Source organism: Lemur catta, chromosome 2, assembly GCF_020740605.2.
Source record: "Lemur catta isolate mLemCat1 chromosome 2, mLemCat1.pri, whole genome shotgun sequence".
Classification (NCBI taxonomy): Eukaryota; Metazoa; Chordata; class Mammalia; order Primates; family Lemuridae; genus Lemur; species Lemur catta.
Window position 1 is genome coordinate 65,988,346 of NC_059129.1, and position 72,089 is coordinate 66,060,434.

At 37.2% G+C, this 72,089-nt stretch overlaps 1 protein-coding gene across 2 annotated transcripts; it reads right to left on the reverse strand.

The window, feature by feature from the left end:
• Nucleotides 1-7,401: 7,401 nt before the first annotated feature.
• On the reverse strand, nucleotides 7,402-47,048 carry LGSN (lengsin, lens protein with glutamine synthetase domain). Of its 2 annotated transcripts, XM_045542238.1 has the most exons (5): nucleotides 46,981-47,010; nucleotides 28,129-28,261; nucleotides 20,383-20,549; nucleotides 8,771-8,969; nucleotides 7,770-8,349 (listed from the first exon to the last, which is right to left on the reverse strand). In XM_045542238.1, the coding sequence occupies exons 1-5, from the start codon at nucleotides 47,008-47,010 to the stop codon at nucleotides 8,252-8,254; spliced, it is 627 nt and encodes a 208-aa protein (XP_045398194.1). In that variant the 3' UTR covers nucleotides 7,770-8,251. The 2 variants fall into 2 exon arrangements, with proteins under 2 accessions (XP_045398193.1, XP_045398194.1); XM_045542237.1 differs by having other exon boundaries at nucleotides 7,402-8,969; nucleotides 46,981-47,048.
• Nucleotides 47,049-72,089: the final 25,041 nt, after the last annotated feature.

The window sequence follows — 72,089 nt, forward strand, 5'->3', positions numbered from 1 at the left end:
AGATGCACTGAAGGTCTTAGAGTCCACGAGGAACTCTCCTATCTCTCTATCTCTATGAAGAAAAAAAAAAGCCTTCTTTTGTTTAATGAAGTTCTAGTTGATTTTTGTTACTTCAAACCAAGAGTCTTAATCAACAAAAAATAATATTAATAATAGATAAGACGTGAGTACACTTTCTGGTGTGATGAGAGGACAGAGAGTGAAAGGATCCAACATTAAACTTCAGGCAGAAGAGAGGCGTTCACAGGAGATTGAGCAGTGGCCAGAGACAGAAGAACACCCAGAACAGAACCTCTACTATCTTACAAGTCAAGAGAAAAATCATAGAGGTCAAAGAGGTAGAGGTCAGCAGTGTCAAATTCTGCCCATTTGTCACAAAACATAATGAATGAAATGTGGCCACAGAATTTAGTAACAAGAAAGTCACTGTTAACCTTGGTGAGAGCAGTTGGAGTGGACTGATGGAGGTAGAAACCAAAACATTCGGGGGCAGTGGTGGAAAGCAATAAGGAGTCAATAGTCAGAGGAAGTAGAAGGAGCAAGGGTATGTCACCCAATCGATACATTTGATTTTAAAGAGAAGGAGAGAAGTGAAAAGGGTAGTTGGAATTAAGAGAGGTTTTTTCCTCTTGGGGGAGTGTGTGTGTGTGTGTGTGTGTGTGTGTGTATTATACACATTGGAAACATGCCAATATTTTTCAGTTCTGGTAGGAAAGAAACACAAGGTGAGGCACACACTGGAGACACAGGAGAGAAGGGGCACTGGTAGTGTCAGGGCCTGAGACAGCCAGAGGGGTGGGGTCCCGAGAACACCTGAGGGACATCTCTTGTATTGCAAGTGAGGGGAAGGAAGAGATGTGATGAGGCTAAGATGCCCATTCCTTGGCAGGAAGCAAGGAAGTGGGGCCCCCTAACACAGCCTTATTAGTTACTTTTCTCCTCCTCTTCCTAGCCGCACTGCTTTTCCTTCTTCAAGTCCTGGGGGCATGTTCCCTGACAATCCCTGCCATCCTAGGGAAATGTGGCAGGAGCCAAGGAAATCTGTGATCCAGCCAAGGCCTTCATATTATTTGATCAATGTTATCTTCCTCTGTACCATTTTGTTGTCCTTCTCAACACATAAATTCTGTCCTCCCTCCATAGACATTTAGAAACATATCTTACTCTCTCAATTAAGTTGAAAGCTCTTTGTGGGAGAGAAATATCCACTGTCCAGTTTTGCATCTTCCCCTTCAGTAACTTACATACAAATGGTTCTCAAAAACAATTTTTTACAAAGCATTTGTACCCCCGTAATAGTCTGAATTTTTTTTTAAAAAGTAAATCAACAACATAAATTTTTTTTATTAAATTTAATAGAAAGGCTACTTAAGTGTTAAACTCCAACAAAAATTTGATATCTAACAATCTTTTTTCACTTCAGACGCTAAAGTATCATAATTTCTGTTTACCTCATAAAATGTGAGTTGATTTATGCTTTCTAGTGGTCACAGAAAGAAAACTACCACTTTGTAGGATTTATTTAATTTGTGGATGTTTTAGAGGCTCTTATAACCTGATTCATTTAAATGAACCTCCAAATAAGTAACACATTATAGCTGGATTTTCTATTATTATCTTCACAGTTTTTAAAATATTAAACATTTCTTCTTTAGTATTTTTTTAGATCTATTTATTTCAAATCCATTGCAGAGTCATCCAGAATTTAAGAAACCTGGATTAATTTCAGGTGTCATATAATGCAGCTAATGTTTCCATGGTTTTATATTTCTAATGTCTCTTGAATTTACCCTTTAAGTATCAGTGATATCATATCCTTCCAAAGCTCCTCTACCCTCCCCGCTGATTTTGAGCCTGCATTTAATAACTGTTAACCTAAACATATTCAAATACAAGTCATGTGTTTGTAAATGCCTTTCTGCTGTTAGTATTTCTAATACTTTTTTTTCAATTTTCATTCATTTAAGATCTAGTTACTTTCACGTTTAATATTTGGTTTTGTGATGAATTCTGAGCCACCAGTACTGACAGTTTAATGGTACGTTGCTGCCCTCTAGCTTATGTTTGAAAGGCTCCCTACAGTGCAACAATTTATTCAGTAAGTCTCTTGTATATGCCCACTACATTGATATCCATTAGTTTTAACGAATCATATATTAGCAGCTCTACAAAGATTAAATTTGTAGGTTTATTAATTGAAGTATTATTTTTCTTTCCTTCCTGGTTTTCACACTCTTAGGAAAAATCCTAAAAAGGAAAGAAAAAAAAAACTCTTATTATGTCATTGTGTGGAAGATTCTCAGCCAATTTTCTTTTTCACCTTAATTTGCATCTTTCCCCTTCATGTAGGTTGGCTGTTTTCAAAAATCAATGTGTTTTCTTATCTTCTATTCCTTAAGCAGCCAGAGGGAAGAAGTAGCAAATCTTTTATAATCTCAATGAATGCTGAGTTCTTGTCAAAGAATTCTCTAACGATGGAACAAAATCATTTAAATGGCTCCAGTTCAAATTCTGAGGACTGTCAGAAATTTCAATAAAGTATTTTTATGTTCAAAAATTATAAAACTTTTTAAGGCTTGAATTACTATTCTTCTCTGAGAAAAGTTCTGAAATGATGTTATGGCATGATACTCCTTTGTGATGAGATTTTCTACCCTGGATAGAGTTATCAGGCAGGTAGCTACAAACATGAACGATTCCACATCTGGTTTGCTGAAATCTGTTTGTAGTCTAACATATTACAATTCAGTGAAAGCATATCAACAAAAGGGAAAGGTCCAATTATTTAACTATCCCCCTGCACCCTGGTGCCCAGAAGCCTTAGAATTAAAATGTGCAGCATAATTTTCAGTGTTGTGCTCAGCTGGGACTGTATATAGAGAATGGCACTTTGGTATAGCACAGAGACCATGGAACTCAAAGGGTGGAAATCTAGATCTGATTCCCAGTTCTTTCAACACTTAACTTCTCTGAGTCTTAAATCTTTTGCTTTTACAATAATGGGCATACTGCTCTCATAAAATTGTAGAGAGTATGAAATAAGGCAATGGATGATAAAGCACCTGCATGATGTATGCTATATAGAAGGAGCTTAATAAACCTTTGTTTAATCAAATCTAATATAAGCATGAAATTGTTCTTAGTCTTCTGATGAAGGAGCACTCTCTGCCTTTCTTTCTCCCTTTCCCTTATCAGAGTTTTCTTGCTCTTTGCATATCCTTTTATACACTGATTTTAAATCAGGCTTTGGGTTTGGTTTTGTTTCATTGTGTTTGCAAATTCTAGCTACTTTACACAGAAAAGAAACTTATTAAAAGATATTAAGTTGTACACTAAATCTGGGAGGACCAAAAAATCAGGCTTGGAAGCTCTGCCCGACTGTTCCGGAAAGACTCCACAGCCACTAGCACTGGGCGACAGGACCACCAAGGCCACCGCAGACGCTCCCCACTGGGACTCGTGTTGCTGGGCCTCCCTCAAAAGCAGCCAGAGTGGAGTCCACGAGGGTTTTTTGACAACCCCTGATTGACAAGCGTATTTGTACGGCAGCTACAAGAAAAACTGGGAAGGTGAGGTTCTTACTTCTACTTTGGAAGACAGGAGTCCAAAGGGGAGGAGTTTCACAAACATAAGAAAACTATTGAAAGGGTTCACATGGCCAAAAAGCATGACTACTTCCACCTGCTCTGTTTTTTAATGATCCCCATCAAGTTAATCAAATTGTGTTTACTCAGGAGCTTCTAGAAACAGAAAACCAGAAGAAGTTCATCTAATGCAAAACTTGTAGGACCAATAATAAACCACAAACCATTGATTCTCTCAGCTGTGTCCATCTCTATTCCTCACTCTCTCGGTATGCGAATGTGTGTGTTATACTGGACAAACATAGTATTGTATTATGCTTACACTATATACATTGATTCATTGATTTGTTGGTTAATTAAACATTATTGAATTCCAAAACATATGCAAGGAACAAGAAATATAAACATGAATATGAGTAAGATCTGTCCCCTTTGTTTTTAAAACTCACATCCTAACTAGGAAATGTCATGTAAACCACTAATTATAGGCAACATGAGAAGAGATTTTTAACAGGGAAGGCACTGTGCACATAAGTAATGTTTAAAGATACAAGTTCTCACACCTGTAACAGGAACCCCAAGGTTAAAGATATTGTCCAAGAATATCTGTATCATAAACATATTAGTAAGTCTATTTCGTTAAAGTGACTAGAAATATGTCAAGAGACTGTTCTGTGTTGCTGATAAGCTCAGACTTTACTGAGTGCTTTCAATTTTTATTCATATTAAAGCTTTTAGAACTTTCATTGCCTTCAAATCATCATTTCAAGCTTTGTTGTTATTCAGACACTGTAAAATGAAATTTTAGAACATAAAAACGTCCTTGAAAATAGAAACTTCTTACTATGATACTAATGTTTTAGTTTCTAGTCTTAAAACATTATCATTTTTAATTTACATTTCTTATGTATACTCATTTAATAACCAACTTTAAATTCAGTAATCACATTTTCCCCTAAGCTTTGATTAGAACAATTATAGTAAATGAAAATAAGAAAGTAATTTCTGCAGAGAGATTCATAAAGCACCCTTCTCAAGCCATAAGCAGCCTTCTAAATAGTTTTTTTCCAGCATTAGGCCTATAGAAAAATTATTTCTGTTCTGCTTAAGATACACAGATCCTAAACTCCTTCATTGTCTGCTCTTCTTTGTCGTGGTCTCCCTGAGTACAATGGCTCCCAGCAGAATCCTTAGGACACAAAAAGTGCTCAAGAAATGCTGTTGAATAAACGTCTGACCCTCTTCACCTAAACCAAGAAGGTAGAAGCATCAGCAGAAAGTCCCCTCAACAACAGAAAGCCTGTGAACAGATAAAAGAAACAGAAAAGCAGATAACTGAATTTTTACATCTATCTACCCCAATTTTTCTTTAGCCCTAAATTCTCTTGGCCAATGCTTCCTTTTGGTTTGCTTTAAAGACCCAGAATATACACCAGGAAACACCTAACTGAAATCTCTGCGGAGACTGCCACACCAGCCTCTGTTATAAACTGATTAGAAATCTATGGCTGAGTGTTTTCTGTCAGCTCACTACTGTACACGTAACACTGAAGAAAATATTCCCGGTTATATAATTTCTCACACTGGCAACCTGAGTATGGTGTTTTTGAAGTTACGCTAATAATGTGTAAGAAAAAAAAAAGGCTATAAACACTGTGATTAGCACAGCTTTTATAGCATCTTTTATTCATTATAATAAAATGAAGCCAAAGTGCTCGACATGTTTCTTGAAGGCCAACAGACTATGAAGACGTCTACACAGCTCTATGAGGATGAGAGACAACAGAATTTTTTGAGTGTGTGGATCCCTCTGATTAACTCAGATTCTCATGTCTAGAAGTAGAAACACTGAGAAAGTGAACTTCTGCTGTTCTTTTACCTTTATTCTTTCATGCCCAAATCTCTCAGATGCCTCACTCATACACACACACACACACACACACACACACACACACACACACACGAACGAAAGAGAGTTTTATTGTTTTATTGCAAGTAACAAAGAACCAAAATCATTGTAGCCTAAAGGAGATACAAGTTTGATTCTTTCTCAGGTAAAAATCTGGGTGTAGTTTAGTCAAACCACATCACAAATTGGAGGTTCCACCTTATTCCTCCGCCTGGTGGAGGGCATCTCCCCTCCCAAGGACATTATCCCAGCCACGTTATCTGAAGGTCAGTCAGCAGGAAGGGTAAAGGCAAAAAGACAGAGGAAAGGCAGGGTACACAGCATTTGTCCTTTAAGGAAACTTCCGGGAGTCCCATATTAACACTTGTACTTTTCTTTGGTCTGAACCTAATAACATGAACACATTCAACCACATGAAGGCTTGGAAATGTCATTTTTATTTTTCATTGTGTTTCCAACAGACACATTGAGGTTTTATTACTGAGAACCGTGGGGAAAATGAACATCAGCCGATAGCTAGCAAGCTGCTGTGGGATCCCTCCTTATCTACGCAATGTGTGGGATTTTATTCTCTTGGAGGTTTCAGGGCAGATCCCTTTCCTTCTTCATCCACCCTATGTTACCTTTGTCTCTACCCCTTAATCCACCCAAAAACTTTATTATGTATCCAGACACACTTCTGCTCAAAAGAGAAAAGAGGGGAGCAATTAGTTAAGGACAGGCTAACTTTCAGTCTTTAAGCTACTGAGGACTAGGAATTTTAATAGAAGTATCTGAGCCAAATTCTAATTCTCTGCTTGTGGGTTTGCTATCTAAATTGAGACCACAGTCAGTTTTAATTGAACATAAAATCTCCTGTTTGATCCTAAGCAGTAGAACAGTGTTTTCATTTGCTAGGAAGTGGATTTTGGACTTCTTCCCAAAAGAAGGTAAACTTTAGTGATAGTTGCCATATTATATCATTCAAACAAAGGCCTGGAACATTTAATATTCTCTGAGGAGAGATCAACCTCTGTGGGCAGCAGAATCAGTCATTTAAATACAAATTTAAGCTGCAAACACAGCCCTGGCTAGCTAGGCAGTTGTTCACACTCCGCAGAGCACTAGAGGAGTCAGAGGGATGTCTAGTTTCAAAGAACCAAACAATGCAGGCAGAGCCCACCCACCCCCACACACATACTCTATTCCATCTATATTTTATGTATTGGACTTCCATACATAAAGTCCAATGGGGTGTTGTTTAATGAAAGGCTTTGACTACTTTTAAAATCTGACTTCATTGTGCTCAGCCCTAATTCTATTGCTTATGGGTTTGTTTCTTGAGAATGTTATAACCTTGAAGTTCCTAAGCCTGTCGGCAGCTAGCAGAGAAGGGTGAAAAGAGAAGACTCATGGGAAAAATTCTGCTGACTTGTCATGTTGACATATTTTTGCAAAACTTTTTTTAACTTATTTAGAAAGAGCATAATGATGCTTACACCTAAATCCTCTTGATCTAGGTTATGTTTTGATTAGTGAGAATATATTAGTATATTTGTCACCCTGGCAGTCACAATCTAGGTGTATAATAGAAATTACTCCTTGGCCAGGTACGGTGGCTCACACCTATAATCCTAGCACTCTGGGAGGCCAAGGCAGGAGGATCACTTGAGCTCAATCTCAGGAGTTCAAGACCAGCCTCAACAAGAGCGAGACTCCCGTCTCTAACCAAAAATAGAAAAATTAGCCGGGTGTGGTGGCACACACCTGAAGTGCCAGCTACTTGGGAGGCTGAGGCAGGAGGATCATATGAGCCCAGGAATTTGAGGTTGCAGTGAGCTATGATCTTGCCATTGCACTCCACTTGGGTGACAAAGTGAGTCTCAAAAAAAAAAAAAAAGGAGAAGAAATTATTCCTTCTTGTTTTTCTTTTAGTCATTTAAATTTTGCTTTCTAATGTTTAAGTCTTTTTGAAAGTGTGTGAATATAGCTATTGCCCAAAAAACTGAATATTCCTATCTAGGTCAACATACATAGAAAAATGACGACTAACTGTCAAGATCTAGTAAATTTGCATATTACAGCTTCACCACAACTTTATTGTTTGTTTCTGTTATCAGAATCCTCTCAGCAGTCCCACTTCATCTGTTAAATATTCCGTGGGACAAAAAAAAAAAATCACAAAAACATCTGTAATCTTATTGTCATTAATAACAAAAGTTCTGGTTTTTGGTTCTGGTAGATTAGTTACTTAAGTAATAATCGCATCTCTAAAGGAATAGTTAAGCATTCTAATTCTAAATAAAATACTCCAAGAATTTATTTCTCTCAGCATCTGTTTCTTCATTTTCCAACTCATATTTCTTCATGGCAACAAAATATCGAATAAAAGTTTCCCCTAGAGCCTCTCTCAGACATTGATCTTCCTCCAGCGCCACAAGGGCGTCTTCCAGTTTCAGAGGGATCTCAGAAGGCTTTGCTTGGTAAAGGTCCGCGCTCTCATCTGGGCCAGCCAAGACCTCATCGCTACCGTGAAGCCCGTCCAAGCCTGCAGCAACTGTCGCAGCCAGCACCAGGTAAGGGTTTGCTGTTGCCGAGCCTAGTTTATTTTCTATCCGGGTGCCTTTCTCCCCGTGGCACTTGATGTTAAATGCACAGCTGTTATCGTTGTATCCCCAGGTCGTAGGCACACTGTCCTTCAGGTCTTTACTCTCCTTGGCATAACGCTTTCGGCAGCTAACAGCAGGTGCCATCAGGCAGCTGAGAGCAGCAGAGTGCTTCAAGAGTCCCGCCAACCATTTTTTCCCAGTGACCGTGAGCTGCTCAACGCCAGAACTGTTGCAGAACAGGTTTTTCTTCCCACCGACATCCCAGAGACTATGAGACAAAATTCCTGAATTGCAGAATCCAGTCTCAATGAAAAAGCTTGCAATGTAATTATATTTCCTTGCCACTTCTTTGACACCTGTTCTGAGAGTGAATGCATTATCAGCTGAACTAATGCCAAACTCGGGCAGAAAACAGATTTCCATCTGACCAGGCCTGGTAGAGGAGGAAAAGCTCTCGACGTTGGCTCCTGTGTGATATAAGCCATCGACGAGTTCCTGCATGAAGGGCTGGTCATGGTTATTTAGCAGTGTTGTTGCAGGAAAAGATATGGTCTTTGAGTTGATGATTTCAGGCACACCAAAAATGCAAAAATCATAGATGAAGGCAGAAAGCAGGGAAAAGCCAGAGTCCTGCAGCTGGTTCAGCTGCCTCTTTGCAATGTACCTTGGGGACGTCAACAGAGGCTCGCCGGTCACAGTGAAGGTATCACATATCACTCTTGCAGTTCTCTCAGCCCATGGCAAAACTCTAAAGGTCGATAACTCTGGCATTAGGACTATGTCACTGTTAAAACATGTGGCTCTTATGTGATTCACTTCATTGTCCCTAGGATTCGGTATCAATTCAAGATAACCTCGGGGCATGTAAACACCATGGACCACTTTTTCCTAAAGAAGGAAAAGGGTAGCGTAATTAGGTTTTGAAACTTGAAAACAAACGAAAACATTGAAAAAGAACCTTGCTAATGAGAAAAAAAAAAATGTGTTTTGCATCTGGTGGTTAACACTAATTTGATCAGATAAATTTTAAATATTTTAAAATAAAACCCCCAAAGGTACCTTTATAAACAACTCAATATTGTAAGCCTTGAAGGCTTTATATGCTCTTAGATCTGAAAATAGCCATTATAAATAAGAGATATAGTGATAAAGAAAATCTCTTTATAGCAGAAGACTAAGGCAAAGCCTTATAGAATTATTTGAAATTATCATAATCACAAGTACTTTTTAAAGCTCTTATTTTATAGTATAGTTGCTAACACTTCAGATAAAGCTTTATTTTGGCTTATTCTATTGTAAGCCTGAGTTCACTGACTCGCAAAATTCTACGGTAAAGAATCCTCAATTTTTCTCAGACAGCCAACTGTGGTCAGTCCACGGGAGGGTTGTCCTAATGCCAGCAAAGACAGGTTGGCTGATGGCTGCACTCCTCTATTTACTTTTACAACTCATTTAAGAATTCACTACCTCACTGTCTCACAGTCCCAGAAACCTTGTCTATGACTGTGGACCTAAAGCTTCAAAGCTATAGTTTCTAAAATGTTGTAGCTTTCAAGTCAGCATGAACGAGGTGTCGGCAAATCTGCCTTCTATTCCTAACTCTTTCACTAATTGCTTCTGTGAAGGTAGGCACGTTTCTGGACCACGTGCTTCAGCTTCCATGTCTGTAAAATGAAAGTGTTAGACTAGATGATTGCTAAGGCACTTTCTAGCCATCTCTCTCTAGGGTTCAACAGATTTGGTCATTTATTTAACCTTTGCTGGGTGCTGGGCAACGGGGAAGAGATGAGGTTATAAAGGCACATAAAACAATTTCTAAAAATTGTGTATTAGAAATACCAACAAGGTTAAATATTACATTAATTGGTGGAGAAATAGCCTTGACTACAAAGTTTGGTTCCCATGGAGTCCGTAATAAAGGACTCCATGGGAAGTTAATAAAACATCCTAACATTCTACAAGCCAGGCTACTTCTTATGTTACCTCCTGCTCCCAAGAAGCAGGGCTGCGTAGGAGGGGCTGGTGCTACTGGAGACAATCTACTGGTCCACTCTTTTGCCTTTGACCATGACCTGCTGCCTCCTTCACTTCCCACCTTCGCTACTCATTATTAATGCTATTTAATTATTTTCCTTTTTTAAAAAATTTTAATAGATTTAGGAGGTACAAGCTGAATTCTTTTACATGTATATATTGTATAGTGGTGGAGTCTGGGTTTTTAGTGTACCCCTCACCCAAACAGTGTACATTGTACCCCATAGATAATTTTTCATTCCTCACCCCCTCCCACCTTCTCCCCTTTTGAGTCTCCAATGTCCATTGTACCATTCTGTGTGTCCTTGTGTAACCACAATTTAGCTCCCACTTACAAGTGAGAACATGTGGCATTTATTTTTCTGTTCCTGAGTGACTTCACTTAGGATAATGGCCTCCATCTCCATCCAAGTTGCTGCAAAACACATTATTTCATTCTTTTTTATCACTGGGTAGTACTTCATGGTACATATATGCCACATTTTCTTTATTCACTCATCAGTTCATGGGCACTTAGGTTGATTACATATCTTTGGGATTCTCTACACATATTTTCAAATGCCATTTTGAATCGACTGATCCAATTCTGCTTTTACCAGTCATAAAGTTGAGTGAGCCAAGCACTATTCCAGTGGCTACTTAATTTTTCAATTCAGTCAAGGACTTGTACATGTAAACTTGATACACACACACACCACACACATACACCACACACACACACACACACACATACACACACACTGTGGGATCTTAGAATACTGTATTATGGAATCCTTTAATTCAAATTTTCACTGTAGGAAATAATGTTATTTCCCTACTTGTTAGTTTTGTAGTTTGATGATTTATATGTTACTTTTGTATGTGTCTAAAATGAGAAATAATATATTTTATTCATGAGACTTCTAAGAGTTTCTGCAATTTAGATTTGTGTTTGTATTCACTTGGTTGTGAATAGTAGAGAACAGCTGGTTACCCTTTCACTCAAATAGTCCTTCACAGACTTAAGAATAATTTATTTATTCTTTATTCTTCAGAATACTTTATTCTTCAGGCTATGTAATCCAAGTTTTTTTGAGCAATCTTTTCTAACACTGTCACTTGCTTTATTCTTTTTTGGACATGCAGAATTCAAACTACTCTCCATTAGTTATAGGAAATATTTAAATATATATGAATATATTCATGACAAATTATTGTAAATCATATTTATAGATGTAAATCACAGGGACAACATCACACTCCAATATAGATCACTATGGATACAATAAAATTTCTTCAGAATAACTTAAATCCCTATGACAACTGAAATTTGGATCATAGTAAAGGTTACCTTTTGAAATAAGCCAAAAATTAGTTATGAGTTCTGTAGAAGTATATCATGTTTTCATCAGATCAAAGAAAGAGCCCACATTATCTGCATATAATTTAAATAAAAATAAACCCTTTGATCAAAGACAGTATGAGTTGATTGTAAGGTTTAAATATCCTAATATTTGTAAGGCATTTAGCACAGAGCCAGGTACATGGTGAATTCTCTAAAGATAGTAGACACCATTTTATCATACTTTCCCTATTTGGCCTTTTCCAATTATATAACAGTCTTTTTTTCCATTCCCAGTAAATGGTCTGTTTTTTAAAAAAATCAATATTATTTTGATTTAATAAGAAAGAACACTTAGCTCAAATGAAGAATAAAAGGATATATTAAAGCTGAGCTGGAGACAGTAAGTGCAATGAAAAAAACCCACTGAACTGGAAGTGAGGAGTCACAGATTAATATCCGAGCTTTGCTACTAACTTGCCTGCATAATTTTAAGAAAGTCATTCGTAATTTTTCTGGGCCTCACTTTCCTCATTTACAAATGAAGAAGATGGATTATATTACCTATTTGCTTTCATGGTCTAACAATAATGTTCAAATTGATGTTTTAGTTTTTACAAGTAGAATAAATAGAATAGAAAATAGAAACGACTTAAAATTATTTTTATAAAGATTGAAGTTACGAGCAGCCTCAGCAAGAGCAAGACCCCGTCTCTACTAAAAATAGAAAGAAATTAGCTGGACCACTAAAATACATAGAAAACATTAGCCGGGCATGGGGGCACATGCTGTGGTCCCAGCTACTTGGGAGGCTGAGGCAGTAGGATCGCTTGAGCCCAGGAGTTTGAGGTTGCTGTGAGCTAGGCTGATGCCACGGCACTCTAGCCCAGGCAACAGAGCAGGACTCTGTCTCCAAAACAAAAAAAGATTGAAGTTACTTTTTACTAAGCCATATGAACACTCAAACTATTGATTCCATTCTTTGTTTAACGAATTTCCCATGCAGAATTATGTGTATGCATATATATATGCACTGTTTAGACAAGCATTCATAAATGAACCTATTTTTAATGCCTATTCACAATCCATTTTCCAAAGTCAATTATTTAATCATAAATTACAAATATTCAAGAGAGGGTGCACAGCAAGATGGCCAAATAGAAATCTCCAGCAATTGTCCCTCTGCACGAACACCAAATTCAACAACTATCCACACAAGCAAGCAACTTCAAAAGAACCAAAGATCAGGTGGGTGATCATACTACATGGCTTTGACATTATATCAAGGAAAGAGGCACTGAAGAGGGCAGAAAAGATAATCTTGCATTGCCTACACCACCCCTCCGCCATCCCTCAGCAGTGCTGTTCCATCTCTTACCAAGCGGAGAGAGAATCTGTGTGCCCGGGAGAGTTAAGTGATTGTGGGACTTTGCATTGAAACTCAGGGCCACCCTGGCACAGGGGAACATGGCACAGGGGAACACAGCACAGGGCAGAATTCTGCCACTGCCCATGGAGGAAGCATTTAGACCAGCCTGGCCAGAGGGAAATCCTCCACCCCAAATCCCAAGTTACAGCTAGCAACACCACTGGCTGACAAAAAGCAGCCTGGGTCCTAGATTAAATTCATAAGGCAGTTGGGCTACAAAGGTCTTGGGCAATTTCTGCAGCTATGCTGGCTCAGAGCCAGTGGACTTGGGGTGCACATGACCCAGAGAGAAACCAGCAGTGCAGCCAAGCCAGTACCTGCGTCACTCTACCCCCAACTACAAGCAGTACAGCTCAGGGAGTCTTCTTCCACCTGGGTGGAAAACTTCAGAGCTCATTGGGTACCAGCTTATCCACAGTAAAATAAAGTACCAAGCAGACTCCTATAGCTCCCCTGACTCCAGGCCCTAGTTCCTGGATGGCAATTCTGGACCCACCCTGGGCCAGAAGGAAACATGCTGCCCTGAAGGGAAGGACTCACTCACATTCATCTCTTCAGCTCATGGATAATTCTCAAGGATAGACCACATGTTAGGCCACAAAACGAGTCTCAAAAAATTCCAAAAGATTGAAATTATACCAAGTATTTTCATTGACCATAATAGAATAAAACTAGAAATCAATAACAAGAACATTGGAAAATATACAAACACAGGGAAATTAAACAATACACTCCTGAATTACCAGGAGTCAATGAAGAGATTAAGAAGGAAATTAAAAAATTTCTCAAAACAAATGAAAATGAAAACACAACATACCAAAACCTATGGGATACAGCAAAGCAGTAATAAGAAGGAAGTTTATAGCAATAAGTGCCTACTTAAAAACAGCAGAAAAGCATCTCAAAGAACTACAAAAACAAGAGAAAACCAAACCCAAAATTCAAAGAAAAGAAATAATAAAAATCAGGGTAGAAACGAATGAAAATGAAACCAAAGAAATAATACAAAAGAACAACAAAACAAAAAGTTGGGTTTTTTGAAAATATAAAGCAAATTGGCAAACCATTAGCTATACTAACCAAGAAAAAAAAGAGGACCCAAATAAATAAAATCACAGATGAAAAAGGAGACATTACAACTGATACTGCAGAAATCCAAAAGATCATTAGAAACTACTATGAGCAACTACATGCCAATAAATCCAAAAACCTAGAAGAAATTGATAAATTCCTAGACATATACAATCTACCAAGATTAAACCAGGAAGAACCCAAAACCCAAATAAACTGATAACAAATAATGAGAAAGAAGTAGTAATAAACAATCTCCCATCAAAGAAATGCCCAGGTCTCTGTAGTTTCAATGCTGAAATCTAAAAAGCCTTCAAAGAAATAATAATTCTACTTAAGCTATTCCAAAAAACTGAGGAGAAGGGAATAATACTCCCAAACTCATTCTATAAGGCCTGTATCACCCTGATACCAAAACCAGACAAAGACACAACAAAAAGAAAACTATAGGTCAATATCTCTGATGAACATAGATGCGAAAATCCTAAACAAAATACTAGCAAACCAAATTAAAAAACACTTTAAAAAGATTATTCATCATGATCAAGTGGTATAGTTGATACATATGTAAATCAAGCAATGTAATACATCATATCAACAGAACGAAGGACAAAAACCATATGATCATTTCAATTTATGCTGAAAAAAGCATTCAATAAAATTCAATATGCCTTCATGATATAAACTCTCAAAAACCAAACATAGAAGGAACTTACCTCAACATGATAAAAGCCATATATGACAGACCCACAGCAAGTATCATACTGAATGGGGGAAAACTGAAAGCCTTTCCTCTAATATCTGGAATACAACAAGGAGACCCACTTTCACCACTGTTATTCAACATAGCACTAGAAGTTCTAGCTAGAGTTAGACAAAAGAAAGAAATAAAGGGCTTCTATATTGGAAAAGAAGAAGTCAAATTATCCTTGTTCTCAGATAGTATGATCTTATATCGAGAGAAAGACTCCACAATAAAACCATTAGAACTGATAAACAAATTAAGTAAAGATGCAAGATACAAAATCAACATACAAAAATCAGCAGCATTTTTATATGCCAACAGTAAACCATCTGAATAAGAAACCAAGAAAGTAATCCCATTTATTAATACAATACCTACAAACAAAATAAACTTAACCAAAAAAAAGAAAGATCTCTATAATTAAAACTGTAAAACATGGGTGAAAGAAATTGAAGAGGATGCAAAAAAAAACAAAAAGATAGTCCATGCTCATGGATTGAAGATTCAATATTATTAAAACATCCTTACTACCCAAAGCAATCTACACATTCAATGCAATCCCCATCAAAATACCAGTGGCATTCTTCACAGAAATAGAAAAAAATTACTCCAAAATGTATATGGAACCATAAAAGACCCACTATAACAATCTTGAGAAAAAAGAACAAAACTGGAAGAATCACCTTTGAATTATACTTCAGAGCTATGGTAACCAATACTGCATGATACTGGCATAAAAACAGACACATAAACAAATGAAACAGAATAGAGAACCCAAAAATAAATGAACACATCTATAGTGAAGTTATCTTTGACAAAGTTTCTAAGAACATACAGTGGGGAAAGGACAGTCTCTTCAATAAATTGTGCTGAGGAAACTGAATATCCATATGCAGAAGAATGAAACTACACCCTGTCTCTCACCATTTACAAAAGTTAAATCAAAATGGATTAAAGACTTAAATATAAGACCTGAAGCTATGAAACTACTAAAAGACAATATTTGGGAAATGATTCAGGACATTGATCTAGGCAAGCAGTTCTTGAGTAATACCCCCAAAGCACAGACAACCAAAGCAAAATTGGACAAATGGGATCACATCAAGCTAAAAGGCTTCTGCACCACAAAGGAAAAATCAACAAAGTGAAGAGACAACTCACAGAATGGTAGAAAATATTTGCAAACTACACATTTGACTAGAGATTAATAACCAGAATATATAAGGAGATCCAACAACTCAATAAGAAATAAATGATCTGGTTAAAAAGTGTACTAGGGATCTGGATAGACATTTCTCCAAAGATATACAAATGGTCATACAAATGGTATAAAAATACAGCCCAAGTAATTACTGTCTCCAAGAAACACATCTAAACCACAAGGACTCACAGAGACTCAAGGTTAAGGGATGAAAATGGATATTCTACACAAATAGAAACCACAAGTGAGCAGGTGTGGCCATTCTCATATCAGATAAAACAGATTTTAAATCAACAATGGTAAGAAAAAAAAGAGAAAGATGACCATTATATAATGGTAAAGGGAGCAATTCAACAAGAAGACATGACAATCCTAAATATATATGAACCTAACGCAAGAGTTCCCAGTTTCACAAAGCAAACTCTTTGAGATCTAAGTAAAGAAATAAACAGTATCATCTTAATTTCTGGGGAATTCAACATTCCACCGACAGAACTGGACATATCATTGAAGTAGAAAATGAATAAAGAAACATTGGACTTAAACAAAAGTCCAGAAAAAAAAAACTGGACCTAACAATATTTACAGAAAATTCTATCCCTAAACTACTGAATGTACATTCTTCTCATCAGCACATGGGACATAGTAAAAAATTGATCATATCTTAGGCAACAAACCAAGTCTCAGTGGATTAAAAAAATTCTAAATCATATCATGTATCCTCTCAGATCACAGTGGAATAAAATTAAAAATCAATTCCAAGAGAAACACTCAAAACTATACAAAGTCATGGAAATTAAACAACCTGAAGATAAATGATCCTTGGGTCAATGACAAAATTAAGATGGAAATAAAAAGATTCTTTGAACTGAATGAAAAAGGGGATGCAAGTTTTCAAAATCTATGGGATACAGTAAAAGCAGCCTTGAGGGGAATGTTCATAAATGCCTGCATCAAAAAGGCAGAAAGATCACAAAGTTAACAACCTAATGTCACAATTCAAGAAACTAGAAAAAGAAGAACAAACCCAACCCAAGTCAGCAGAAGAAAAGAAATAACTACACTCAGAGCAGAACTAAATGAAATAGAAACCAATAAAACAACACAAGGCTCAATGAAACAAAAAGTTGGTTCTTTGAAAAGATAAACAAAATCAATATACCACTGCCAGATTAACCAGAAGTAGAAGAAAAATGACTCAAATAAGTTCAATCAGAAAAGAAAAAGGAGACATTACAACTGATACCACAGAAATACAAAATATCATCCATGAATACAATGAAAACCTCCACACAAACTAGAAACCCTAAAAGAAATAGACAAATTCCTGGAAACACACAACCCCCCCAAACATGAATCAGGAAGAAATAGAAATCCAGAAGAGATCTATAATGAGCAGTGAGATTGAAGCAGTAATAAAAAATCTCCTAACACAAAAAAATCCTTGGACCAGACAGATTCATAGCTCATGTCTACCAGACCTACAAAATAAGAACAGGTACCTATCCTACAAAAAGTATTCCATGACATCAAGAAGAAAGGAATCCTCCCTAACTCATTTTATGAAGCCAGTATCACCCTGATACCAAAGCCAGGAAAGGGCACAACAAAAAAAAAGAAAACTATAGGCCAATATTCCTTATAACAATACATGTAAAAGTCCTGAATAAAGTACTAGTAAACTGAATTCAACAGCACATCAAAAAGATAATCCACTATGATCAAATTGGTTTTATCCCGGAATGCAAATTTGGTTTAACATACACAAATCAATTAGTGTGATTCACCACAGAAACAGAAACAAAAATGAAGACTATATGATCATCTCAATAGATGCAGAAAAAGCATTCAATAAAATCCAGCACTCTTTCATGATAAAAAATCCTCAACAAAGTAGGCATATAAGGAACATATGTCAAAAGTATAAAAGCTATATATGACAAACCCACAGCCAACATCATACGGAATGGGGAAAAGTTGAAAACATTCCCCTTAAAAACTGGAACAAGACAAGGCTGCCCACTGTCACCACTTCTGTTTAACATAGTACTTGAAGTCCTAGCCAGAGCAATCAGAGAAGAGAAAAAAAAATGAGGTGTCAAAATTGGGGAAAAGGAGGTCAAACTATCCCTATTTGCTGATGATATGATTTTGTATCTAGAAAACCCTAAAGACTCCACCAAAAGACTCCTGGAACTGATAAGTAAATTCAGCAAAGTCTCAGGTTACAAAATCAATGCACACAAACCAGTAGCATTCCTACATACTAGTAAAAGTCAAACAGAGCATCAAATCAAGGAATCAATACCATTCACAATAGCTACAAAGCAAATAAAATATAGAAATATATTTAACCAAGGACGTGAATGATTTCTACAATGAAAACGAAAAAACACTAATGAAAGAAATCACAGATGACACAAACAAATGGAAAAACAACTCTTGCTCATGGATTGGTAGAATCAACATCATTAAAATGTCCATATGGCCCAAAGCGATTTACAGACTCAACATAATCCCCATCAAAATACCAATGTCATATATCATAGATCCAGGAAAAATAAAAAACAAAAAAACTCCTAAGCTTCATTTGGAACCAAAAAAGAGCCCAAATAGCCAAATCAATCCTAAGCAAAAAGAACCAATCTGGAGGCATCATATTACCTGACTTCAAATTATACTATAAGGCTATAGTAACCAAAACAGCATGGTGTTAGTATGAAAGTAGAGACACCTATCAATGGAACTGAAGAGAGAACCCAGAAATAAAACCATCTACCTACAACTAGATGATCTTCAACAAAGCAGACAACAGTATGCAGTAGGGAAAGGATGCCATATTCAGTAAATGGTGCTGGGAAAATTGGGTAGCCACAAGGAGAAGAAGGCAGACCAAAAGCCCTGACTTAAGCATTATTCAAATTATCCATGTAACATAAACACTTGTACCCCCTTAATTAATATTTTGAAATTAAATAATAGTAATAATATCAATCCTTTGCAAAGGTAAGCAGCATATTGTTTCATTTTTGTAAAAAGATTCCACTGAGGAAATAGAGTAATATTCTAAATATGTAGCTTTTAGATACCATTAGTGAAATAAATGATTAAAACTTGGCAAAAACTAAACAGCAAATGTTTTTATATTGAGGTATCTGGCAAGGGCCTGAAGTGCCAGATATGTTTTCTTATTGATTGAAAGAGATTCATGTGAATTATATTCTGGGCCTCTCCACTGGAAACTTTACATTTTGTTATCAAAATTAACTAACATGTGTTCTTGCCTTTATGAAGAGGAAACAATAACTACAGGTAGGTCCAAAGAATTCCTTAAGAAATAAGTTTGAACCTGTTGGAATTCTTTAAAAAGTATTTGTGAAGATGCCCAGTTTTTCACAATAAAGCAAATAAGAAAAATTCTTTTTTTTCTTTTGACACAGAGTCTCGCTTTGTTGCCCGGGCTAGAGTGAGTGCCGTGGCGTCAGCCCAGCGCACAGCAACCTCAAACTCCTGGGCTTAAGCCATCCTCCTGCCTCAGCCTCCCAAGTAGCTGGGACTACAAGCATGCGCCACCATGCCCGGCTAATTTTTTCTATATATATTTTTAGTTGTCCAGATAATTTTTGTTTCTATTTTTAGTAGAGACGGGGTCTCGCTCAGGCTGGTCTCGAACTCCTGACCTTGAGCGATCCACTCGCCTTGGCCTCCCAGAGTGCTAGGATTACAGGCGTGAGCCACCGCGCCTGGCCGAAAAATTCTAATCTGATATTAAAGTGATAAAAATATTATATATAATATATATTTTAAATAGTTAAGCACAGTAGATGCTTAACTTTTACACTTTCTTACATAATACCGACTGATATCCCTTCCTAAGAAATTTGATGTTTAAGGAACACAACAAATCAGTCATCAAAATAAACATGACGTAAACTGACCAAATAAAATCTAAAAATGTCTCAAAACAACAAAAATACAATGTGTCTTGAGGTCACCATTTTCAGGAATTTAATAGTATTCATTAAGTCATCCAACAACAGTGAGGTATTTTCTTATCAGAATTAGTTGCTGAAAGGGATATGCTTTTCATCTAACAAATTCTTTCTATTTAATAATTTTCCCTTTCATATTTGCTCTTGGGTCTTCTGTTACAATTTTCTCACGTCAAATAAAATATAATCTTCATAATTGCAATAGGAAAGAAAAGATAATTCTATGGAGGGAAACTATTCAAGGCAGAGAACTAAAATTACCAGTCTTAATTAGTTTTGTATTTCTGTTGGGTAAAGGAATTGATGTTTGAGAACTGAGAGTATATGCTCAGCTCCTTGGGGAGCAATTATGTGTTTGGGGAGAAACAAGAGAGGAAACAAAATAAATTATTGATTTTCAGCATGAATTGCTGTATAGAGTACAAGAGAATAAGGAAGGGTAATAAGAACCATTTGCTTGCTAATGGTCATGAAATTACATTCAATCACAAGTGTGTGTAAAACTCACTTGAAAAAAATGTGCAGGGATACTCTTAGACCTGGACACACCATGGAGATCTGTTGCTTCAAATCGCACAAACTGGAGGTGATTCTTAGCCATTGCTTGTTTAATGTGTTTCATTCTAGATGAGAGTTGAGGTGTGATCAAAATTTGATTGATGTCCATGGTGCAATCTGTAAAATAAATAACAGTTCTAAGTCACTAGATCATGATGGACTGAGAAGCAAAAGGAGACTAGAGAGTAGTGAATTAGTCACTATGATTACAACAAAAGCATTATATGTTCATCACTTCATTAGCTTGGAGTTGAAGATCTTACCTTTCTTACCCTGCCTTTATCATCTTCCCAAGATCATGTGCCTAAAAGTGGATTGTTTATCAGTTGGGACTTGGTTAAAGTTAACATTATTTGCATAACTCTATAGCAATATCATACGTAGGTCCTTACCGAAATCCCTTTGCTTACGTAAATTAGAACAAATTTGCATAACTGGCACCATAAAAGTCTGCATGTAGATGACAATTATTGAAAAGATTTTGGGCTTCTTGAACTAACTGCTAATTCTTAAAGTTTCTTTATGATTGAAGGTAAAATTGTTTTTATTTTCTGTTGTTTGATTTTGTTTTGATTTTTGTTTTGGGGTTTTTGTGTTTTTTGTTTGTTTTTGTTTTTGTCAAAAGGGTTTTATATCTTTATAATGACATCTGAATCTAAGAAGACTACATCTCTCTGTCAAATATAAAATGTAAGTAAGCAAACCAAGTATCTTTTTTAAGAATGAGAGTGTAGGAGATGAAAAATCTGGACTGCATACTCAATTTTAAAATTAGAAACATAAAAAACGTTCAAGACTTTTAAGATAGTCTGCAAATTCTAAAACTTTAGTGCTAGAAGAGACTTTAGGGATAAATCATCTAATCTAGCCAACTCGTTAGCTTGAGTCCCAGAGTGATACAACAAGGTACTCTAAGTCATACTATCAATTCATTGCCAAAATTGAAAGTAGAATTCAGACATTTTAACTCCTGGTGGGTGGCTTATTACCACAAATTCAAGGAATATAGCACATAGAAGGGTCAGGCACATAGTACACGTTACGAATGTTAATTAGTGTCAGAACTTTTAGGAGAGGCAGCAGAGTACAGTGGTTCTGCACAAAACACTGAAGTCCGTCTGCCTCCCTTCAAATTCTCTTTGACCTAATAGCGATCTTATCCTCTTTGTGCCTTGGCTTCCTCACTGATAAAATATTACCTACTTTATAGGCTTATTATGAGGATTAAACAAGTTATTTAATAGTTACTAGCAGACAGTAAGCACCATATAAGTGCTACTTAACCACATAAAGTGAGCACAATTATGCTAATCCTCGCAAATGGTGCCATGATCGCGTCTGCATCCAAACCCATCAATCTGTCACATTGCTGACGTTGAACAGCTATAATTTTAAAGTGATACCTGAGTATCTTTTTTCAAGATATAATTAGGCTTTAAAAATGAGGATAAAGATTGACAGGTTAAAAACATAGATTAAGTAGATTTTAAGTACATGAGGCATGAGGAAAACAAATTACTGGTTCCACCTATGCAAATATATTACAGATAATGTCCTGTCACTGATACATTTGGCTACTCTGAGACTCCTGAGGCTTTATTACTACCTTCCACTTAACACAAACAATTAAGCTGTAGCAATTACAATGTTTCATGCTAAATTAATAGTTGCTGTATTCCCAATCTATTCTGAAATATTGGGTGTTCAGCCCAAGATGAACAATGCTTTCTAAATAAAATAAAATTTGTAAGCGTTTTCATATATGGAAATTTTCAAATAATCAGTATTTTAAACATAATAAGCAATTATATGCAGGCTATAAAGAAGGTATCTCCTATAAAGGGAAAAGGCAAATTTTATTGGTTCACCAGTAATAGAATGACAGGTAATCTTATTATTAATAGTTCTTTACCTTATCTGTATCTTCTACATTTTCTACAACAAATATGTATTATTTTAAAATAAGAATTACATTCATCCACTCAAGATAGATTTTTTTTTTCATCACCATATGCTATTGACACTACATGTATATCTAGGAACCAACCCTGTCCTCATAAAACTTTATACTATTGAGTGTGGTGACTACAGACAATAAACATGCCATCAAATGCAAAGGTGGGATAATTTCATATGATGAAAATGCTGAAAAAAATAAACCATAATCACCTGGAGTATTAATTATATGAGACTTGATCACAACAAGGACAGGTCTAACCCTTGATTTACTTTAAGATCTCAAAGTTGTACTGGGGCTGGACAGTGAGTATTGTATACGTATTAGTTTGCTGCAGCTGCCATTAACAAATACCCCAGATCAGGTGGCTTCAGCAGAAATTGATTTTCTCACAGTTCTGGAGGCTAGAAGTCTAAGATCAAGGGAGTCAGCAGGGTCGTTTCTTCGGCCTCTTTCCTTGGCTTGTAGATGGCCATCTTCTTCCTGTATTCTCACATGGTCTTTCCTCTATGCATGACCATGTCTTTTTATGAACATCACTCATATTGGATTAGGGTCCACCCTACTGACCTCACGTAACCTTAATTACCTCTTTAAAGACCTTATGTCCAAATTCAGTCATATTGTGAGGTACTGGAAGGTTAGGACTTCGTCATAAGAATTTTGGAGAGACACAATTCAGCCCATAACAGTACGTCATCCTGTTTCCATTTTCTTCAGAGTCCTTACTGCCACCTGCCATATTGTGTACTCACATGTTTCCTATCTGTCCTTTCCCACTTGCATATCAGCTCCTGAGAGCGGAGGCTTAGTTTTACTTGCTGCTGTACCCCCAGTCCCTGTACAGTGCAGGCATACCACCGGCACTCAATAAATATTCCTTTAATAAATTGAGTGTGTGAGTGAGTGAATGAATGAATGAATAAATAAATGAATTAAGACATCCTGTGTGGTTTGACCTTGTCTAATTAGTAAGTAAAAATGGGCATCATATGTTTTAGTGTGTATCCTAAGTATCAATTTTTCATTTAAAAGTTCAATTCTTTCACCAACTAGGAGAACCCTATCCAATCTAATTTCATTTTCATGGCATGAACTAATCTTGCTGCATCATTGTCTGAATTTCTTTTCCTCAAATAAATCATACTTGTTACTTACAATTAAACCTTTTGGTCAGCCTTTCCCAGCTGCACATGATGAATAGCAGGCAGATAATTGCCAGTTCAGGGGCTCATTTGTTTTTCTTACAGTGTGGTTCTTGGGAGGTGTTCTCCTTTCCTATCTCCTCAGAGGACTAATAAATTAAATCAATGTGTTCTTATAGAGGAAGTTTTACTGCTTTGAATGTTTAGGGAAAAAATAAGATAATATTTTTTTAGAAAAAAATAAACGCTCAAAGCTCTATAGCAGCTAGAAGGCCTTGGAGAAATATTGTCCGTGTTTAGTGACAATGAGGACATATTTCAGTCATAGAGAACAAGCCATGGTCACTTATAAAAGACAAATTGAGTAGGCATTGGGCTTTTAGAAATACCAATTCAAAAAAAGGGAAAAGTGCATTTGAGAGAACACTCTGTAACACAATCAGCTTATTGCACGCCCAGGATGATCAGCCACACTCCTTTCCAAGGGCCTTCCATCTTTCATCCACATGGCTACTGTGAGAGCCATCCTGTTAGTGCAAATGTGACCCCACCTTCTGGCCCCACCATGTTAGCCCAGACAGTATTGGAAATCTCAGGTGACAGAATAACCAGGTACAAAGCAGGAACAAAAGCAAAACAAAACATGGAAGGGAAAGGGAGCTTTTTACCTTTAAAAAAAAAATTATTTTGGGGAAAACTCAGGGTAGTTATCACAAAGAAGAAAATATTGTATCAAAATTTCTTACACTTATTTTGGAGGCTAATTTTTAAATTTACTTTTAAATGATGTATTAGTGGTTTGATTGAGGTTATAATCTTTTTGGTACCTAGGGCCTGTAGAGAACATAATTCCCCCTGGGCCAAAGAGGGAGTTTCTGACCTAACCAAGTTCAGTGACTTTGGTACCCACACTCTTAAGTCATGGTTGATGGTGCAAAGCAAGCTCATGACACAAGTTCTTTCTCCAGATTTTTGGTTTAAGACTAAGAAATGGTCGATTACATCTCTCTTTTGTGGCTAAAACTAGAATACATACAACAAAGATCACAAACTGGAGGAGCCCACATGGCCTGATATTTTCTGATTAGTCTTCTCAGTGTTTAGAAAAATTTTTTCTTTCAGTACATTACCGGGGGTACAAATGTTTAGGTTACATATATTGCCTTTGCCCCACCCGAGTCAGAGCTTCAAGCATGTCCAGCCCCTAGATGGTGAGCACCACACCCATTAGGTGTGAATATACCCATCCTCTCCTCCCCCCTCCCATCTACCCGACACCTGATGAATATTACTGCTATATGTGCACTTAAGTGTTGGTCAGCTAAGTCAGTTAATACCAATTTGACAGTGAGTACATGTGGTGCTTGTTTTTCCATTCTTGTGATACTTCACTTAGTAGAATGGGCTCCAGCTCTATCCAGGATAATACAAGAGGTGCTAGATCATCATTGTTTTTTGTGGCTGAGTAGAACTTGAATTAGTTGACAACACTTAACTATTTAGAAAATCTTACGTAAAAATCTTGAGTTCACCCTTCTCTGGAAACTAGATTTGGCCACACTGGGTGATTATCTCTCCACAGCAACTGTCGGCTGGAGCTCTGAGGTAGCCTGGATGGGGCATGCACCCTCTAGTTCATGGGGTGGCAAACACTTTCCATAAAGGACAAGATAGAAAATATTTGCAACTTTGCAGGCCACGTGGTATTTGTTGCAACAACTCAACTATGCCACTTTAGCACAAAAGCAGCTGTAAACAATACATAAACTTTATTTACAAAAACTGGCCAGGAAGATTTGGCACTTGGGCCATAGTTTGTTGACCTCTGCTCTCTTTTTTCTTACAGCAGCCCACATTTGTATTACTTGCCTGAGCCCTGTGAACATTTGTGTTGATAGCTCCTGACGTTAAGAGTCTGTCAGTGCTCATGTTCTTCACTTCATGGAGAAATTCATGAAGCCAAACCAGAGATAAATTCGGAGATGAGAGATAGTGTGGTAGGCAGAATGGCCTCCCCAAAAAGATGTCCACCATCCCCTAATCCCTGGAACCTGTGAATATGTTAAATTGCATGGCAAAAGGGACTTTACAGATAAAATTATGGTTATGGATCTTAAAATATGGAGATTATCTTGGATTATCCAGCGAGCCCTTAAAAACAGAGAAGTTTCTCTAGCTGAAGGCAGAAAAGGAATGGAGAAAAGGGGGAATTCAGAAAGATTCCAATTATGAGAAGGATTTGATGTATGGTCTCTAAATATAAAACTGAGAGGGGCTTCTGGGAGCTAAGGGCCACCCCAGTTGACAGCCAGCAAGGAAACAGTTCTACAATAACAAGGAAATGGATTCTCCCAACAATATTAATGAACTTGAAAGTGTTTTGTTCCCTAGAGTCTCTGGATAAGAACTCGGATGGCAACACCTTGATTTCAGCCTTGCAAAATCTGAAGCAGGGAAGCTAGATGAGCCAACCCAGACTTCTGACATACAGAACTGTAGTTAATACATTTGTATTTTTTTCAAAAGAGATGTTAAATTTTTGGTGATTTGTTATGGTGGCAATAGAAGACTGTACATATGAGGTCCTGATGGTGCCACCTCCCAGGCTCCAGTTTCTCCTTAGGCTCTGTAGGTATTAATAGCAAAGAATTTAACCCTGCCCAAAGAGAGGTCTGGCCTTTGCCCTTGGTCCCTGGAAGGTAATCTCCAAGGCATTGGAATGTCATGCTTGAAAAGACTGTCTTTGTTTACCTAGGGGCTCTAGGCCATATCAGAAAGTTTAACCCTGTCATTTATAGTGGGGACTTTGAGTCGTACAATGTCAACTTGACCCCCAGAAGAACTGGAGACTGACGTGGGCCAGTTAGCCATAGAGCCCCAATAATGACTCTGGATGTCATGACACAAGTGATCTTTCCTGGCTGGCAATACTCCATGCATATTACCACACATCATAGCCAAGAGAATAGCACAGTTCCTGACTCCACTGAGAGAGGACAAGTGAACATTCTGTGCTTAGAAGTTGCCTAGACTGCCCCACGGCTGAATTTAATCTGTTTCCTTTCAGTGTAATAAACTATAACCTTGAGTACAACAGCTTTCAGTGTATTCTCTGAGTCCTTCTCTCAAAATATCTAAACTAAGGTTAGTCTTGGGAAACTCCAAAACTTAAAATTGGTGTTAGAAGTGAGGGTAACATGATGGACACTGTCCCTCTAACTTCACATTCCGGTATATTCCCATCTTTCCAAAGCATATTTGTTTAACCCTTTCATTGTAGATTTCCTTTTTTGACACTAGTTTCTATTACTTGCATCTAAGAGAGTTTTAACCAATACACTCACGTACCAAAGTAGTTAGTTACATCACTATCAATAAGCCAGAAACTTAGAATAACAGAATTTCACTTTTAGAAAAGATTGCAAGGGGGGTGGGTGGGAAATTGTGAGGTCTTGCAACCCCTCCGTTTTCCAGATGAGCAGCCCAGAGGTAAAGAAAACAGCAAAGTACTTTATAAATGATAATTATTTTAAGTGTTCTGATTCATAGGCTAGCAATCCTCAACCAAAATCACATTATCTCTAATTCAAATACAAATTTGGGATTAGTGACTAGAACCACATGCCAATTTGTTCCAGAACTTTGACCAGTAAGTCCTTACCAGAGTTTAGGTTAGATTCACCACTAGAAGCACTGGCTGATGTTTGGGGAGATGATGGTTTTATCATTGTTGTCTGATCCTGCGAGTCCTTGTCATCTTGTGACAGATGAGACTTAGCAGAGTCCGGTCCCGCGACTGGTTTGCTTGTGTCTCCTAATTTGTGGCACACCATTTGGTTTCTGATCCTCTCTGCAGTAATAAGGAAAAATGTAAAAACACGTTACCATTGTTTTCAACTGTCTTTTAATATGCTATGGAGAGGAATACTTGAAAAAATACTGTATTCCTAGGCAGTGACATACCAAATGAGAGGCAATGGGAGGTGTTGCCCTAGCTGCTGACCATAAGGGAATCCATTGTCTGTAGAGGATTGAAAAACAATAACAAAATCTACAAAAAGTCTGACTGCTTTTTATGGTTACCCTATGCTGTCAATTCCTCCTGCTCCTTCTTTGGAAGACCCTCATTCCTAGCATTGAGTCTCTTGCTGTTTAAATTAACTCCTAGTTTTCACCCTGTTTCAAATCTATTGGAGTCCAGTTGGAATTCCAACATGTGGTATAAAAATTTGTTCCATAAACTTCGTGGCCTCCCAAATCCTCAATAATGATCTTTGTATTCATTCTCAGTGCAGAAATGTGCTTCTCTTCCTACTCATATGTTGCTCTGTTTTGTCCTTTTTTTTTTCTTACTACTATCATCTTACTTCTAACCCTCTTTAAATTCTGAATATTTTTTTATTGTTTTTTTTTTTACGTATTTACATTGTAAGCTTATATTTGCCACCTTTTATGTCACTTATGTAGGAATAAATTTTTTCTTTGTCCTTTTGCTTCTCCCAAAGAAAAAAATAAAAATGTTTTGTGAAAAGGAAGACCACACAGAGATTGTCATTGACAGAACCATTTTCGAGGGGTAATAGCAGTTACATACCATTGGAATTGGATATATCCATGTCTCCCACTTCAGTTGAACAAACATGTGGTTTAGTGACTTTCTTTCTTGTCCTTCTTAATTTATTCACCTTGCTGGCTTCAGTCTCATTGACTTCATCTTTTGTTGTATCCTATAATAATTAATAAACAAAAAGGCAAATGACAGATCATGCAAACAACTAAACCTGGATGTCAAAAAGGTATGACAATTGAATAGCTAGATTTTGAAATGAGCATAAGAGACTTTTATAATGAGGTAAATTTTGTCACTTACACAGTCACTTAAATAACTCAAAATTAAGAAGCCCAGGCCGGGCGCGGTGGCTCATGCCTGTAATCCTAGCACTCTGGGAGGCCGAGGCGGGTGGATCGCTCAAGGTCAGGAGTTCGAGACCAGCCTGAGCAAGAGTGAGACCCCGTCTCTACTAAAAAAATAGAAAGAAATTATCTGGCCAACTAAAATATATATAGCAAAAATTAGCTGGGCATGGTGGCACATGCCTGTAGTCCCAGCTACTCGGGAGGCTGAGGCAGTAGGATCGCTGAAGCCCAGGAATCTGAGGTTGCTGTGAGCTAGGCTGACACCACGGCACTCACTGTAGCCTGGGCAACAAAGCGAGACTCTGTCTCAAAAAAAAAAAAAAAAAGAAGCCCAACATTGTGCTGACAGACTGGATTTTCTCTATCTCCTTTTATATGTGGTACAGAAAATATTGTTAAACAAATTAAAATCTTGTCTACATATTCAAGATTTCTGTTAGGGTGTGAGCTAGTGCATGCAGGTTTTGAGAAAGGTTTCTCCAGACAAAGTTTAGGATAGGAAGAAGTTTATTTACTTTTTCCTAGGTGGAAATAATGCCAGGGAAAGGGCCAGCACAGAGGTGGAGAAAGGAAGAATGTGCTGACCTCAAAAACCAGCTGTTGAGGCTTTTTATTTAGGGGGTGAAGGTTTATGGCTGTAGATAAATTAACAGGGTACTGTGAAACTGCTGCATCCACTCCTCTCTTCAGGTGGCAAGATGATAGCAGAAGCGGCAGCGGGATGTCAAAGTCCAAGAGTTGGCTCTCCTGCCTTTTGTTGGAGAAGGGATTATCACAGGAGAGGTGACACTGCCCTCAAGATATGGCTGAGGCCTGAAACTCACACCCCGCTGTTTACTCAAGAGCTCTGTAAAAACAGATCCTCCAAAGCAATTTTAAAAGAGAAAGATTTACATCTCTTTTTGGCTCTTTCCAGAAGTTGTGCAAAACAGAACTCCTATAGGCTGCCTGTTAGTGAGAGAACTCATAGAATTGATCTCTAACTGTTACTAGAAAATTGCAGGATTAGATATTTTCCTGTTAATTTTGCAAGGCCACCCCTTTCAATTTCTACCTTTATTTTTTTACTTTGGGAAATTTTATACTATTTATTTCTAAATCATTTTACAAAACCAATTTCAGCTAAAAAGTTTACTTACTATGCTTTCTATATTTTTTAGGATCTCTAACATTTTTGACCAAAGGCTTAAACACCTGAAGATTGGATTCTCCTCTCTTTTTTCTTAACTCCATCCTTATTACATCAATATTTATTTTGTTTCAAAAAAGTACTCACATTCATAAAGCGCTATTTTGTGATTGTATTTTATATGTGCAAAACAAATGTCATACTCAAAATGATTTTATAGCTTTGGAAAATCTAAAAAAATACATTTCAAACAAAATAACCTAACTTTTACAATCTACTTATAATTCTTGACAGGGTATTCCCAGCAGGGAGTTGGGCAGTGAGGCAGGGGCCCCTGGTGGGGAGCTTGGATGTCTCAGCACTAACAGTGGACAAAATCACCCCTGCAGTCCTGGGACACAAAACTTGTCACTAAAAAAATATTAAAATTGTTTAAAAAACTGACATTGGTATTTTTAAGGCTTTTTGCAAGCTTCCTCATTGTGGTTTGAGGGAAAAAGAAAGTGACAGGGTCAGAGTCAAAAAATCACATTCTAAATGTTTTAAGCTTCTTGCCGTTTTGAAGGGCAGTCTCTGAAAGGCTGCATATCTGGAGGCAAGTTATAGAAATACATGTCCAGAGTGGGTGCTGGGGAACCACTGCACCAATTTATCCGTATAAACCAACTCAGCCTCTGATGACTAAAAAAGGAAAAAAAGGACTTTCATTTTTTGTGTTTCTATGTATTTATGATGCATTTTTTATTGTTACTGTATTAATGAAAATATATTTCATAGAACAAAGTCTTTTCTATGTTAAAGTTTCACTTATTCAAAAACTGTGGCCTCTTTCAATCCATATAATCTTACATTTGGATTATATGGTACTTACTATGTGATGGAGTAATTTATTTTTTCCTAGTAGTTTAGGATTTTGTTCAAACATTTGCATAAATTTTCCCAATATACTTCTGATAGAATCTGGCCATAACATAAAGCCCTATTATATATATTCACCATTTCTAAAATTGCTTTGCCAGAAATATAGCATATAATTTTATTTTTATCAAATGTTTTTATAGAGAGATATCTGTGGTCTTTTAAAGAAGTCTCATTGAGAAAATGAAATATTTGGCCAGGGATATACATATCAAAGAAATCTGAGCAGACTAACATTTGTCATAGCTTGACCCCTTTGAGGTCCCCTCATATAAATTGAAGGAATCAGATGAGATAAACTTTAAGATCCCTTTCAGCTTCAAACTCTAATCTGCAATTGAATAACAATGTGCTAAAATTAAGCACATTGTCAGGCACCTTTTCTCAGCATACCTCTTAAGGTAATAAAATCTCTGCTTTACAAATGAGAAAATTTGGACCCAGAGTAACTTGCCCAAGGACACAATAGTGAACGTAAGATGCAGTTCACAAAGAGGTCTTCTGATTTCCAAAATGCCATTCCATTTCCTAAAAGCCAGAGACCCAACCCCAGAGAAAATTTGTTTTAAAAACATTCACCTGCCCTCATATAAACCAGAGCAAAGGAAAAGTTTTTTAAGAAAACACAAGGACAATTTACCTAGTTACTAACCTGAGAATTTCACCAGCAAGAACCCCCAAACTGTATTGTAGTATATGCCTCTTACTCCATAAAAAGTTCAAAAATAAAAAGCAAGGTGTGGGGGGAAGAGAGGTTAAAATGAAGAAAACATTTCATTCAGTCCTTTGATTTCCTTTTATATATTAGGGTGATCAGAGTATACACATAGCTATAATAGCTTAAATAAATTCATTGGATCCCTGGTTTGTCCCTCCTCCAGTAGAGTATTTTTTAATTCTCCATAATCATTAAATTGCATTTAGGTACAATGTGAATATCTCAGTAAAAAAAAATCAAAACTACCAGCCAAGATGCATGAGGTTTGGATTCTAATTTTGACTTTTCCACTAAGTAGCAAGTCCTTCTGGGGCCTTAGTAGTCTCATCATTACTAGGGAAAGGACAGTCTCCTAAATAAATAGTGCTAGGAAAATTGGATATCCATATGCAGAAGGACAAAACTAGATCCTCACCTCTAACCCTATGCAAAAATCAATTCAAATGGATCAAAGACCTAAATGAAAGACCCAAAATGATAAAATTACTAGAAGAAAATATAGAAGAAATGCTTCAGGACATTGGTTTGAGAAATTTAATGAATAAGACCTCAAAAGCACAAACAACAAATGCAAAATTAAACAAATGGGATTATATTAAACTAAAAAGCTTATGCACAGCAAAGGAAACAATCAAAAAAGTGCAAAGATAACCTACAGAACCTGTTTCTCCAGAAAATATTTGCAAACTACTCATCCAGTAGGGGATTAATACCCAGAATACACAAGGAACTGAAACATCTCAACAGCAAAAAAAACAAACAATCCAATTTAAAAATGAGCAAATGATCTGGACAGGTATTTGTCAAAAGAACATATTAAAATGACCAACAAATATATGAAAAAATGCTCAACATCGCTAATCATCAATAAAATGCAAATCAAAGCCACAATGAGGTGTCTGTCATCTCACCCCAGTTAGGAAGGCTATTATCAAAAAGACAAAAAATAACAAATGCTGGCAAGGATGTGGAGAAAAGGAAACTCTTATATACTGTTGGTGGGAATGCAAACTAGTACAACCACTATAGAGAACAGTATAAAGTTTCCTCAAAAAACTACGAATAGAACTATCATATGATCCAACAATCCTACTACTGGGCATTTACACAAAGGAAAGGAAATCATTATATTGAGGAGATATCTGCACCCCCATGTTTATTACAGCACTATCTATTCACAATATTCAAGATATGAACTCAACCTAGGTGTCCAACAACAGGTGAATGGATAAAAATAACGTGATATATATACACCACGTAATACTATTCAGCCATAAAAAAGGATGAAATCCTGTCATTCGCAGCAACATGGATAGAACTGGAGGACATTATGTTAAGTGAAATAAGCCAGGAACAGAAAATTAAACACTATATGTTCTTATTCATATGTGCAAGCCAAAAAAAAGTAGATCACATAGAAGTAAAAAGTAGAACAGAGGACCCTAGACTAGAGCCTAGGAAGTGTAGGGGAAAGGGGAGGATGGGAGAGATTTGTTAAAGGATACAAAGGTACACTTACAGAGCAGGAGTAATTTCTAGTGTACTGTAGTACTATAGGATGACTGTAGTTAACAATAATAAATAGTTTCAAATAGCTAAAAGGAGGATATTGAATGTTCCCAAAATGAAGAATAATAAATGTTTGAGGTGATGGATATGCTGATTACCATACCTTATATGTATCAAAGCATCACTATGTACCCCATGAATATACACTACCATTATCGGTCAATTAAAAAATAAAATTAAAACAAACTAAAAACAAACTGGGTCCATTTCTCCAATTATATATTCTTTTTCCATTGTATTTTTTACACCTCATCACTCTTTCCTGTATAAAGGTTAAACCCATCTTACCTCATGTTACCACCAGCTTAAATTTCATTAGTCCAAACAGTGAGTATGTAACCTCAAAATCAAAGACACAAAAATAAACAAAACATCAAACATGATTCACAAAGACTCTTACAATCTAGTACAGACAAATATGTGTTATTATGGCAGCTAAGGACTTCCATGCTGTATCAAAAGAGATATGCTTAGGTAACCCTAGTTCGAGGTTAGCAAACTCAAACACCAAGCAGGTAACAAAGAGACACAGTGGGCTGGGTGGCGAACACAAGAGTTGATAGTCCTTCCCAGGACTGAGCCATCCCTTGGCTTCAGCCAATTGTTGTCATGTCAAATTGTGGCCCCAGTATTGCCAGTTTTACAAATTTTCAAGGAATATCAGAAATCTGGATTTTTATTTGAAATTTTATGATTATTAAATATTGGCCATTAATTTAAAATGTAAGGTAGGGAGCAAAGATGAAAAAAAAATTTCCCAACTATTAACACCACACAACTGTTCTCAAAACTACTAGAGTGCTGTTCAGAACATGCAGCAACCTTAGAGGGCCCCTGGCCACTAATATCAAAAGTGACCACCTATCTTTCCCCCAGGTGTGGTATCTAGTGTGGTACCAAAGGGTGATGGCCAAAATATTTAGCCATTAGTACAGCTTATAAAAATAACCAACACTTTTGTTACACCTACTATGTGTCAGGTCTCTTCTAGATGCTTTGTGTATTAAATCACTTGGTCTCTCAACACAATCTTGAAATAAATACATTACCATCCCTGTTTTAGAGATGAGGATAACTGAGTCAAAGACTAATTAACTAGCTCAAGGTCACAGGTGTCATAAATGGTGGAGCTAGGCTTTGAAACCACCCGATTGGCTCCAGAGCACCAAGTACTCCATGTATTCCTAATGATAGTCAGAATGCCCCCTCACCATTGCTGGGGTGTCAGGCATTTGGGTCCAGGTCCTAGAGGGCCTTGCAGGGCCAGGTGTTTAACTGTTTAATTGATTGATCGTGTACAGGTCTAAGGGCCCCATGGAAATAGTAGGACAGGTAGAGTTTAGGAGGAAGAGATAGTACAAAGCTCTTATCAGCAGCTGATTATCAATCAGTTTAGAAACACCTCACCATTTGTTAAGCAGTCAGTAATACAGTTCTCCCTGGTTGCACCATTACGTAGACGAGCAATGCCTGATGCATAGTAAGTACTAAACAGGTGTTAGCCATGATTATTTAACACCCAGGCACCATGAATTACTGGTGATCCCTGTTGGGAAGACACCTGTTTCTAGGTTACTTATGGGCCTTTCACCAGCCGAGGGATGGTTCTCACCAGGTCAGGCTCTAATCCCTTATCTAAGCAACTCTAGATTCTGAACACAATAAACTAGGAGAACCCCTCAGAGTGAGGAGGGCATGGCAAGCAGTCTGAGGATTCCCAGAGGGGGCAGTGTGACCAAAAGACTCTTGGTCGGACTCTACAGTACTGCTCTTTCTAAACAGGCAGAACATTTTCTAATAGGATCTTCAGATGGCCAGCTTAAACAGAAGAGGGAACATTTGAGCTGACGATGGGGGGGTAGTTATAATAAAACAAACTGGAAGAACCATGGGCACAGAGATGTAGTATCATTTTGATCATATGACACAAATATACAGACCTAATTCATGCTTAATTTAGAGAATCTCAAACTTCTACTACAAAAGGTTGATTCTGATCTTTTTTGACATTTCCTCCTGAGCAGCTTTTCTCAATTCAGAAATGCTTCTGTTATCATTCCATCAGATAGCTCCTTTATCTCATACACAGGAATGGCCATAAAGAATGTTTCATATTACAAGACATTTTCATAATTTATGTTTTTCTCATCATGATATTTCTTTCGAAATGGTGATTGTATGGCTTAATATAAGTTTGTCATTTTGCATTTCAATTCATTGGCTTAGTCAAATTAACTCCGAGACTTAACCTAAAGGAATTCTGCCAAGCATTAAATTTAGACCCCAATTTGACCCAATAAGTTTTTTCCAATATAGTAATCAGAGTTATTTAGATTCTAAATATCACTGATTTTATTCATTTACTTTTAATTTTCTCTAACAGTTACCATTTTAATGTCAATACTTTAAAAACCTTTATTTTGACCCCTGTATAACAGCCATAGTCTGAGGTGTAATCATTAATGCATTTACCAAACACTCTGATTTTGTGAATGATAGAAATGCATGAAAAAGAAAGCAAGCAAAAGAAAATCTCATCAAGTTTTAATTTAGAAATAGTGGAAAAAAAGGATCAATGATTATCTAATTTGAAAGAATATCATTGCTTTCAAATATCTCAGAATATCTCAGCCTTTTGGCTAGAATCAAGTGTAAAAGAATATATCAAAGAGGAAAGAATGTGCCTTCAGTTTCCTTAAAGTGTGTTCTTCAAAGAAAAAGGGAGGAAAATGTACATAAAATATTTACAGAAGAGATTTTTTAAAGAACACATCACAAACTTGCATCAACTAATTTAAAAATGTACATACCTATTAACCCAGTATTCCTACTTCCAGCAACTTGATCTAAGAAAATAATCCAAAATATGTAAAGTCATGTATGTCTAGTGTCATCTTGGCTATAACAGTGAAAACTTGAAAGCAGCACAAAGCAAAGTGGGAAGAGTTAAATGCATGTGGTGATTCTTTTCAATGGATTCACCACTTAGAAATAAGTGCTTCCATTTTTCCTCTTTTGTCACCTGGATTACCACAAATTTTTTAAAATATCTCTTTTGAGGTGTCTTTTTAAAATTTTGCCCAGTTTTCAAGGGTCATCCATTTTTGCCCTTTTGGGTTTCTTTTCTTTTTTTTTTTTTTTTCTTTAAGAGACAGAGTCCTGCTCTGTCTCGTGGGCTAAGCTATCTCAAACTCCTGGGCTCAAGCAATTGTTCTGGCTCAGCCTCCTGAGTAGCTAGGACAACAGGCAGGTGCCACCATGCCCAGATCATTTTTTAAAATACTTTTGTAGAGACACAGGCTCACTATGTTGCCCAAGCTGTTCTCAAACTCCTGGGCTCAAGTGATCCTCCCATTCGGACTCCCAAAGTGCTAGGAGTATAGGTATGAGCCACCGGGCCCGGCTTTGTTTTATTCTTTCTTTCTTTTTTTTTTTTTTTGAAGGTGACAGATAAAATTGTATGTATGGTTAGCTACGTGATGTTTTAAAATATACGCACATTGTAGCATGGTTAAATCTAGCTAATTAACAAATGCATTATCTCATTTTTGTGGTGAGAACACTTAACATCCACTCTTGGCATTTTTCAAAAATGCAGTATGTAGTCATTTGCTATAGTAACCATGCTGTATAATAGATCTCTTAAACTTATTCCTCCTATCTCTGATTTTGTATTCTTTGACCAACAACTCCACAATCTTTATCTAATTGTTCTCTCTGCAGCCAGTGTTACCCTTTTTCTACCCATCCCTTGTACTATTGCCATGTTATTTCTCTAAATCACAATTTTGGCTTTGTTATTTCTTTCCTGAAATTACCTCCACAATTCCCCATTACCTTCAGGAAACATATAAATTAGTATTGTCTGAGGCCCTGCAATAATCTGTCCTCACCAATCTCTCCAGCCTTCACAGCTGGCCATTTTCACACATGAACCCAATCTCCACCTATATGAATCTAGTTTTATCATTCCCTGGGCCCATATTATGTCATTCTTGCCTAGGCTCCTACTGATTTTCTAGCCCTGTTGTCCCCACCCCCCAGGCCATGGACCAGTACCAGTCCACGGCCTTTTAGGGACTAGGCACAGAGCTCCACCCCCACTCCCCATCCATGAAAACACTGTCTTGCATGAACCTTAAGAAAGGTGGGGCCACACAGCAGGAGGTGAGTGGTGGGTGAGCCAGCAAAGCTTCATCTGTATTTATAGCTGCTCCCCATGGCTGGCATCACCACCTAAGCTCTGCCACCACTACCCCCGCGCCCCCTCCCCCTGACACCATGGAAAAATTGTCTTCCATGAAACTGGTCCCTGATGCCAAAAAGGTTGGGGACTGCTGATAGCCTATCCTGATGAGACAGTTATCTGCTCTTCTGGCCACAACTAAAAATTAAACCCTTAGATGGCTCAATACAGCCACTTGATTCACAAATGAAAAAGGAGACATTGTAACTGATACCACAGAAACACAAAAGATTATCTGAGACTACTATGAACATCTCTATGCACACAAACTAGAAAACCCAGAGGAAATGGATAAATTCCTGGAAACTTATAACTCCTTAAGCTTCAATTGGGAAGAAACAGAAATCCTGACCAGACTAATAATGAATAGTGAGATCCAATCAGCAATGAAAAATCTCCCAACAAAAAAAAGCCCAAGACCAGAAGGATCCACAGCCAAATTCTATCAGACATTCAAAGAACTGATACCAATCCTACTGAAACTGTTCCAAAAGAGCAAGCAGGAGAGAATCCTCCATAACCCATTATATGAAGCCAGTATCATCTTGATACCAAAGCCAGGAAAAGATACAACAAAAGTAGAAAACTACAGACCAATACCCTTGATGAACATAGACACAAAAATCCTCAAGAACATGCTAACAAACAGAATCCAACAGCACATCAAAAAATATAATTCATCAGGATCAAGTGGATTTTATACCAGGTATGCAAGGATGGTTCTACATTAGAGGTGGGGAACCTGCGGCCTTAAGGGTCTTTAAGTACAGCCTTTTGACTGAATCCAAATTTTACAGAACAAATCCTTTTATTTTTATTAATACTTTTTCTCTTATATTTTATTTTATCTTTAAAATGTGCATATTTAAAATACCAAAGAATAAAATAAGCTTTAACAAAAAAAAAATCCTCTCAGATTGACTGGAACAGTTAGAACATTAGTAAGCCATAAGGACTAAATTGATGGCTGCTTCTTTCATGATTTAGTTCTAACTTCCCCCACCTGACTGACACCACTACCACACAAGACTGGTTGGCAAGAGTTTACAGAGGTTGAGTATGCCAGTCTGTTATCAGCTTTTGACAACAGTGCACTGTGTTTCTGTTTGAAGTGGAATTTGTGAATAGTTAGACAGCTCAACAGTATTTTTAATTCTGTCTTCTTAACAGCTCATCATGGCAAAGAAGACCAAGAGAATGCTGAAGGAAGAAAACAGACTTTTTAATGAGGATTGGGAATGGCAATATTATCTTGTTTCTGCTAAAGATAGGAGAACAGATAGTTAAATTTTATGAAGATCAGCAATGTGAATTATTGAAAGAAGATTTTTTTTGAAAGAAGATTTCTATAGGAATGCAGCATTTCTGTGTGATAACATGTCAAATCAAAATGACTTGAATATTTCTTTGCAAACTAAATCTAAGTCTATATATGATATGTGGCAAAAATTGCAAGAATTTTGAAAAAAGGTGACTTTTTCAAAGCACTTCTTTAAAAGGAAATTTGGGATGAACATTTTCCCCAGTTAGCAAAGGTCATTGATTAACAGGATGATACATGAAAATCATTTGAAAAATACACAGCTGTTACAGACCTATTAATTGGAGAATACAATGAAAGGTTCACTGACTTTGAGAATCATGACATCACACTCAAATTAGCATTTCAACCTCACCTAGTTGATATCACCAAAGCACCTAAAGAACTACAGGTGAAATTGATTGAGCTCTCAGTAGATGACATTTTAAAGTCATTGTTTGATGATAAGAAAGATCCAATTTAAATATGGAAAAATGCAGTAGAATAGCCATACCGTTGACAACATGCCCAAAATATGCTTTCTTGCTTTTCAACCACTTACTGCTGTGAATCTATATTCTCCTACCTAACCCAAATAAAGATCCCCTTAACATCACAAATGACTGCTACCCATCTAGAGGATCAACTAAAACTGCAGATCTCCATGCTGCAACCAAATATTCAAATGCTTTCCAACAAAAAGCAGACACAAAAAGTCATTGAAAGGTTAGTTAACTTTAAAATTGGCAAATAGTTTTCATTTTATGAAATTATTAAGTACATAGTAGTTAGATATTTACAAAATAATGTACATTTTAAGTATATCTAATTGAAGTTTCTTGAATGTGGCCTTATTTCATTACAGCTAAATTAATGCAGGCTTCCAACATGAAAAGTTTCCCCACCCCTGTTCTACATACACAAGTCAATAAATGCAATGCACCACATAAATAGAATTAAAAACAAAAACCATAGTCATTTCAAAAGATTCAGGAAAAAACATTCAATAAAATCCAACATCCCTTCATGATATGATAAAATAACTCTCAACAAACTAAGCATAGAAGGAACCTACTTCAAATTAATAAAAGCCATATACAGCAAACCCACAGACAACATCATACTGAGTAGAGAAAATTAAAAGCCCTTCCCTATGAACTGGAAAAAAACAAGGATGCCCACTTTCACCACCACCATTCAACATAGTATTAGAGGTTCTAGCCAGAGCAGTCAGGCAAGAGAAAGAAATAAAGAGCATCCAAATTGGAAAACAGGAAGTCAAACTACCACTATTTGCCAATAATATGATCTTGTGTTAAAAAACCCTATAGACTATTTGAAAAGACTCCTAGAATTGATAAATGAATTCAGTAAAGTCTCAGGAGACAAAAATCAATGTACACATATAAGTAGCACTGCTATGCACCAATAGTGACCAAGCTGAGAATCATATCAAGAACTCAATCCTATTTACAATAGCTACCAAAAAAAAACCCACTTAGGAATATACTTAACCAATGAGGTGAAAGATCTCTACAAGGAGAACTGCAAAACACTGATGAGAGAAATCACAGATGACACAAACAAATGGAAAAACATCTCATCTTCATGGATCAGAAGAATTAATATTGTAAAAATGTCCATACTACCCAAAGCAATCTATAAATACAATTCAATTCCAATTAAAATACCAATGTCATTCTTCACAGAATTAGGAAAAATAATCCTAAAATTCATGTGGAACCCAAAAAGAGCCTGAATGCCCAAAGCAATCCTAAGCAAAAAGAGCAAATCTAGAGGCATCACATTACCCAATTTCAAATTATACTACAAGGCAATAGTAACCAAAGCAGCATGATACTGGTATAAAAGTAGACATATAGACCAAAAAAACAGAATAGAGAGCACAGAAATAAATCCAAATACCTACCAACTAATATTTGACAAAGCAGATGAAAACATACACTGAGGGAAGGACATACTGTTCAATAAATGGTGCTGGGAAAATTGGATAGCCATACACAGAAGAATGAAACTGGATTCATATCTCTCTTCATATACAAAAATTAACTTGAGATGGATTAAAGACATAAATGTAAGACCTGAAACAATAAAAATTCTATTAAAAACACTTAGGAAAAATCCTTCTGGACACTGGTCTAGGCAAAGAATTCATAACTGAGATCCCAAAAGCAAACGCAATACAAACAAAAATAAATAAATGAGACTTATTTAAACTAAAAATCTTCTGCACAGCAAAGGAAACAATCAACAGATTAAATAGGCAACCTATGGAATGGGAAAAAAATATTCACAAACTATTCATCCAACAAAGGACTAATATACAGAATCTAGAAGGAATTCAAACCAATCAACAAGACTATTTTAAAAACAAATAACCCCATTAAGAAATGGGCAAATGACATGAACAGGCATTTCTCAAAAGAAGATATGCAAATGGACAAAAAACACATGAAAAAATGCTCAACATCATTTATCATCACAGAAATTAGAACCACAATGATATACCACCTTACCCCAGTCAGAATAACCATTATTAAAAAGTAAAAAAACAATAGATATTGGTGTGCATGGGGTGAACAGGAAATGCTTATACACTGTTGGTGGGAATGTAAATTAATACAACCTGTGTGGAAAACAGTATGGAGATTTCTCAAAGAACTAAAAGTAGATCTACCATTTGATCCAGTAATCTCACTTTTAAGAATCTACCCAAAGTAAAAGAAGGCATTTTATTAAAAAGACACCTGTATTCATATGTTTATTGTGGCACAATTCACTATTGCAAAGATGTGGAACTAACCCAAGTGCCCAGCAGTTGATGAGTAGATAAAGAAAATGTGGTACACACACACACACACACACACACACACACACACACCAGGGAATACTACTCAGCCATAAAAATGAATGAAATAATGTCTTTTGCAGCCACCTGAATGGAACTAGAGGCCATTATTCTAAGTGAAGTAACTCAGGACTGGAAAACCAAATACTGCATAATCTCCCTTATAAGTGAGAGCTAAGTAAGCTATTGGTATACATGGCCACACAGAATGTTGTAATTGACATTAGAGACTCAGAAGGGAAAAGTTGGGAGAAGGGTGAGGGAGGAAAAACTATTATCGGGTACAATAAACACTATTTGGGTGATGGGTACACTAAAACCCAGACACCACCACTATACAATTAACCTATGTAACTGAAAATCACTTGTACCCATAAATCTATTGAAATTTTAAAAAGTAATCTGAAGTAATCTGATGTTAACCAATCAGCTTTTTTTCCCTATTGTTCTGCTTTCTTGTCCCCACCTTACAAAATCCTTTGTTCTGCCATTGCCCAGTCATCACTGTCATTCTATTTTGTACAATAGAGATTGCCCTGATTCTTGAACTGTGAATAAAAGCCAATTACAACTATTAAAAAAAAAAAGACAGGATTTCCTTGCTTTTTAATACTGAATACTATTCCATTTTGTATACATACTACATTTACTTGATCCATTCATCTGTTACCAGACACTTAGGTTGATTCTACATTTTGGCTGTTATGAATAATGCTGCAATGAACATAGGAGTGCATGATATCTCTTTAATATGCTGATTTCATGTCCTTTGCATATATACTCATTAGTAAGATGGCTGGATTATATGGTAGTTCTATTTTTAATAGATGATTAATGTTTTTAGTCCCCAGTGAAAGTAAAGCCCTTATTAAATTTTGTGGTCTGTTCAAATAACTCATAATTATTGTTGTCTTCTTTACAATTGGTAAACTGTATAGTCTCCCTTTAGAGATTTCACCTAGTGTTCTTTAAAATAACTCTCATTATCACTAAAGTGGCTTTCTTTTAGCTACATTCTTTTTTCTCCAAACCAAAAGGCAATTATTAGTTTAGCCCAGGCATTATGATCCCTTAAGTGTCATGTATATATTAATATTTAGGTGTCCCTTGTAGAATTAAGAAACACTGCAGCTAGGTCAGGATACTATAAACCAAGGAACTACTTAGATCCCCAATATTTACTTGGGCAACTAGGTACAGATTACATTGATCTGAACCAGGATGATTGCTGTGGGAATGGGAGTGGAGGGAAATGAGCATACTGCAGACAACTTGGAAGGTAGATTTGGCAGTTTAGTGATTGATTGGATATAGGAAGAGACAGAGACAGAAGGGTCAAAGATGACAGTCAGGTTTTAAACTAGGACACCCAAAAAGGAAAAGACCTAAGAGACAAATACTGGATTCTGTTTGGGGCTTATGGAATCTAAAGTGACTGTGTCATCTAGAGGTCTCCAGCAAGCATTGACCAAATGAGTCAGAATCCAAAAGACAAAATGGAAGGGGAAAAACCTAGCCTGGATAGTGGTTGGAATCATCAAGGGAAAGAGAAGATTAAGAAAATAAGAGGGCTGGGCTGGGCACAGTGCCTCACACATGTAATCCTAACACTCTGGGAGGCCAAAGCAGGAGGATCCCTTGAGGTTAGGAGTTTGAGACCAGCCTGAGCAAGAGTGAGACCCTGTCTCTACTAAAATGGAAAGAAATTATATGGACAACTAAAAATACATATAGAAAAAATTATCTGGGCACGGTGGCGCCTGCTTGTAGTCCCAGCTACTGGGGAGACTGAGGCAGGAGGATCGCTTGAGCCCAGGAGTTTGAGGTTGCTGTGAGCTAGGCTGAAACCACAGCACTCTACTCCTGGGTGACGGAGCAAGATTGTCTCAAAAACAAAAAGCAATTTGTTAAAAAAAAAAGAAAAAAGAAAATAAGAGGGCTAAAATAAAACTGATAAACAACTATACTTAATGAATAAACATAGAAATCCCAGACAGTAGTCAGAGAAGAAATGACCAAAAGGTGAAAAGAAAATCCGGGACAGAGTGGTTTCACTGACATCAAGAGATAAAAGCTATACTTAAAAAGGAAGTGCCAATGGACCGTGCCGCTGAAATGATAAATAATGTTAGTATTAAGACTCGTCCAATGTATTGTGCAACCCAAGTCACTGGAGGCCTTGGTAAGAGCTGTTTCAGTAGAAGCATGTGAGCAGCAGCTAGATGCAGTGAGTTCAAGAGGAATGAGAGGTGCTTAGCCCAGGATCTACACACAGTAAGCACACCAGAAATACGACCAAATGAAGACAGGAAATACAACTCAAAATACAAAGAGAAAAAGTCAGACAAGATGGCCACTGGAAGAGTACAGAGAGGTTCAAGGAAAGTTTATGTTGCTTTTAGGTAAGAATGATTTACACATACTTAAATGCTTAATGAAAGGAACCAGTAAGAAAGATATTGATGAGAGGAGATAAAGAATAAAGTGAAGTCCCTGAGAGGGCAGGAAGGATGAAAACTAGCGTTGAAATGAAGGGATTAACTTTAATACATCTTCTGCTATCAGAGAAAGGAAAAAGGATAGAATGTTAGAAGAAGGAGCAATGTTATGCCATGTGTGTATAATATATATTTATAATGGGCTCTAAATATGGTGTGAAAAAAGATCCAAGAACATCATTGAACTATTAGTGAAGCTATCGGCTAATGAGCTGCTACAGATAAAAATAGGAATAATTTAAATATGATAGGAGAAAGCATTCTATCCTTTAAAAAATTGTAGTGTGCTTATAACTAGAGTATTAAAAATAGTTCTAGTCATTGAGCCTTAGGAAAGCCTTAATGGGCTAGAAGTGGATAGCTATGTGTTTATTTATATAAATGTATATGACATATAATTATTATTATCATAGGCAAATAAAATTCTATCATGTAAAGGAAAATGTGTAAAACTTTTTATGGCTGTAAAAATGACAACTTAGGGTAGCTACTAATGGTCAGTATATCACAATTAAGAATATATGATAAATGACTCCTTTTTAATGAGTGCTCACTATGTTCTAAGCACTTAACATGTATTAACTCATTTAATGTCTGTAAAATCTCTTTCTGTCAGCACTATTAGTATCCCAATGAGGCACAGAGAAGTTTTGCCCCATGTCACACAGCTATTAAGTAGCAGAGCCAAGAAGAAAATACAGGCATTCTGATTTCAGGGAATGTGAGCTTCACCTCTGCCCTTGAAACACAAACCTAATTTTTAACATCGAGATTTCTTAAATGGAAGTAGGTAGGTTTGAGGTAAATAAAAATAAGTATAAAATGAACTACAGACCTTGAAATGTGGATGCAAACTTTCAGAATCCTAAGAGACAAAACACATTGAAAATATAAGAAAGGATCAGGAGTGTGACTCTAGAGTCACACCGACATAAAGCACAAATGGCATAAAGCAGGGAATATAGGGTAAATTGAAGTAAGTAAATCTCTAGCCGCTGAGGCCAGCCACTAGAAGGTCAGTCAGAGCCTTCCAGAGGTCTGCACGCTGTGCCCCCAGCAGATAAAGCCTGCAGAGCAGGATGAATCTCTGGTCCCACCCCAGATGGTGTTCTTTCCTTCTATGATATGCAAGCGTCAGCCCTTTGTGTCTACCTGTTCCAGTCCTCTCTGTGTTGAGTTATAAGTATTTACAGAACGGAGAACAGATCTTACCCAACTCTCTTGGCATATCACCCAGCTCAGCACCACATGGAAGGTTCTTGATAAATAGATTTTAATTAGTATTATGTGCTGCCATTTCCCTCAATTTTACAACTTTATACACCTATAGGGTCTACTTTGAGGAAAAGGAATCTGTTTTTGGTCTATTTTCTGTTTACCACTGCTAAGAATTTGGCTACATGCATGACTGTATGGCATTGCTTTGAACAGGGAATCTCAGTAAAATATTCCTTAGGAAAGTACCAAATCTAAGATTAGTAAGTGTTCATTTTACTGAAGATTCTGACAAAGAATTTGTTCAGGTCGGGGAAGTTCAGGTTGGGGAAGAAAATCCTGGGGGATTTTCTTCACACATGCAATCTGCCCTTCTAAATCCATCAAACCTTTGTTCAGCTGCTGTATTTTTGCAGTTAACTTCATGCTGCTGTTGCTCACGTTACCAGAGCATCTGGTACGTAACAAGATCATTGTTCTTTCCCAGACATAGTTAGCTAGAAAAGGAATGTCACATGCCATCTCTCTTCCTCCTCCCATATTCTTTCTTCTGCTGAGAATATGACCCTGTGCAGCAGGGTATGAAGGAGCTTATTCAGTGGAGAGGTGGGTCAAGAGTCCAGCAAAGGACGCTTTCACCTATTAAATATAATTTTCTATTCTAGTTATAAGAAACCTTTTCCCAAAAGAGAGAGTATATTTCTTGCTATGAAAATTGTGTACTTTGAAATCACATTGTTGGTTTTTGTTATTCTCCTAAGAGTAAACAATCAACGTTTGGTCTGGATTAGTCTTGAGGTTGGTGTGGCTCATAAGGATTTTCACAGAAGCTATATCACCTGGAATTCTAGGCTAAAATTGTGGGATCTTGGAAGAAAACACAGTTCTGCCATAGTTTCAGGAGTAATAAGCAAAACCTAGTCCATAAAGAAGTTAAATCGTTAGAGTCAAAATCCTAAATAGCTAACAATGTGCATACTGGTCACCCTTATTTTCTTTCTCTAAGGCTTCATTTGCAGTTACAAATTTACTTTCAGCTAAATTCATTCTCTTACACAAACATGTCCATCATTTTATGCCGAAGACAATGACATGATAATACAGGATAAGCCACAGCTCATCCACATTGAGTCCCTTCTTCACATAACCTTGCCCAGTTCTCCTGTGGAAAGTACATTAGCTCTTGTCTCCATCCCAAAGCACACTGCTTATATTCATTATATGTAGCAGTGACTCCCTTCTTCCTTAGATTTCAGCTACCTTTTCCACTAGATGGAGGAGCGAGGACCAGATCCATTCTCTCTAAGCCACTATTTCATACACAAAACACTTGTCTTCCACTGTACCCTGCACATTATAGGGATGCTTCTTGCATTATATTTTCTTAATTTCACCTAAAGAAAACCTGTATCCTCCCAGACTTTACTACAGCTTGACTCCAAGTCTACACTTCAGTCTTTCAGAATGGTCTGTCAGAAATATAAGAGCAGAAGCTGGGTACATACACATAAAGAACAGATGAGAAGTGCTACCTATTGACAATCAATTACTTTAATATATTCTAGACCCAATGACTGGCTATCACTATTTAATATGCTATGCATTCCAAATAAAACTTAAAAACAGGTTTTCAACTTTAGTTGTTTAACCTCAAAGCATTTTTACTAGTAAGACCAAAGAGAAAAACAAAGATTGTTCTCTCCATAACAACCAAAACAGGAATAAATAGCATACTTACAGCATACTTATGCTGCTGCAACTCAGTGGCTAATGAAGTTATTTTAAATGATTATTCAAACTAAGTGAACTTTCCTAGACAAAAATTTTGAACTGTTTAGTTTTTATTATATTTATAAACTCACTGTGTAGTAGACAAGAGAGTTTCTTCACAAACTTCTCCAAAGCAGACATATAACAAGTATAGTCATGCTGCCCTTATTCTTACTGGCACTCAAATAGTAGACATAGAAAAATAAATAATAAAAAATAAAAAAAAATTTTGTAAAAAAATAAAAAGCTTTGCTGTCAGTATTTTGGTAAATAACATTTTAATTATTAGCTTCATACCTCCTGCAGAAGGTCCCCTTCATCATTCATCTCAACACTTTTTTATTTAAGTCAGCTTTGGAAACCACAATATCCTCAACAAATGCGTTCACCGTGTATTTATATGCATACCTACAACAAAGACTGCAGATGATGAATTCCATGGAGGCTTTTTCCAGAGGGGTCTGGCAGGTAATAAAAGATAAACATCAGACTCTGATGTGTCATGCCCAAGGCACAGTGTGCTAGAATTGCACTGGAAGAGTCGATGACAAATGCTCGTTTATGCCTGACTCCCTGCAAACAAAGGACATACAAAGCTTAAAACTGTGTTGATTGACTTTTTTCCCCAACATACTGAATTTTTGTTATATAACAATTGTATTCTAGAATGAAATCCATTGTCAGAATCAGATGATGAAACATTTATTAGACAAGTGTATCATCAAAGCCCACAGACAAAAACACAAATGGAAAAATACAGCTGTAAGTGACCCAGATTTTTACCAATGGCAAAGAGCCACTCATTTGTAATTCCCATTTTTTATTCTCTTTTCTGGGTCCCTTCTGGCCTCCAAATTAATTCTTGTCCTTCATTATATAACTGTAGCTGTCTTTCTTTAGCCTTCCAATTCTCTAAATGTCAGCTTCTGACAAATCCCAGCCCATCCCAGCTGTCCACAGTGAACATGGAATCATCTACAGGCTGCCCCATAGGGTCCCAGAAACAATCCTAACTCAGAGGAAATAGGGAGTGATTTCTCTTCACTAGTAAAAGGAGTCTAAAATTTCACTTATGCTGCCATGAACTGCAATTTAAAGTAGTTGGTGGGGGAGGATAGGGAGTTTCTTCTGAATCAAACCAGACCCTGATATGAGTGCATAGTCTCCATGGCTGATCACTTCTGTCTGGGTCTTCCAGGCTTAAGGAATACCAAGCCAGAACTCCAACCAGTCAATCAGGCCTGACTCTCTCTGTCCATTTTAAAAGTTTCATTTCCTAAGAACAGTAATAACTGTCTCTATTTTCATCACATTGACCCTGTTCTATGATTGACTCTGAAGCTTCTGCTCTGTGCAACCTGACCTACATCCAGATCTTGGATTTAGACCTAGTTCTGATACTGATTCCCACCCAAAACTGTATCCTCAACATGGCTGTTGTGAACTCTTAGATCTCCCCAAGGAAAAAGACCATGTCTTCTATCCTAGTGTTAGACTTGTTCTTAGTGCTTTTCTACAAATCTCTGGTAGGGTGTTTAATTCCCATGCCTTGTGCCAGAGCCTCACCTGGGATTTTGTCAATCCTCTTCTGAGATTATATTAAATATGAAATGTCTGATTTGGAATCAAAAGTTTAGTTTATTATATATCAAACAAGAAGCAGTACAATTAATCAAAGTATGTGCCTAAATTATCAACACAGTTTTGAGATCTTAATGGTAGTTTGTTTATGCCAGCAGCAAAGAAGCCTGGAGAGTGAGTGGCTATGAAATTGCGAAAGGCATTTTCCACAGCTTGTTGAGAATTGAATATTTTTCCTTGCAAGAAGTGGTCCAAAGCCTGGAAGAAGTGGTAGTCAGTTGGTGCAGGTTTGGGGAATATGGTAGATGACAGAAAGTTTCCAAGTTCAGCCTGTTTAGTTTGAGAAGTGTTGCTTAATTGCAAGCATCCTCATCATTTCATCCACTTGGTTGCAGAAGACATCTGTTGTCATCAATTGACCAGGTTTCATGAAGCTATAGTGGATGATACTAGCGCTGGACCACCAAACAGACCCCACAGCTTTTTTGGATGAACATTTGGTTTTGGACTGAGTTTTGCCACTTCATCTTGATCCAAGCATTATGCCAAACATGATTGTCAAAAAGAATCCACTTTTCATTACCCATGACAATATGATGTAGAAATGGTTCAACTTTATGTCGTGACAGCAAAGAAAGGCAAACTTCAAGATGATTTCTCTTTTGATGCTCATTTAATTCATGCAGAACCCACCTATGCAGCTTCTTTGCCTTGCTGATTTGTTTCAAATGGTCCAATATTGTTGGAATAATAACATCAAACTTTGATGCTATTTCTCCACATCCCTGCCAACATTTGTTGTTTGGGACTTCGTGATAAAAGCCATTTTCACTGGAATTAAATGATATGTCATTGTGGTTTTGATTTGCATTTACCTGATGATTAAAGATGTAGAGCATTTTTTCATATGTTTGTTGTCCATTAGTCTATCTTCTTTTGAAAAGTTTCTCTTCATGTCTTTTGCCCAGTTTTTAATGGGGTTGTATGATTTTTTTTCTTGTTCATTTTCCTGTGCTCCGTATACATTCTAGTTATCAGCCTTTTGTGAGATGTGTAGCATACAAATATTTTCTCCCATTCTGTAGGCTGTGCAGGAGCCTTTTAATTTGATTAGGTCCCATTTATTTATTTTTGCTGTTGTTGTGATTTCTTTTGGGGTCTTCCTCATAAATTCTTTGCCTAGGCTGATGTCTATAAGAGTTTTTCCAACATTTTCTTCTAGAATTTTTATGGTTTCATGCCTTAGGTTTAAGTCTGTTATCCACTGTGGGTTTATTTTTATGAGTGGTGAAAGATGTAGATCCTATTTCAGTCTTTTAAATGTGACTATCCAATTTTCCCAGCAACATTTATTAAATAGAGATTCTTTTCCCCAGTATATGTTTTTGTCTGCTTTGTCAAAGATCAGATGCCTATATGAGGATGATTTTATATCTGGGTTCTCAGTCCTGTTCCATTGGTCTATGTCTCTGTTCTTGTGCCAGCACCATGCTGTTTGTTACTATAGCCTTATAGTATAGCTTGAAGTCTGGTAAATTGATGTCTTGCAATTTTTTCTTTTTGCTTAAGGCTGCTTTGGCTATATGGGGTCTTCTCTTGTCCCATATAAAGTGTAGAATTATTTTTCCTAGATATGCAAAAAATGTTGTTGGTATTTTGACAGGGATTGCACTGAATCTGTAGATCACTTTGGGGAGTATAGACATTTTAACAATGTTGATTCTGCCAATCCATGATCATGGTATGGTTTTCCATCTGTTTACATACTCTGCTATTTCCTTCCTCAATGTTTCATAGTTCTCCCTGTAAAGGTCTTTCACCTCTTTAGTTAAATATATTCCTAGGTATTTTCTTTGTTGCTATTGTGAAAAATATTGAGTCTTTGATTTGGTTCTCAGTTTGGCCGTTGTTGGCATATATTAATGCTACTGATTTGTGTACACTGATTTTGAGACTTTGCTGAATTTATTTATCAATTCCAGTAGTCTCTTAGCAGATTCTTTGGGGTTTTCTAGATATAAGTTCCTATCATCAGCAAAGAGCAATAGTTTGACCTCTTCTGCCCCCATTTGGATGCCCTTGATTTCCTTCTCTTGTCTGATTGCTCTGTCTAGGACATCCAGCACTATGTTGAATAGAAGTGGTGACAGACAGCAACCTTGTTCCAGTTCTAAGCAGGAATGCTTACAATTTTTCCCCATTCAGTATGACATTGGCCTTGCGTTTGTCATATATGCCTTTTATCATTTTTAGGTAAGTTCCATCTATGCCTATTTTCTTAAGCATTTTTATCATAAAAGGGTACTGAATTTTGTGAAATGCTCTTTCTGCATCTATTGAGAGGACCATATGGTCTTTGTTTTTGCTTCTATTTATGTGGTGAATTACATTTATAGATTTGCATACATTGGACCATCCCTGAATCTCTGAGATGAAGCCCCCTTGTACACTGCTGGTGGGACTGCAAACTAGTACAACCTTGGTGGAAAGTAATATGGAGATACCTCAAAGGGCTACAAGTAGAACTGCGCTTTGACCCAGCAATCCCATTCCTGGACTTCTACCCAAAGGAAAAAAAAAATACATCTGCACTCGAATGTTTATAGCAGCACAATTCACAATTGCAAAGATGTGGAAACAACCCAGAGCCCATCAATCCATGAGTGGATTAATAAAATGTGGTATATGTATACTATGGAGTACTACTCAGTCATAAAAACTGGTGAACTAATACCTCTTATATTATCCTGGATGAAGCTGGAGCTCATTCTTCTAAGTGAAGTAGCACAGGAATGGAATAACTAACAACACGTGTTCACCATTAAATTGGTACTAATCGATCAAAACTTATGCATACATATGGAAGTAACATTCATTGGGTGTTGGGCAGGTGGAGGGGGGAGTGGATAGGTAAACTCACACCTAACGGGTGCAGTGCATGCTCTCTGGGGGACAGGCATGCTGTATCTTTGACTCGGGCAGTGCAAAGGCAATTTAGGTAACCAAAGTGTTTGTACCTCTGTAATACTCTGAAATCTTAAAAAAATAATAATAACTAAATTTAAAAAAAAAGCCTTGATGCTAATTCAGGCATAGGTTGAGATGGATTTGCTTCCACTTTAGCTTTCAGGTCATCATTATCTACCTTGGTCTCAGGCCGCCCATGTGGCTCATTTTCAAGATTAAAATCACCGAAATGCAACTTCTCAAACCATCAATGTACTGTGTGTTCATTAGCCACATCCTTCCCAAACACTTCATTGATATTTTGAGTTGTCGGCACTGCATTGGTTCCATGACAGAACTCATATTTGAAAAACACAAATTTTTGACTTATCCATGGTTTCACAAACATTGCTCTAAAAAATTTTTTTGAAAGATAATCACAAGCCAAAATGTGTGTTTGAAAGACTGAGGATGTACCTTCACAATAAAAATAAAATAAAGAGTGCCAAAGTGAAATGTCAAAGATAGCCACTGTCAAAGTGAGTACTTAAGGAAATAGGACATTTCATACTTAATAAAATGATATTTACTTCCACTTTTACAACTTTTTCCAGCATGTGCTCATCTCCAGGCAAAATGGGTGCCATTGTGCTAAGAAAAAATGTTTTATGAAAAATGTTCATTTCATTCCATTTCTGAAATGCTTCTCTATGTCAAAGAAAAGAACTATCCGAGCTGGGTTACATATTAGGACATGTTAAAAACAAAATCCTTTCTTTATAGCACTAGTTACCCAAATTTTCTCTTGGGAGTTTTATCATCTTCTAATATGCAATTTGATTAACTTCATCTTCTTTCCCTTACCTTGCTTTCACAATCTCATCTTCTCAATGTGTACCCATGAGTTTTTTCTAATATCCTTTCCTGGGCCCTTGATTTCATACCAATGTATAATGCTAATACCTCTTATGCCCATTTTTGTAAAAATATTTTAAAGCTTTGTTGTACATATGATATTATAACAAAATCTATGATAGTAACATGATATACATTAAAACTCTTACTATTTAAAATGAGTTTTTCCAAAGGAGAAACTACATGTCAGTGAAGGGCTTAAGAGATAGATGGGAAAAATAATAAATTGTCAATAAGTCCATATTCAACATTTTTCATTCACAAGCATCTGTTCAATACCTATTATATTCCGAGAGCTATATCAGTCAAAATGACTGTAGCCATTGAGCCATAAATGTAAAAGATTTAAGCCTTTCCCCTACCACTCTTCTGAGACGACATATGGGAAGACTGTTCAACTCAAGTACTTCTCTTGCCAAAAAGTTGTAATCTAATTGAATGGATCTAGAGAAGAGTGACTAAAATGATTAAAGGAATTATGGGATTCATTTTATGAGAACAGATTGCAGAAGCTAAAGTTTACTAAGTACCAACAAGGGAAAACAGTATGTTGTTTACGACTAAGTTACTCCCTACTAATGAATTATGAAACAGGATTGGAGGAGCAAAGGATGCAAATTAAGTAAAGAATTAAACCTATTTTTTATTGTGAGGCAAAATTAAATCACAATAATTCTGGTTTTGTTTTATGTTTATGTAACTATATGTTACAGTATAGTGTATGCAACACAAAGTTTTTGCCATCCCAGCACTAACTGTTAAAGAAATAGGATAAAAACATGCCCGGTGGAACCAAGGCAATGATTTGTGAGAATAATAAATGAGTCCAAAGAAGGGAATAGTCGTTTCCCACAACCTTCATCAATCACAAAAATGTAGTTTCAAGTGAGCATAAGGCCATAATAACCATGACGGAAGAATACTTCCACCTTAGCTTTCTCCAAATTTGTGATTGTTCTATAAGCTGCATGGATTTGTTCTTCCTTTATATGCATCCAATTGTGACATAGACAACTGGAAGACTGCAATGACACCCTTTATTAAAGAGAATGTGGTGCAAAAATTATGAAGAGTAATATTTCCACTATCCTAGTAGTTCTAGAACACCTGTTCACAAAAGCCCCCAAAAGTCCCCTCCATATACCCAGCTCCTACCACTTCCTAGTTCTGTCCAGAAACAGCTCATTTTCTAAGAAAATGGTAGATCTTTTTACGGGATTGAGATTGAAAACCTGTAATAAAAAAAATAATTGGAGTGGGGACAAGTGGAAGATCAGTGATTTCAGGGCTGAGAAGAAACACACATTGGCAGGGAACCTGAAGAACTTTTTGTTGTCCCTTTCATTTGTTCTAGAAAAGTAATCTCTCCTTGTCATTTTCCCCTTCTTGAAACCTAATTAAGCAATGTGTAGAAAACAATGCAGCTCCCTGAAAACAATACATGATAATTATGTAAAGTTGATACAATAAAAAACTTGTTTTAATTCAGCATTTTCAATGATATGCACATATCCATAAGCATTTATATATTTAGCACAAACTTCATAAAGTTAAATGAAGTCAGTTGTGAGTGTGGAAGTATGAAATTCTGAATTCCAAAGCACATAAGGAGCTTGCAATCACATGTAATGAGTCAAAAATTATTCCAAAACAGCCCAAGCTATTTTTAAGAAAAGAAGGAAAGTGCCACAGAATACATTTTTATAACACTATTAATTTAGCAAATTTGGTAGCTGGTGTTGTCCATGTTTCCTTCTTTTACTAATTGTATCATCCTATTTATTGGGATTGTAACTAAAAATTATTGAGAGCTCCAAAAACCTTTTATTCATATGAAATACGGAAATCAATATTTACCACATTTAAATATATAATATTAATGAACATAGTACATGTTAACATAAATAACATTTTTAATAATACCTGTCTTTTCTAAAACATAAAATAGAAGGTTGATGCCATTTTGTATTTTTGCAAATCCCCTTGAAATCATTTTAAACCCTTTAAAGTCATTCTGTTCTCAAACAGCCAAGGAGAACATCAAAACTTCCTAGGAGACAGAAGGCTCTTTTGCAAAGTATAAATGGTTACTGTGCTAGGCAGAATTCTAAAGAGAGATCCCTCAAGATTTCCTTCCTCCAGTAATTTAATCAAACTACACTAGGTACTTCAGCTAAGGGACCTGCTAATGCCATAAAAATCCCAAATCACTGCTTTTAAAGTACAGAGAATATCTGGGTGGGCCTTATCTAATCCCCTGAGCCCTTTAAAAGCAGTTTTCTCTGGCTGGTGGCAGAAGGGAAACTCAGAGAGATTGGAAGCCATCAGGATTCAATGCACCATGGCTAGCTTGAAGACAGATGAGGCCACATGATAAGCAGTGAGAACATGCTCTAGAAGCCGAGGACAGCCCCCAAGTGATCACCAGCAAGGAAGGAACCAGGGACCTTAGCCCTACAAATGAAAGTTAAATTTGGCCAAAAATTTTAAAGAGCTTGGATCTACATTCTTCCCCATAACCTCCGTGTGAGAGCCCAGCCCAAAATAAAAACCTTGATTTTGGCCTTATGAGACCCTGAAAAAAGAGAACTCAGTTGAACCCAGCCTGATTTCTGAGTTATAGAACTAGGAGATAATAAATAGTTGTCAGTTGTCATTTTTAAGTCTCCAAATCAGTGCCAATTTTGTTATACAGCAGTAGAAAATGAATACAGTTACAAAGGATTAGGAACCAGAGAGTCTTGAACTTCTCAACAGCAAAGCTATAATTTAGAAGAAAATGGAATGGTGCTTTTGAAATTCTGAGGGAAAGCAATCTCAAAGCTAAAACCATCTATCCAGTCACACCTGCAAGTGAGTGTGAGGATACACCAAGATATTCCAAAGACACAGTATCCTTCATTATGAAGCCTTTCTTAGGAGGTTGCTAGAAAGATGTGCTCCACTACAAAGAAAGTAAACCAAAAAAAGAAAAAAAAATGCAAAGTTCAAAAAACAGGGGATCCTGCTCATGGGAGAAGTGAAGAGAGTTCCCAGGATGGTGGGTGTACACAAGGCCTCCAGGGAAATCATCCCAGATGAAAGCAGGCCTGAAGGCCTGGGAGAGATTCTGCAAAATATTGGGCATTGTAAGAATACCTGGTGGGTCTGAATGTATTAAGAGGAGATTTAGACAATTGGTTGCAAAGTTTAGGGTCAAATTGATGATTCATATATAGAAAGATAAGCAAATAAACAAAATTAACTGTTAAGAATATTAACCAACCTTAAGGAGAACAAAAAGTTATAGTAAAGGGAAAATAATCATGGTATGATGTTGGGCTAAGCAATAAATAGTATTTACAATCATAATACTATGGTCTGGTTTGGATGTTTGGCCCCTCCAAATCTCATGTTGAAATTTGATTCCCAGTGTTGGAGGTGGGGCCTGGTGGGAGGTGTTTGGGTCATGGGGGCGGATCCCTCATGAATGACTTGGTGCCCTCCCCATGATCATGAGTGAGTTCTCACTGTATTGGTTCACATGAGAGCTGGTTGTTTAAAAGAGCCTGGCTCCTCCTCCTCTCTCTCTCACTCTCTCTCACCCACATTCCTTCTCTATGTGACACACCTGCTTCCCCTTCATCTTCCACTTTGATTGGAAGCTCCCTGAAGCCCTCATGAGAAACAGTTGCTGGCACCATGCTTCTTGTACACCCTGCAGGACCATGAGCCAAATAAACCTCTTTCTTTATAAACTACTCAGCCTCAGGCATTCGTTAGTAGCAGTGCAAAATGGACTGATGCGTACTATAAATACATACAATACTGTAAACTTACATCATGACTACATTAGAAGGATAGGGGCCTGGAAATGCAAACCACTATCAGTATTCTGGTTTAAAGTCCTACATGTTCATCAGAATCTACCATTGCCCTCCAAAGCACTGACTCACAGGGAACCCAACCATCATCTATAACTTTAATTCCAAGGGAAAATGTATTCCATGTGCTAAGCAAGAAATTTACAAGTGAACTTTGGAACTGACACCATTATCCCACAAAAATAAATGAATACCCCTTTAAAGAATTATTATATTAGCAATAGAGAGATGAAACCTAGACTCAAAAAATATGCCTTGGGTTGAGGAAATTCTTTATTTCCTTTTTAACAGATTTTGATAAGGTGGCTTCTTTATTTCTTCGTCTTTTACTTTTTTGTAAATTTTAAATTTCATTTTTTCAATGTGTAATCAGTAGTCTTACATCTGTGTCAGCTAAAATTGGGTTAATCTAGGGATAACAGAAAATCTAAAATAGTAGTAGTTTAAATAGAACTTTATTTTCCTCCAAAAATAAAATTTAAAGATAGGAAAGTCAAGGCTTGCAGTGTCAGGGATTCCTATTCCTTTTATTTTATCACTCCACCAATCACAACCATGGCTTTATCCACATAAACCTAGACAGCTACAGGTAGCAGATATCATGTTCTCATTTCAGCCAGCAGGAAGGATGAAGGGCATAGGTGGTCATATACTACACTTTAAGATTATAGCACTAGCCAGGCTCAGTGGCTTGTACCTGAAATCCTAGCACTCTCGGAGGCTGATGAGGGAGGATTGCTTGAGCTCGAGAGTTTGAGACCAGCCTGAGCAAGAGCGACCCTGTCTCTACTAAAAATAGAAACAATTAGCCAGGTGTAGTGGCATGCACCTGTAGTCCCAGCTACTCAGGAGGCTGAGGCAGGAGGATTGCTTGAACCCAGGAGTTTCAGGTTGCGGTGAGCTATGGTGACACCATTTCACTCTAGCCAGAGCAACAGAGAGAGACTCTGTCTCAAAAAAAAAAGATTATAGCACCAACCTGTGCTTACATCCCGTTGGTCTGCAATTAATCACACAACCACCATACTGCAAGGGAGACTGGCAGGTATTGTCTCTACTGTGGGCAGCAGTATGTCCAGCTGGAAATCATGAGTTCCATAACTAAGGAAACATCAAAGAATGGGGCCAACTGTCTTCGAGCCTATATTTTTTACATAAAAATTTTCTACCAATTAAGGAAAGAACATCCTTTTTATAAACTAAATTTCTAAAACTACTAAATGGTCTGTTTCTGGATTCCATATTCCATTCTGTTGATCTATTTGTTGATACACTAATTCTGCACTGTTTTATTTACCACATATTTAAAGTATACTTTTGTGATATTGTGATATAATAAAAAATATATATTTGGTCTCTGTCCCATTTCTGGCACATAGGTTCTAAAACCCTTGTAATTTCCTAAGCAATAAGGGTGGTAGGTGAATCTTTTGTTCTAGTATTTAGTCTTTGACTCCAGTTCTCAGTTCTTTTTTTTTTTTTTTTTTTTTGAGACAGAGTCTCGCTTTGTTACCCAGGCTAGAGTGAGTGCCGTGGCATCAGCCTAGCTCACAGCAGCCTCAAACTCCTGCGCTTAAGTGATCCTCCTGCCTCAGCCTCCCGAGTAGCTGGGACTACAGGCATGCGCCACCATGCCTGGCTAATTTTTTCTATATGTATTTTTAGTTGGCCAGATAATTTCTTTCTATTTTTTAGTAGAGACAGGGTCTCGCTCTTGCTCAGGCTGGTCTCAAACTCCTGACCTCGAGCGATCCACCCGCCTCAGCCTCCCAGAGTGCTAGGATTACAGGCGTGAGCCACTGCGCCCGGCCTGACTCCAGTTCTTGACACAAAGATTCTAATTCCTTGAAATTTCCTGGGTGATATGAGTGTCTCTTGTTCTAATGAGGCAACTCTTGGAGGACAACTGCCTGGGAGTTGGTCACCAGGAAGATCAAGCTGTGATTAGAAGCCTGGAACCTCAGGCCAACCCACACCCCATCCTCCCGGAAGAGGAGAGAAGCTGGAGATTGAGTTAATAATCGATCATGCCTATTTGATGAAGCCTCTATAAAAATCCCTGAAGTATGGGGTTTGGAGCTTCTAGATTGCTGAACACATGGAGGTGCTGGGAGGATGGTGAACCCCAGAGAGGACATGGAAGCCTTGCACTCTTTCCCCCACACCTTGCCTTGTGCATTTGGCTATTCATCTGTATCCTTTTTAATATTCTTTATAATAAACGATAACATAAGTAAAGTGCTTTCCTGAGTTCTGCGAACTACTGTAGCAAATGATTGAATTCAAGGAGGGGGTCATGGGAACCCCAATTTGTAGCCAGTCACTTGGAAGTTTTTGACTTGCAGTTGGCGTCTGGACTCTGGGCAGTCTTACAGAACTGAGCCCTTAACCTGTGGGACGTGACTCTAGCTCCAGGTAGACAGTGTCAGAATTGAATCGAATTGAATTATAGGATGGCTGGTTGGTGTTTGCTGAAGAATTGATGTGTATGGGGGTGGAAACCCCCACATCTAGCGTCAGAAGTGAGCCATTGAGAGTGAGTGGTGTGGCCAGTACAGGAAGCAACAGTTTGTGTGAAACCTTCATTGTTCCTTTTCAAAAGTTTCTTAGTTTTGTGCCATACTCCCTTACAGATAAACTTCAAAACCAATCTTCTTTAAAACAAAAAAAACAAACTTCTTTAGTACTTTGAATTCCCATCAATTGAATATTTGGGGGAAATTAGTATCTTCACAATCTGGAGTATTAACATAATGATATGGTTATCTATTTACTGAGGTCTTCTTAGTGCTCTTTAGTTAAGTGGTAAGGTTTTGTTTGTTGTTCAGGCATTCAATTTTAAAGCCTATTTTTTTCTGTTTCAGTTTCTTTTCTAATCCATCATTATTCCATCAGTTCATTTCATTCATTCATTTTTTTTTTTCTAAGATGGCTTTTCCCAGTGTGTTGTAAAGACTAGAGGGGTCTCTAAGATAAGCTAGTACTTTTCACTGCCAATGTGACACAATTTTCATGCAATAAAATGATATAATTGATGCCAAAGTCCTTTGAAAATTTGGAAAGTTACCAGGTAAATTATCTCTTCTGTTCTTATTTTCAATTAGTCACTAAGTGAAAGCATACAAGCTGAATCTCTCACAATGACTAATGTTTCTGAAGCCTGCTTAAATAAATGGTAACTCATTAAAACATCCAAAATACTTGCTGAGTCATGTATGACTCACACAGCAAAGTCCATTAGTCAGGAATGACTTGTAGGGAAATATTCCTAATATTAGAAAAAGGTTAACTGCATGAACAAGAAAATAAGATATAAGACTAAGTCTGCCTCTAGCTCTTGAAAAATTTTCTTAAAATTGGAGCAGAAACTTCTTTCTCCAGGTAACAAAAAACAAACAAAGTCATTTATTTATAATAGAAGAAAGCATAAATGAGTTAGTCATTCGTTATTAGCCAACAGCGGAAGAATACAATCTAACTTAAAGGTGGCATCTCAGGAAACAGTGACCTTGAAAAACAGCAGCCACAAAAGAAAGAACATAATCAGACTGATGCAAAAGATGTGAAAATAAAATGAAGCATTCACAGTGCAGATCTATGAGCTCCTGGTTTGTATAACATTCTAGTGTCTATTTTTATATTTTAGTGAATTGCTCAACAAATATTTTAGAGCATATTGGCCGGGCACGGTGGCTCACAGCTGTAATCCTAGCACTCTGGGGGACTGAGGGGGGCGGATTGTTTGAGCTCGGGAGTTCGAGACCAGCCTGAGCAAGAACAAGACCCCATCTCTACTAAAAATAGAAAGAAATTATATGGATAGCTAAAAATATATATAGAAAAAAAAATAGCCAGGCATGGTGGCACATGCCCGTAGTCCCAGCTACTTGGGAGGCTGAGGCAGGAGGATCGCTTAAGCCAGGAGATTGCGGTTCCCGTGAGCTAGGCTGACGCCACAGCACTCACTCTAGCCCAGGCAACAGAGTGAGACTCTGTCTCAAAAATATATGTATATATATTTTAGAGCATATCATCTCTACAAGGCACTACAGGTATTACAGAAGAGGCAAAGATAAACCAAATACCAATCTGGCTTAGAGGAGTCTGCCATTTGGTAGGAGCAAGGAGGCATTTGTCAATTATCATAACCCAAGATGGAGTGCTAAACTACACTAGAAATACAGATTCCTGAAACAAGATAATACAGGCTTTCAAAGGGGAAGAGGTTAATGCAAAGCTCTTTGGAGGAGTTGGCATTACAATGCAGCCTTGAAACAACTGGGATTTGTTCTCATAAAGGAGAGGGTAAGGAAAGAGGGGAGAAATCAAAGCACCAACCTCTCTGTGCACAGGACAAACAAGGTAAATATTCAAACTACACATTAAGAAAGGTAGAGAGAAACAGGGATGGTTCAGACCTTGATTTTCAAAGACCGTACTTACATGCCCTGAGAGGCCTTTAAACTGTTGGTTGTTTTGTTTTTCCTGACTTGAGAAAGATATTAAACTTAATCAGAACTGTGCTTTAGAATGATTCATTGAGAGATCACTTTGTTATGTAAATTGATGGGAATATTAAAGCAGAGAGGAGACTGGGGGCTAAACTAGGAAATGCTTGTAGACAGGCAGATGAGAAGCATGGTTGACAGAACTCTAAAAAGGCCCCCCAACTTTCCAGGCCTTGGTATAAACGCACCTTCTCCCAGTAATTCAATCAAACACTAATCCAGGTGTTACTGTGAAGGGATTTTGTGCCGCAATTAAGGTCCCAAGCCAATTAAGGTGGAGAAATATTCCAGGAGAGCCTGACCGGATCACAAGTCCTTTAATCCATGTCTAGAGGTCAGTGACAAGAAAATTAGGGAGAGTCAAAGCATGATTGGGATTTGACATGAGAGAAGTTTTCCACTGCTGGCTTTGAAGATGGAAGAGACCACAAGGAAACACATGCTAACAGCCTCTGAAAGCTAAAAGTGGTCCCTGGCCAACAGCCAGCAAGGAAACAGGGAACTCAGACTTAACACAGATTCATGATCTCGCAGCTTCTGTAGGTCAGATGTCCTGATGATGTGGCTGAGTTCTATGCTGAGTTATCAAAGGGCTGAAATCGAGGTGTTGGGCAGGCCGGGTTCTTAAATGGAGACTCTGGGGAATAATCCACTTCCAGAGTCATTCAGGTGGCATTTGGGGACCTGCTTATCCAAGTCAGTCTCATAAAATAAGACTACATTTCAGCCAATTTCAGTTATTAGAGGCCTACCCAAAGATTTAGAGGTGAATGCTTGATTATTTGAATGCCCTTTAAAATTCTTCACTAAATGAGCAACAGTTGAAAAATAGCTCATTATGAATTCATATAAATTAAACGAACTAATTTATAAGGAACAGTAAAAGTGAATAAACTTTGAAATTAAGAGAACTTGATTTATAGAGTTATTTTGGTTGTATAATATTCAAGTACCTTGATTTCTTTTAGTCTTTATCTGTAATATGAAAACAATTACTGTACTATTTACTCATAGGGTTGTCACTGGGACCAAATTTATTAAAATATACAGGATGTGAGGGTGATCTGGCTGTGACATCTGTCACCCCGTTGATCACCAGGGTTGATTCGGCTGATCTGGCTGGCTAGGCGGGTGTCCCCTTCCTCCCTCACCGCTCCATGTGCATCCCTCCCGGAGCTGCGCTCAGTCCGACCTTCCCCGACAGAGGAGGACCGTTCTTCGGTCAAGGGTATACGAGGAGCTGCGCTCCCCTGCTAGAACCTCCAAACAAAATATACAAAGGACTTTTTAAACTGTAAAACATTTTACAGATTTTAAATATTACTGGGTCTAGTGATAGTTATTTGCCTATAAACCATGGATTATCTCAGTGGATTTAAATTAACCTAAAATATGGTTGTGAAAATTTTAATTTTTTTACTTTATTTCTGGTTTTAATCAATAGCATACTGAAAATAGGGCTATATACAGATCATAAAACTAACTACAAAGTAAATAATTCAGAAGATGATTGTAAGTAACTGATTTTTATCTTAAACAATAATTTGCTGTTTAATCACTGACATCCAAATATATTTACAGTGCAATGGTCTGAATGTTTGTGTCACCCCCCCCCAAATTCAAATGTTGAAATCCTAACCCCCAAGGTGATAGCAAGAGGTGGGGCCTTTGGGGTGATTAGGTTATGAGGGTGGAGCCCTCATGAATGGGATTAGTGCCTTATGAAAGAGAGCCCAGAAAGATCCCTCCACCCTTCCACCATGTGACCATCACCAGACAGCAAATCTGCCAATGCCTTGATCTTGGACTTCCCAGACTCTAGAACTGTGAGAAATCTATGACATTTATCAGCCACCCAGTTTATGGTGTTTTGTTATAGCAGACTGACTAGACTAAGACAATAGAGGAAAAAGCAGATATTTGTATTATAAATATCTTGAATTTTGAATCTCAAAATAAAACTAACAGCAATTCAGTAATCTTGACCACTTTTAATTATTAATATATTGGAGACTAATATATTTTTTAAATGGAATTTCAATTATATATACTATGTAGTCTTTTCAAACCTGAAACTGCTTTACTATTTCAGCCATATTAGGAAAAATTTAAGGTAAATTAGGTCACTGCCTCAGGATTTTCCAGTGTAAAAGGAAAGACTATCTTGTAATGACCTTGTAGATATCACACTTAAGAGTTAGTTAATAAATAAATAAATAAATTTAAAAGTAGAAGGTGTTGAGAAAAAATAGTCTTCATGGAAAAAGAAATGCAATTAGAGGAAAAAGTATTGTTACATAAAGTGAATTATACTAGTACATTTCCAGGCAAACAGTAGGTGGCAATATCTACACAGACTTGGTTTTGAAATGCTTGTATAACATAAAAACAAAACATAAGCTAATGATTCATGAAATACGGGATTTTCCAAAACTCACATATTATAAAGGATATTTATACATACACACATTCTTTGTTTTTATTCTTTCTATTTTAGAATGTCAGGCTTATGTCTTATCAGAAGGACTCCACCAAGATCATTAATCTTAAAAATGTTTTATTTGTGAGTCATGTTAGATTGTTCATCTGTCTCTTAAATGGAGGGACAGAATTTTTTTTCCTCACATTGGTTGGCCGGATGAGGTAGTTGAATTAGATAAGGGTAAGAATTAATGAAACCGTAGAAAAAGTTATCTTTTAATTTTATAATTTTTATTTATTTATTTATTTTTATTATGGGCTCAATTACCAAAGTTTGCATAAGTTGCAGAAGGCACATGCAGCAGTCGAAAGAATTCGGGAGCTGCACCAAGTTTCTCTTTTGAGTACAACACCCTCTGTCTGCTTTTCTGTGTAACACTGAAGGCTGAAGACAAATGTGTGACCCTGTATATGGTTCTCACGGATGAACTTTCAAATGTAAGAACACATTTTAGGAAATAAATGGCAAAGTCTCTGTGGCCTTTGAGCTCCAAAAGCATTTTTGTTTTCCGGAATGATGAGACTGGCTGTTGAATGTTTCCATTGTTGGCAACTGGGGAGTAGCTACAGAGGCAAGCGGAGGCGCTGTTTTTATGACAGCAGAGGTCAGTAATAACAAAGGGGAAGGAAACTGAGCAGTCTGGCCAGAAATTGCCATCCCTTTCTTTGAGTGGCAGAATAAACAGGTAAGAAGCAACATGCAATATCCACACACACACACACACACACACACACACACACACACACACACGCACGGATGATCCTTAGTACCCAACAGGGTCCCCTGTGTAGGCAATGTTTCCATCCCTAGCAAGAGTGCCTTCCTGAAAATGCCCAGAGATGTTTAAAACTCTCCCTGCCAGAGAAATAGTTCCTACCCCACAGTATTTTTTAGGGCACCTTAATAAAACACAAAGTGAAAATTTCCAGTATACTTTTGTATAACTATTGAAATTTTTTCCTACTTCACTAATAGCTGGACATGGATGTATCTAAGAAGCAAATTGTAGCAAAAAATGTTTAAAAAAATGACACTTTTCATAAGAAATAGAAAAAATAATCCTAAAATTTGTACAGAACCACAAAAGAGCCCAAATAACCAAAGTAATCCTGAGCAAAAAGAATAAAGGTAGAGACATCACACTACTTGGCTTGAAAATATATTACGAGGCTATGGTAACAAAAACAGCATGATATTGGTGTAAAAACAGGAACATAATAGAGACCAAAAAATAAATCCACATATTTAAAACCAACTGATTTTTGACAAATGCATCAAGAACATACATTGAAGAAAGGATACCCTCTTCAATAAATGATGCTGGGAAAACTGGATATCCATATGCAGAAGAATGAAACCAGAACTCTGCCTCTCTCACCATATATGAAAATCAACCTGAAATGGGTAAAAAACTTAAGGATAATGTCTTAGTCAATTTGTGTTGCTATAAAGGAATACTTGAGGCTGGATAATTTATAAAGAAAAGAGATTAATTTGGTTCATGGTTCTGCAGGCTCTATAAGAAGCATGGTACCAATATCTGCAGCTGATGAGGGCCTCAGGAAGCTTCCCCTCATAGTGGAAAGTGAAGGGGAGCAATCGTGTGACAATCACACAGCAAGAGTGGGAGCAAGAGAAAGAGCAGAGGAGGTGTCAGGCTCTTTTTAACAACCAGTTCTCATGGTAACTAAGAGTGAGAACTTACTCCTATGGGAGTGGCACCAACCTATTCATGAGGGATCTGCCCCACAACCCAAACACCTCCCACCAGGCCCCACCAACAACCTCAGGGATCAAATTTTAACATGAGACTTGGTGGGGCCAAACAAACCATCTCCAAACCATAGCACATAAGACCCAAATCTATAAAACTACCAGAAGAAAACATAGGGGAAACACTCCAGGACGTTGGTCTAGGCAAAGACTTTATGTCTAAAACCCCAAAAGCGCAGGCAACAAAAACAAAAATAAACAAATGGTAAACTAAAAAGCTTTTGTGCAGGAAAGGAAACAAGCAACAAAGTGAAAAAATACCTGTTGAGTGGGAGAAAATATTTTCAAACTATCTGACAAGTGGCTAATATCCAGAATATACAAAAAACTCAAAGAGCAAAAAAATAAACAATTCCGTTAAAAAACGGTCAAAGGATCTGAATAGACATTGCTTAGAAGACATACAAATGGTCAACAAGTACATAAAAAAGTTCTTAACATCGCTATTCATCAGAGAAATGTAAATCAAAACCACAATGAGATATCATCTTACCATGGCTAGAAAGTTTATTATCAAAAAGGTAAAAATAACAGATGCTGGTAAGGATGTAAAGAAAGGGAACTCTTACACACTACTGATGGGAATGTAAATTGTACAGCCATTATGAAAAACAGTATGGAGATTTCTCAAAAACTACAAATAAGACTACCATACAATTCAATAATCTTACTACTGAGTATTTATCCAAAGGAAAGGAAATCGGTATATCAAAGGGACACATGCACCCCCATGTTTATTGCAGCACTATTCACAATAGCAAAGATATGGAATCAACCTAAGTGCCCATCAACAGATTAATAAATAAAATATAGTATATGTGCACATTGGAATACTATCCTGCCATTAAAAACTGAAATCATATCATTTGCAGCAACATGGATTGAACAGGAAGTCATTATGTTAAGTGAAATAAGCCAGGCACAGAAAGACAAATTATTCCATGTTCTCACTCATATGTGGGAGCTAAAAAGGGTTGATCTCATAGAGGTAGAGAGTAGAATGATAATTACAGAGGCTTGGAAGGATGTGGGTATGGGGGAGTGGAATGAAGAGAGGTTGGTTAATGAATACAAACACTCAGTTAGACAGAAGCAATAACTTCTAGTGTTTGATAGCAGAGTAGGGTGACTATAGTTAACGACAATGTATTGTATATTTCAAAATAAATAGAAAAGAGATCTTGAAATGTTCCTAGCACATAGAAATGATAAATGCTTGAGGTGATGGATATCCTTAATACCCTGACTTGATCATTACACATTTGATGCATGTAACAAAATATCACATGTACCCCATAAGTATGTACAAATATTATGCATTAATAAAAAAGAAAAGAATGGAAAATAAAATATTTATCCCTACATTCTTTTGGCAAATACTTACTGAGGGCCAAGCACTGTTCTAAGCACTTGGGAGTACAAAAGTAAACAGAATATACCATATCTGTTTCCTCATGGAAATTAACATCTGGTAGGGGCAAGCAGAAATTAAACAACAGAAAAAATATCATTCAGGTAGATTAGTTTCCTAGGGCTGCCAAAACAAAGTTCCACAAACGGGATAACTGGAAACAGCAGAAATTTATTGTCTTAACAGTTCTGAAAGTTAGTTCAATCAAGGTGTCAGCTGGGCCATGTGCTTTCTAAAACCTGTAGGGGAATCTTCCGGGCCTTTTCCTCGCTTCTAGTGGTTATGGTAATCTTTGGCATTCCTTGGCTGGCAGATGCATTACTCCAACCCTCTGTCTTCACATGGCATTCTCCCTGTATCTCTTCACATACTCTTCCCTCTTTGCATGTCTATGTCTATGTCCAATGTTTTTTTTTATAAGGACACCAGTCATATTGGACTAAGGCCCACTCTAATAACCTCATCTTAACTTGAAGACATGTCATCTATTTTCAAATAAGGTCACATCCTGAGGTACTGGGGGTTAGGACTTCAATGTATCATTTTGAGGGGGACACAATTTAACTCATAACCCACACAACCACAACAAAAGAAGGAGAAAAAAAAAATAGGAAGTAACAGTCGAGAGTGCAAGTTTAGATTAAGATAGTCAAGGAAGTGACATTTGGACAGAGACAGTGAGATATGAACAAACAACTGGTGAACCGTGTCATGCACGTAACTGAGGGAAGAGATATCTTCTGCAAATACAGGATTTTAAGTGCCAAAATTTTAATATGACCAATTGTCTTCATTCCTTAAAATATCTTTAGGGTTATAAAAGTCCATTAATATCACAACCAGAAATCATGCTTTTTAACTCTGAACAAGCTGATTTTCAGTTAACTTCTCTTTAGCAAGAATAAAGGAGTTGCTGACTGATTGTAAATGCAAATGATTATTACTTAAACAAATAATCATTTTGCGGTTACTATGTGCCAGGCACACTTGTAGCTCCTGGGAACACAGGAGTGAACAACAAACATAAAACTCTTTGTCTTCATGAAGTTTACATGTCAATAGGGGGCAACTTTGAATTTGATTTTTCACTTTTTCACCCCCACTGGTTTGGAAATTGAAGACACCTGCCCAGCAAGTGTAACATGCATCTCACAACAATCAAGAATTGCGGTATCTCATGAGGATACATAAAGGTTGTGTGGTCCAAGTACTCATCTGATGGTGAATTTTTTATAATCCTTTCCTTAAACTCGCACTAACTTGCGCATCAACACTTTTAACAACAGAAGTTCAAAATTGGCCAGGTGTGGTGGCTCACACCTGTAATCCTAGCACTCTGGGAGGCCAAGGTGGGAGGATTGCTTGAGCTTAAGAGTTGGAGACCAGCCTGAGCAGGAGCAAGACCTCTGTCTACTAAAAACAGAAAAATTAGCTGGGTGTGGTCCTGTATTCCCAGCTACTTGAAAGGCTGAGGAAAGAGAATTGCTCAAGCCCAGGAACTGGAGGTTGCAGTGAGCTATGATGACACCACTGCACTCTACTCAGGGTGACGGAGCAAAACTCTGTCTCAAAAAAAAAAAAAAAAGTTGTTGAAAATTCCTCCAACTTCACCATCTACTGGAATTTTTCCCACCCTTGTTCCCTCTGTTCCAAAAACACAGTCCTGCTACTATTCCTAGAAAGCACTAGATTCTGCCCTTGCTCTTCTTCCAGTACCTTTTCAGCTCACTACTTTTCTCCAAGCCTTTATTAAAATGCCACCTTCTCAGTGATCCTTTCCTGGTAACCCCAGTAAAAATTAACCCTCCTACATTATGTTGCCACCTCAACTGTTACTCTCCTTTGAATTCTTTTTCTTCAAAACACCTATTACCCTCTAATTTTTAACTCATTTGTTTATTGTCTATTTCCTCCTACTAGAATGCAAACTCCATGAAGACGAAGATTTTTACCTTCTTTTTTTTTTTTTTTTTTGAGACAGAGTCTCACTCTGTTGCCCAGGCTAGAGTTCCATGGCGTCAGCCTAGCTCACAGCAACCTCAAACTCCTGGGCTCAAGCAATCCTCCTGCCTCAGCCTCCTGAGTAGTTGGGACTACAGGCAGGTGCCACCATGCCTGGCTAATTTTTTATATATGTATTTTTAGTTGTCCAGCTAATTTCTAATTTCTTTCTTTTTTTTTTTTTTTTTTTTTAGTAGACATGGGGTTCTCGCTCTTGCTCAGGCTCGTTTCGAACTGCTGAGCTCAAATGATCCACCTACCTCTGCCTCCAAGAGTGCTAGGATTACAGGCATGAGCCACCATGCCTGGCCTTGACTTTCACCTTCTTTATTTGCTCTTCTGGAGTAAGACACAAGCCTGGCACAGAACTTCAAAATAAATATTTGTTTAAAAAATGAATATTTAAACTTACAATCCATCAGTATCCCCTCTATTTGTGCTAAAAGGGAGTTAAGGGAGTTGACTGAAAGCCATCAACTTGTCCCAGGTGGGCCGCATCTGAATATTAGCACTATGAGCACTACTTTTGTTTACAGTTTGGGAAATTCAGAGATTTTCCTTCAAATTGATGTTGTTCATATTTGTCTTTATAAAGGGTGTGTCTTTAACTCTTAACAAGGAAGGGAAGCTTAGTTCAAATATGCTATTTTATGATGATTTAACTTTATGCTCAGATAAAACTTGGGGATCCTGGCCTAGGGAGTTCTTGCAATTAGACCACCAAATATCCAGCATGATCTATACTTACAGTAAGTGGTTTGACCTGCATATACATACTATGTGCTACTTTTTGCAATGTAAGTAGATGTCTACTGTGACTAATAAATGTATGTGGGAGAAATATTTCTACATTAGCTTGGCCACATTCATATGCAGGTATAACTGAAAATATTAAATATTAGGTGACAATGATGACAGGTGACTTGAAATTTATTCTAACACTAAACAGCTCCTATTGTAACCCAATGTAGCTCATCCCACATAGTCTAATGGTCAGGTGGGGCAAAGGCAATATATGAAACCTAAACATTTGTACCCCCATAATATGCTGAAATAAAAAAATAAAATTAAAATAAAATTTTAAAAAAACTAATGTAGTTTACATCAGGTTATTCAAAATGAAAGCCAGAGCAGTTGTTCGAAGCTCTGTTTACAAATTAGAATCACCTGGGAAAATTTGTAAGCACTGATGCCCAGTCTTAACCCCCTAGAAGTTCTGCTTTAATTGGTGAAGGGTAAGGCCTCTTAGTTGCTTAAGCTTCCCAGGTGATTCTAATGTGCACGTAGGTGGAGAGTCAATTCAATACGGAACTGAATAATTCCCCTAAACACAAAACGAAAATTAAAAAAAAAAGAAGGAAGAACTGAATATTCTCTAGGAAGTGACCAAGGGAACTGCTAGATTTATATGCTGAGTTTACAGAATTCTTCCAGAAGCATGTTGTATAAATAGGAATAGAGTTCTCAAAAGATTCAAGAAAAGAAGCAAAAGTCACATTTCTCTTTCAGGTATTTGCAACATGGAGATTTACATACACTGTCATTTTGATAGTGGAAATGCAATTGTTTCAGCTCATTGTAAAAATATTTGAACTAACAGCATTGGATGGCATTCCCCTCAAGTAAGAATTCACATTGCAAAGTCAGAGCCAACTGCCGCTGGAGGTAGATTCCAGAAGAGAGAAACCAATAAGATGTGCTGGCATAGAAGTCAAATCAACCTAGGTTTAATTTCCAAATTCTGTCACTTATTAGGTGTGAACATTGTCTTAATGGCTTTATCCATACAATAAGGGTAACAAAACCTACTCAGAAGGATATGTGACCAGGGCCATGCAACCAGTGCAGTCATAGCGTCACACAGGGTTCCATACTCAGATGGGCTTTATGTTTGAGGTTTAATCCTCTACAGCCACTGTCCTAAAAATCGTTAATAATTTTATCTTTGAATGTGAGGTTTGTAAGTGAAGTCCTGTGGGATGACGGAGTAGGTATTAGAGGCTTGGAGTCTTGGCTCACAGTGTCCTTCCTATCCATCTATCCAGGATGAGTTCTCAAAGATGCTCTCCCCACCCCCTAGCAAGCACTGCTGTTCTCCACCCCCAGCCCGGACCTGGTCGTGGCACAGAGAGGGTTGGGGCAGGATGTGAGCACTCTACTCAAGTCTCAGGTCAGGGCCCTGAGTTCCTGTGAGGGTCGGCCCTCCCCCTGCAAGTAACCCCATGCCAGAGGGAACACAGTATTAAATAGCAAATGAAAGACATTATGACAGGTAGAGAAAGAAGCCTTGGAGAAAAAGGAAAGCATTTTTCCTGCCTTTTGAATAAGCCTACGCTTTCATTTTGCACTGGGCCTTGAAAATTATGTAGCTGGCCTGACCTGTTAGGCATTGATTTTATCATAGATATTTTTTGTGCATACATCAAAAAGAAAATATGAGACAAATAGATTGGTTCTGTCAGAATGGAAAGCCTAGCATATATACTAGTTTCTCAAAATGCTAGTTTGTTTTCATCTCCTTTATGTCTTTCACTTTTAGCAATGCAAGTTGTTAAACTACTAATAAGCATATGTTAAAAACTGAACCATTTCTATCCAAACTTATCTAAGAAATTAGAGAAAAATCTAGACCATATCCTGAGTGCTTCCTCTTCCAATAATTTCTATTTTCTGGAAGCTTTGGATCAGGACCAAAGTAGGTCTCTGCTGTAGCAATTAAATTGATAAGGCCTCATTATATGAGGACCAAACAACGTCTGCAAACTACTAAACCAAGAGATTTGCCCTATAAACCATTAAAAATGGCACTTCCCCCCTTGGGAGGCTTATATTCAGAACAATTAAAAATTTCTACTCTGAAAATTATTTGAGACTTTAAGCTACCTTAAATTCTTTTTAGAAATAGACAGGGCATAAATAAAAAATAAATAAATATAATCTGCTTTAGAGACATCTGGTGTTGATATTTTTGCTGTACCTCCTGAGAACTCAAAGAGCCAAAAAGGGAAGAAAGTAATAATTCTGTTCACTGCAGCTGCTGAAGTGTCACCAACTTTTTTCTACATTTACCTGTAAATGAGAACCAGCAATCAAAACAATTGATGTTTTGTTAGTATAAAGACTTACCAGCCAAATAGAGAATGATTTACATTGTTATAATCCATTGCTAATGACTTTTGGTCCTTTTAAGTTTCTGGAGTCAGACAATGTAATTTTCCAAGTCCAAGGTGATGATGGGGGGAGAAAAATAAAGGCCCAGAGTAGTTTCATTAAAGACCTTCTTATTCCTCGTTTCTAGTTTGTATTTTTACAGCACCAAACACATTTTCCCTTTAATCTTTTCTTTGCAGAGTAAATAGAGTATTCTCAAATCATTTCACTTTTCATGATAAAGCCTTTTAATTTATGCTTATTGTCCTTGATGTCTGTAGAATCTTCTCTACTCTGCATCTTCCTTGAGTAGTTGACTTCAGGAATTATGTGTATATAACTCATGAAGATAAATAGGCTATTTTGTGACTACTGTGTTTCTGGTTATACTATTCTTGTTACATTGGTCATGCAAAAGAGATACAGCCAATAACACAGACTCCTCTGGGGTTACTGTGTCCAGAAGACCTCACATGGGCAGTTCTTGGTCCCAGGCAGAATAGATAGTTGACTATGTGGTAAAACTAAAAAAAAAAAAAAAAATCTTCCCAGCTCTCTAAACATAATACCCACCAAGCACCAAGATGTGTGAAAGTGTTTAGTTAGCCTTCATTTCTTTGGTCAAGCTGACCTAGAGCTCTGTACCCACAAAAATCCAAACATGCAAAGAGAAGATACTGAGAGATGGTACTGTCTTTCCTAACTCGGTTTAAATAAGTTGATCAGATTTTTTTTCCTAAAAGCGGCAGTATCCTAAGTGGAGGGTGATAGGAGAG

Excerpts from the sequence above, each read along its gene's own strand:
- LGSN (XM_045542237.1), bottom strand. The coding sequence starts at position 47,010 with ATGAATGATGAAGGGGACCTTCTGCAGGAG. Across the intron at positions 20,550-28,128 it reads GGATATATCCAATTCCAATG|ATTGCACCATGGACATCAAT; the intron begins GTATGTAACTGC and ends TTTATTTTACAG. Across the intron at positions 8,970-20,382 it reads TCCCTGCACATTTTTTTCAA|GAAAAAGTGGTCCATGGTGT; the intron begins GTGAGTTTTACA and ends TTCCTTCTTTAG.